Source organism: Dipodomys merriami, unplaced genomic scaffold (genome assembly GCF_024711535.1).
Source record: "Dipodomys merriami isolate MVZ:Mamm:240054 unplaced genomic scaffold, mDipMer1.0.p SCAF_26, whole genome shotgun sequence".
Taxonomy (NCBI): Eukaryota; Metazoa; Chordata; class Mammalia; order Rodentia; family Heteromyidae; genus Dipodomys; species Dipodomys merriami.
Genome location: NW_027204048.1, coordinates 4,557,772 through 4,616,428, shown reverse-complemented (window position 1 = coordinate 4,616,428; position 58,657 = coordinate 4,557,772). Strand labels below are relative to the sequence as shown.

The 58,657-nt window shown below is 56.6% G+C and overlaps 1 protein-coding gene across 5 annotated transcripts; it reads right to left on the bottom strand.

Annotated features, from left to right (window-relative positions):
• Positions 1–14,392: 14,392 nt before the first annotated feature.
• Gtf2ird1 (GTF2I repeat domain containing 1) lies at positions 14,393–58,354 on the bottom strand. Of its 5 annotated transcripts, none has more exons than XM_070035562.1 (27): positions 58,225–58,354; positions 41,664–41,789; positions 41,167–41,308; positions 39,007–39,159; positions 37,900–38,083; positions 37,279–37,586; positions 36,250–36,339; positions 35,073–35,156; positions 33,189–33,372; positions 32,081–32,106; positions 30,121–30,193; positions 29,833–29,873; positions 29,467–29,547; positions 29,156–29,245; positions 27,495–27,542; positions 26,465–26,530; positions 25,892–26,075; positions 23,867–23,916; positions 23,651–23,707; positions 22,204–22,287; positions 21,289–21,472; positions 21,102–21,130; positions 17,704–17,781; positions 17,331–17,523; positions 16,327–16,364; positions 15,474–15,619; positions 14,393–14,582 (listed from the first exon to the last, which is right to left on the bottom strand). In XM_070035562.1, the coding sequence occupies exons 2-27, from the start codon at positions 41,781–41,783 to the stop codon at positions 14,514–14,516; spliced, it is 2,802 nt and encodes a 933-aa protein (XP_069891663.1). In that variant the 5' UTR covers positions 41,784–41,789; positions 58,225–58,354; the 3' UTR covers positions 14,393–14,513. The 5 variants fall into 5 exon arrangements, with proteins under 5 accessions (XP_069891663.1, XP_069891664.1, XP_069891665.1 ...); XM_070035563.1 differs by having other exon boundaries at positions 14,393–14,579; XM_070035565.1 differs by having other exon boundaries at positions 14,495–14,582; positions 15,474–15,635.
• Positions 58,355–58,657: the final 303 nt, after the last annotated feature.

Below are 58,657 nucleotides of genomic sequence, written 5' to 3'. Positions count from 1 at the left end.
GTCACAAAACAAAACAAAATGCTAAATCAAGGCATTTACCAATGACTTTCACAGGTACCTGAGGTAATTCAGTCCAGCTGCAGGAAAAAGGAAATCTCTAACTCTAGACTTGTGTAACCATACAACAGTTTTCGCTTGAGGGTTGGTCGAACCTAGAGGCTGCTGAGTTTAGCCATTCATGGAAGATTATCTATTAGCTAATGCTAGTTCAGACACAAAGTTAAAAGTTGCCCTAAGATGGCTTCAGATAAGCCATCCGCTTACTCTAGGACTTTCCACCCTGCTCTTTGCTGCCTCATTCTAGTCAACAGGAAGGTCAAGCTGGCTCCAAGGTCTGTGCACAGTTGCAGCTTTTGTTTTGTGACTGTAAATGCTCCCTAATTTGGGTGCCCCTCCATCCTAGCTATTCAGGAGGCCAAGATCTGAGGATCCAGGTTGAACCCAGCTCTGCAAGAAAAGTCCAGGAAACTCTTATCTCCAATTAACCAGCCAAAAACTGGACTGGAGGCATGACTAAAGTGGTAGAGAGCCAGTCAGGAGACTGGAAAAGCTGTGCAAGAGTGTGAGGCCCTGAATTCAAGCATCAGCACTGGCACAAGAAAGATAAAATGAATCAAAAGAGCTTTCCTAGCCAGGCACCAGTGGCTCATGCCCATAATCCTAGCTATGTAGAAGTCTGAGATCTGAGGATTGTGGTTCAAAGCCAGCTCTGGCAAGAAAGTCCATGAGATTTTTACCACCATTTTTTTGGTTTTGTGCTGGTCTTGTGCTTGAATTCAGGGCCTGGGTGTTGTCCCTGGGCTTTTGTGCTCAAGGCTAGTGCTCTACCACTTGGAGCCACCACTCCATTTTCAGCTTTTTGGTAGTCAATTGCAGATAAGATTGTCACAGATTTTCTTGCTCAGGCTGGCTTTGAACTGTGATTCTCAGATCTCAGCCTCATAAGTAGCTAGGAATACAGGCGTGAGCCACCCGCGCTGGCAATGTACTCTTTTTTTTTTTGTTGTTCATGGGGCTTGAACTCTAGGCTTGGGTGCTGTCCATGTCCTCTTCAGCTCAAGGCGAGTGCTCTACCGCTGGAGCCACAGCACCACTTCCAGTTTTCTAGTGGTTTATTGGAGATTAAGAGTCTTACGGACTTTTCTGCCCAGGCTGGCTTTGAACCGAGCTCAGCCTCCTGAGTAGCTAGGATTACAGGCGTGAACCTCCGGCGCCCGGCTATCATTTTTAACTATGCAATTCAAACCAGGCCTGTCCCAGCCATCTGAAGGCTGAGGCAGGAGCATCCTGATTTTGCAGCCAGTCCTGGCCCTAGAGAGAGCTCAAGGCCAGCCCAGGCTACTTCTGGACATCCTGACTCAGGGAAAAGCAAACAGAAACCATTTGTGAGCCAGGTGCTGATGGCTCATGCCTGTAATCCTAGCTACTCAGGAGGCTGAGGTCTGAGGATCACGGTTCAAAGCCAGCCCGGGCAGGAAAGTCTGTGAGACTCTTATCTCCAATAAACCACTAGAAAACCAGAAGTAGCGCAGGGGCTCAAGCAGTAGAGCGCTCACCTTGAGCTGAAGAGCGCAAGGACAGCGTCCAAGCCCAGAGTTCAAGCCCCACGACAGACAAAATAAAACAAAAAAATTGTGCTGTGCAGTCTTCACCATTCTATCCAGAACCTGTTCGTTATTCCAAACAGAAGCGCTGCACTGACTGCCAGGTGCTGAGGGCTGGGTTGTAATCAAGATTCCAAGTCAGCAGGGCCAAGAAAGTCCCAGAGACTCTTGTCTCCAATTAGCAAAAAAAAAAAAAAAAAAAAAAAGCTGTTGGGAAGACTTTTTAGAAGCAAATCCACAGGAAAAAGGTGAGAGCTAAAGGCTAGTGAGTGCCCAATACAGAAGTGCCCTACTCAGGCTGATAAGGGGCTACAGACACACCTGCTGATCCACCTTTGTCCTTCCTGTCCAGGTGTGTGCTGGGGGAGGGGCATCTGCTCTTGGCTAACATTTGTCATTTGCTCTCAGGTCCTTATGCCATCCTTGGAGGTGGTATATTCCAATCTCTCTAACATTATCATATCCAATCTTGCCTGTATCCTAGCTTAGAGAGGAAAAACATTGGCTGGGTGCAAGATAAACTCCTGTCAGCATAACTGTGGTCGGAAGGGTTAAATAGGAGGATCATGGTCCAGGCAAAGTCCTAGGCAAAAAGCAAGCAATGCTCCCCTGGCATCTCAAAATAACTGCAAAAAATAGCAGTGGAATGGGCTAGAAAGGTGGCTTAGTGATAGAGTGCTTGCCTAGCATGCATGAAGCCCTGGGTTAGATTCCTCAGTACCACATAAACAGAGCCAGAAGTGGTGCTGTGGTTCAAGTGCTAGAGAGCTAGCCTTGACCCAAAGAAGCTCAGGGACAGTGCCCAGGCCCTGAGCTCAAGCCCCAGGACTGGCAAAAAAAATAAAAAATAAAAAGTTGGTGGCAGGTGGTTTCGGCTTTTCTTTTCTTTCTTTCTTTCTTTTTTGGTACTGGGGATCGAACCCAGGACGTTGCACTGGCTAGGTAAGCGCTTTGCCACTGAGCTACATCCCAGCCCAAGTGGCAGGTAGTTTCAGGTAGAGTGTCTATCTTTTAATCTGAAGGCCTGATTTCAAACCCAGTACCACCAAAAAAGAAAAAAAAAAAACATTGACTGGCAATGCCAGGTACCTGTGGCTCACACCTGTAATCCTAGCTACTCAGGAGACTAAGATCTGAGGATCGAAGTTCAAACCAGCTGGGGAAGGAAAGGCCATGAGATTCTTATCTCCAATTAACTGCCAGAAAGCCAGAAGTGGTGCTGTGACTCAAGTGTTAGAATGCTCGCTTTGAGTGCCCAGGACCAGAGTTCAAGGCCCAGGACTGAAAAAAAAAAAAAATTGGCCTGCAAAAAAAAAGAAGGGAGGAAGGAAAGGAGGAAGTTAGAAAGACTTATTTAAGCCAGGCCCCAGTGGCTCACACCCGTAATCCTAGCTACTCAGGAGGCTGAGATTTGAGGATCGAGGTTCAAAGCCAGCCCGGGCAAGAATGTCCGTGAGACTCTTATCTCCAATAAACCACTAGAAAACCGGAAGTGGCACTGTGGCTCAAGTGGTAGAGCGCTTGCCTTGAGCTGAAAAGTGCAGGGACAGTGCCCAGGCCCAGAGTTCAAGCCCCATGACCAACCCCCCCACACACACCAAAAAAAAAAATCAACTCTTATTCAGATTTGGAGTTTTGCTCACAAGCTTCTCAGTTCCAAGGAACTAAGCAATTACTAGCATAGGAAAAATGAGGGAGAGATCAGCTAAGGAAGGGGCCCAGTACTATGGCTCATACCTGTAATCCTGACTACTCAAGGGCTGACATCTGAGGATCCTGTTCAAAGCCAGCTCTGGCAAGAAAAGACATGAAACTCTCATCTCCAATTAAAACACTATTAACTAGAAGCAGAACTGTGGCTCTAGTGCTAGCCTTAAGTAAAAAGGCTAAAAGCTTGAGGACCGGAGTTCAAATTCCAGGGCCAGAAAAAAAGCAAGCAAGAAAGAAAGGGCAGAGAATGTCATGTCTTTTTTCTGGAACAGGTGGAGCTCTTCCAGGACCACGCAGGTCATCCTTTTTCATTCTTTTCATGGTCTGGTGTTTCCAACATGGGAAGTCATTAAAACTACACATATTCAACCAGTCACTGGTGGCTCACACCTGTAATCTTAGCTACTCAGGAGGCTGGGAGCTGCCAGCCTGGGCAGGAAAGTCCATGAGACTCTTATCTCCAATTAACCACCAGAAAACTGGAAGTAGAGCTGTAGCTTAAAGTGGTAGAGCACTAGCCTTGAGTGAAAAGGCACCCAGGGACAGCGCCCAGGCCCTGTGTTCAAGCCCCACGACATATATACATATATATATATGTGTATATATGTATACACATATATATTATAGTACCATGTACACAGATACGTATGTGCAGAGACACAGTGCCAAAATCAAGTTTCTGATGATGAAAAAGACAAACCTGAAACCTGACCGACACAAATAGCTCCATATTTACCAAGTTCCAGCACTGTTCTAGGCTTCAAGAAGGCAACAGAATGAGTTATAAATTTATAAACTGGTATTCGAGCATGCTTGCCTGTCCTGTGAGGCACCTACCATTCCAAACGGACTCAGAAGTACCAGCCAGTGCCAAGCATGAGCCTGGTTAAGACAGGCAATTATTATTAGTTTATTACTGGCGCTGCATCACTTCAGCCACGCCCCCAGACTAGCCACCTCTCCTGGCCACGCCCCCCAAATTATCATCCATTGGTCAGGCTCCAATTCGCCCGACCCCCTTGGACAACACATCCCCCGGCTCCACTTGGACCACGCCCCCAATCTCTCCACCCCGTTGGCCACGCCCCCAGAGGCTCCACCCTCTGGGTCATGCCCTCAACCCATTCATTCCTGCCTGCATCCCCAAAGCCTGCTGTTAGTCAGCTTTTCTCCCACAGGAGCTGCGTGAGAACAGAGTCTCATTCATCCTCCCAGTATTCTGGACCTCAAGAAGTTTCACCCTTGAGGGAGAACCAAGTGGTAAACAGGTTATAACAGCGAGTGACTCAGGCACCGATGATAAGAAACCAGGGCTGGGCTGGAGCTCAGTGGGTGCCAAGGGCCTAATGGGCTCGAGGCTTTGGGGTCCATCTCCAGCTGAGGGAAAACAATAATAAAAGGTGGGGAGAGCGCATTTCCAGCCAAACCTGGAATGATCCAGTCACCTTTCTGGCAAAGAAGATGAGGGGGACTGGGTATGGTAGTTCACACCTGTAATCCCAGAGGTAGGAGAATCAGAAGACCAATTCAAAGCGAGCCAGGGCAACACACACACACACACACACACACACACACACACACACACACACACACACACACACACACACAAAGTATGGGGGGGTGGCTGAGGCAGAGCCCCTGCTTAGCAAGTGAAAGGCCCTGAGTTCAAACCCCAGGGCTTGAGGGGGGAGGGGGTGTGATAGGAAGACAGAAAGAAAGGGAGAGCTTTGCAATTCAGCTCCCAGAAAGAACGCAGAATCGAATCGTCCTGCTGGCTGGGACCAGGGCTGGTAGGGGTCAGTCTGGAGCGAGCCTGTGGCCAGATTACAATGGCCCTTCTATGCCAAGTGCTTTGTGCTGGACAGGCTGGCCAGGATGCCAGTCATTCCGGGCTCCCATTTCCAGGCCAAATTACACCACCCACTGCCGCGGCTTGAGGGCTTTTTTTTTTTTTTTTTTTTTTGGTTAAACAACTTTTTTTCCTCTCTCTTTTGAGATAGGAAAGGTTTATTTTGGCTCCCTGTTTAAAAACGGCTTTGTTCAAGTATTTTATTGACCCAGAATAAAAAAAAATCCATCCATTTTTATGTGGGTAGTTAAAAGAGCTTTATCGGGGCTATTCATCTTTGTAAACCCCCACCCCCGCCCCATCCACAATCAAGATATGGAAAGTTTCCATCAGTCTGAAAATTTCCCAGTCCTCCACCCCGGCTCCAACTCCTGATAACAGCCACTCTGCTTTCTGTCAGTTTGGAGTCCCTTATTGCAGTCACTCTAATGGAGTTAAGTTTTGCTTTGTTACATTTTTCATTGCTGGTCACGGCCTTCCCCTCCCCCTCCCACCCCGGGGCCTTTGCATGTGCTGGGCAAGCACTTTACCACTGAGCTGCACACACAGTCCTTTTAGCCTGATTTTATTTTTCACATAGGGTCTCCTGCTTTTACCCCAGCCAGTTTTGGGGCAGGGATCTTCCTACCTCCAGTCCCTGAGTGGCTGGGGTTATAGGCATACACTACCATGCCTGGCATATCAGTGTTCTGATTAAATTTTGTGTGGGCATGTTTACTGTTTTAGGTAACTAGCTGGAGTGACATGCTTGGGTCTTCGAGTATATTTATATTTAATTAATGAACAAACAACTGGCAAACTAAGACTGAAGTGTGACTGAGTGGCCTGAGGCCGTGATGGGTTCCAGCCAAGGACCACCACGAGGAACAGGGAGAGAGAGAAAGACGGCAGAGATGAAGAGTTAGGGGAAAGGAGGAGGTGGGGGATACAGAAGGAGGAATAGGAAGGGAAAAGGAAGGAAGGAGACAGGAGGGGAGGGCAGGAGTTCAGGAGGGACATGGAAGAGGGAGAAGGTACTGACCAGAAGGGAAGAGCTGGGCACCGGTGGCACACGCCTGTAATCCGTTACTCAGGAGGCTGTGATCTGAGGATCATGGTTCAAAGCCAGCCTGGGCAGTAGAATCCAGTCCATGAGACTTTTATCTCCCATTAACCAGCTAAGAACCCAAAGTGGAGCTGTGGCTTAAGTGGTAGAGTGCTAGCCTTGAGCGGAAAAGTCCAGGGACGGCATCCAGGCCCTGAGTTCAAGCCCATGACCTAAAAAAAAAGTGTGTGTGTGTGGGGAAGGGGCAGAGGGCAGAGGCCATGGAAGAGGTCCCTACCCCACCCCAAGCCATCAGGCCCCCTGTCCCCCAACACGGGCTTATAGAAATACCATCTAGGCCCCCAGGAGCCCCATGGAAGTCCTGCGTGCGTGGCCCCATGTTCCCGGAACTCCCACAGTCTTGGGTACAAGGGCTGAGAGGTCACTACAGGGAGACTGAGGAAGAGGTGGGACGTGGGATTGCCACAGCCAGGCCACCAGGAACACTCGCAGGAAACGAATGCATGGCCAGGGTCCATGGCCTGGAGGAGCAGCCGTGCCTACCCTCTGAGGCACTCTAGCTGGCACTCTACCACTTTAGCTACAGTGTCACTTCTAGCATTTGGTGGTTAATGGGAAATAAGAGTCTCAGATCTCAGCACCCTGAGTAGTTAGGATGACAGGTGTGAGCCACTGTGCCCGACTCTGATCTTTTTTTTTTTTTTTTTTTTTTTGCCTGTCATGGGGCCTGAACTTTGGGCCTGGGTGCTGTCCCTCAGCTCTTCAGCTCAAGGCTAATGCCCTGCTGCTTGAGCCACAGCGCCACTTCTGGCTTTTTCTGCTTATGTGGTGCTGAGGAATCGAACCCAGGGCCTCATGCATGCAAGGTAAGCACTCTACCACTGAGCCACCTTCCCAGCCCTGTCTGATCTTTTTGAGTGTACTTCACAGCAGAGGCTGGGGTGGCCCTGGGAGGCGGCTGCTAGGCCTCCCGTGGTGACCAGCTTCATGTCCCGAACTTGGGTCCCACACTGGGTCCTGAGCAGCCTCAGCACCTGGTGTGTGCACAGCCATGTGCATTACAGCACACCAGCCTGTAATGGATCTACCATTGGACAGGCTCAAAACCCAGTCCTTAAGAAGTGTGCATTCTGGAGCCAGGCACTGGTGGCTCACACCTGTAATCCTAGCTCCTCAGGAGGCTGAGATCTGAGGATCACGGTTCAAAGCCAGCCTGGGCAGAAAAGTCCGTGAGATTTTATCTCCAATAAACCACCAGAAAACTGGAAGTGGCTCTGTGGCTCAAGTGGTAGAGCGCTAGCCTTGAGCTGAAAAGCTCAGGGACAGCATCCAGACCTTGAGGTCAAGCTCCATGACCAACAACAAAAAGGAAGTGTGCATGCGTGCGTGCATGTGCGTGCATGCATGTGTGTGTGTGTGTGTGTGCACATGTGCGCGTGCGTGCGCCAGGCACCTGGGATTCATGCCTTGTAATCCCAGCTACTTAGGAGGTTCAAAGACACCTCAGGGGAAAAAATATTCTAGAGACCTTTAACATTTAACTAGCAAAAAGCTGGAAGTAGAGCCAGCCTTGAGCAAAAAACGCCAAGGGAGAGTATTAGGCCCAGGGTTTGAGCCCCACCCTGGCACCAAATAAAAGGAAATGGTGCTTGAGGACCAAAGAGAAAGCAGGCCACTTCACTGCCAGGGCTCCCCCACCCCCACCCAGCCCTGCGTCTTGCCCAGGCTCTGGGGTGGAATTTGAAGCAGCTGGTAGACAGGTTTATTTAAGCCAAAGCTTTTGTTTTCTCCCTCTGCTGGCTAGGAGGCCACGTGACCAGTCAGGCTTTCACGAAGTCCCTTCGAGGGCACTTGGAGAACAAAGTAGGAGCTCCAGGTCCAACCCCTCACCAGCAGTATAATCCCTTTGGGCCTCCCTGGGGAGTCTAACCTGTAGCCAAGCGATGCAATCTTTGATTAGACTTGTCTCTCTGCTGCCTGAGGCAGGCAGACGAAGAAGAGAGCTGGAGATCAGATAAATAAATAGCTGACACCATTACAAACCAATGTGGATGGGCCTCTGAGCCTCACAGGCCAGGTACTGTGGTGCACAGCTATAGTCCCAACTACTCAGGAGGCTGAGATGGGAAGATCTCAAGTTCAAAGCCAACCTGGACCCCATAGCAAGCTCAAGTCAATAAAAAAAAAAATGGAAATAAAACAAGATCATCGTTGTCCTGGTTCTTTTGCTCTGAAGAACACAAAAAGTAGATGTTGTTTGTGGTTGGGAGAACAGCTTAGAGAGATCAGGCACGGGCCCCCGCTGGGCGCAGGCAGAGCCAGGGCCTGGGCTCCACTGGCTTAATCCATCCGGCCAGTGGCTCCTCCCTTGTTCGCAGGCTTTAGTGAGTCCCTTTTGAAAGGGGTTGTATGCTCTCTGTTTTGATCTCTGCTGCAATCCGGTTATCTGGGTTATTTTCTCATTCTCCCTCTTGCTGGGTTAATTGGACTCAGGGAAATGTGGGAGAAAACAGGAATGAACCACGCAAGCAGACGGAGGTGGGGACGCAGCACAGGGTGGTCCTGAGCAGGGACACTTCCACAGGGGACTGCCCCTCACTTTCAGCGGCTTTCATTTCCTCTGGCAGAGCTAAAATTAAATCCTGCTTTCCAGGAGCTGTGGGAGGAACGGAATGCTGCATCTTTTATTAGATCGCCCGGAAATGACCTTGACAGAGAGCAGGGCCCTGGTGGGCGTTTATCACGAGAAATATTGTCAAGAAATCAGCAACACTTGAAAAGTGTTTTAAGCTGGGGGCTAGTGGCTCACACCTGTAATCCTAGCTATGACTGCTGTTCTTAATTTGCAATATACTAAATCTATCTATCTATCTATCTATCTATCTATCTATCTATCTATCTATCTATCTATCTATCATCTCTATCTAATCAGGACTCTGTGTGTGTGTGTGTGTGTGTGTGTGTGTGTGTGCCAGTCCTGGGGCTTGAACTCAGGGCCTGGGCACTGTCATTGAGCTTTGTTGCTCAAGGCTGGCACTCTACTACTTGAGCCATAGCTCCACTTCTGGCTTTTTGATGGTTCATTGGCAATAAAGTCTCATGGACTTTCCTACCTGGGCTGGCTTTGAACCTTGATCCTCAGATCTCAGTTTCCTGAATAGTGAAGATGGTAGACATGAGCACCAGCTCCCAGTTCACAAAGTGATTTATCTATATGGGTTGGTGTTACAAAGGAGCCTCATTCAAGCTTGCCAGGCAAGTGGTCTAAAAACACTGAGTTACACCCCACTCCCTGGGCTTATTTATTTATTTATATGAGGATTGAATTTAGCATCTTGTCCTTGCTAGGCAGGTGCTATACCCTTTGAGCCATGCCTTCTGCTCTTTTTGCTTGAGTAGTTTTCAGATAGGGTCTCCTACTTATGCCCAGACTAACCTGGATGGCAATCCCCCTTCTGATATGGCTGCTTTAGTTGGGGGCCACAGGAATACCTCCATATACACACCAGATCCCCTTGGTAAGATGGGTTTTGCTAACTTCTTGCCCTGTGTGGCCTTGGATCAAAAGCCCCTACTTAATGCCATGCCACCCGAGTAAGCTGGGATTATAGGTTTGAGCCACTGTGCTTCTATGTGTGTGCATACACAAGTTCTAGGGCTTCAACTCAAAGCCTGCCTGCTGTCTCTGAACTTTTTCATTCAAGACTGGTTGGTGTTCTACCATTCGAGCCACAGCTCCATATCTGGCTTTTTGCTAATTCATCGTGGATAAGAGTCTCTTGGGTTTGTCTGCCCAGGCTAGTTTTGAACTGTGGTCCTCAGAGGTCAGCCTCCTGAGTAGCTGGGATGAGGGGTGTGAGCCACTAGCACCTGGCTTTCATGCTTGGTATTTTCAAGGCCAGATCTTGCTGTGCAACCCAGGCTGATCTCGAGTTCACAACCCTGCTGCCTCAGCCTCCCCAGGGGTGGGATTACAGGCATGCAGGACCACTCCCAGCTACAGATAAATCACAGCTTTCACTGAAAGACCAGGAACGTTCAAATGTATATTAAAAAAGATCTCATTGCCAAGAACAATGAACATTTTAAGCAAGATCATTTTTATACGTGCCTGAAGCATTGCTGCCCTCTCTTGGGAAACTTCCGATACACATCTGCGTATTTTCTAGAGCCTTCCTTGAAGCCTGTCACTGTGTTGTGTCTTCTAACCTGTGAGCCACAGCATGGGGGATTGCCAGTCCCTTTGGAAGTGATCAGAATATCAGAGGGGAGAAAGCCTGGCTCTGGAGGATCACATCTGCCATCGCTGAGATCTGAGGATCATGGTTCAAAACCAGCCCAAGCAGGAAACTCCATGAGACTCTTCTTTCCAATTAACAAGTCAAAAGCAGAAGTGGGGGATACTGGGAAGGTGGCTCAGTGGTAGAATATTTGCCTTGCATGCACAAGGCCCTGAGTTCGATTCCTCAGCATCACATAAACAAAAAAAGCTGGAAGTAGCCCTGTGGCTTAAGTGGTAGAATGCTAGCCTTGAGCTGAAAAGCTCAGGGACAGCACCCAGGCCCAGAGTTCAAGCCCCATAACCAAAAAAAAAAAAAAAGCCAGAAGTGGATCTGTGGCTCAAGTTGAGTGCCAGCTTTGAGCAGAAAGAGCAGAACAAAATTGCAAGGCCCTGACGTCAAGCACCAGGTACCAGCACATGAATAAAAATATAAAAATAAAGATGACAGCCAGCCAGGAGAGGCTGCTGAGGCCTGCAGTGGGCCGGCCCAGGCTATCCAGAGGTGGTGGGCAGGGCATTGTGATTCAAAGCCAGTTGGGGAAAAAATTGAAAGTGTCGGTCTCCCTAAGTTAGCCATTGATTGGGTACAGGGGTCCATGCCTGTCATCCTGTCACGGGGGTAAGTGCAAACAGGCAGGCAGAAGCTGAGATCTTCCCTCAACCATAACTAGCACTTCCTGGAGGAGTGGTTCCAAGGAAAGAGCATCTGACTAGCAAGCCTGAGGCCCTGAGTTCAAACCCCAATACTGCCAAAACAAATAAGGGAGAGAGAGAGAGAGAAGAAAAATAAGACAGAGGGCAAGAAAGATTCTTGAAGAATTACAGGGAAGCCCCTATCACAAGAACACAGGCTTGCCCAGTGTGGTAGGGCACACCTGTAATCCCATCTATATGGAAAGTAGAGGTAGGAGGAGCACTCAGTTCAACCTGAGCAAAAGTGTAAGACTATTTGAGAATCATCAGGAGCGGGGAATCCGGTGGTAGTGGTGGTGTGCCCGTTTCACACGCAGAGGCCCCGTCCCATCCATGGGCAGCAGGTGGCTGGCACTCTGCAGAGGCTGGGGGAGGGGGAGGAGCAGGTGTGGTATGGAGGGCTTGCAGGTGTGAGCGCTCTGAGGTCCCCCTCTCCCTGGCTAGCACCCCAGCTTTGTCCTGGGCTGATTATTATTTTAGTACTGTTTTCAGTCAGCGATAATTCCAGCATTTTGTATAATTTTGAGGCCTTCATTGATACCAGATTTTTATACAAAGACTCTGTATCCAACGTGATTGTGCGAGCATCAGAATGCATCCCGGCAATTAGCGCTCTCGGCGCCCGCTTATTACTTATGGAAGTGGTTTGTGATTTCTTCCCCCCACCCCTGGATGTGGGGGGCGGTGTTTACCCATCCTGGGAGAATTCTCCTTCTGAGTTGCAAAACACAGAGCGGTTTGGAAGGGAGACAGATGGCAGTTAAATGCAGTTTAATTAAGGCTCGAGTGCCGTGAATGAAGGCACTTTAAAAAGCGCAGTGCGGGAGGCATGCCTGTTCCCAGGCTGGAGGCTTCGCCTGGCTCCAGAGCCAGCCCAGCCCCCTGCTGGCGGGGATCCCCCTGCCAGGAGAGAGGGGAAGAGGGCTGGCCACAGGGGTCTCCTGTCCCCCACTTTCTCCGGGCTGTCCCTGCCAGGCAGGCACCCAGGCATGGCCTCTGGCCTCCAGGGCAGGAGCCACTTCCAGCTCTTGCTGGAGATCTAAGGCAGCCAGGCCACCAGAGCCCAGACTCTGGGCCTGGAAAGTGGGTGTCTGTGAAGTTGGGGTTGTGGTGACTATGAAGTAGCTTTGTGCTGAGCAGGGCATGCCTCTCTTCTCTGTATTATTATATTTGTTTTTTTGGGGGGGTCCGGTCGTGGGGCCTGAACTCTGGGCCTGGGCGCTGTCCCTCAGCTCTTCAGTTCAAGGCTAGCGCTCTACCATTTGAGCCACAGCGCCACTTCCGGATTTTTCCTTTTTGCTTATGTGGTGCTGAGGAATCGAACCCAGGCCCTCAGTCATGCAAGGCAAGCGCTCTACCACTGAGCCACCTTCCCAGCCCTGTATTATTATATTTATTGATGCTGGTCCTACATGGGCTTGAACTCAGGGCCCAGGCATTGTTCCTTAGCCTTTCCCATTAAGGCTTGGCGATCTACCACTCGAGCCATGCCTCCAATTCCTGCCTGGGCTGGCTTTGAACCCTCAGGACTCAGCATCCTGAGTAACTGGCGGGTACAGAGGTGAGCCACCTCCATCTCTTCTCTCCCTCCCTTTTCTCTTCCTTCGCAGGCTTTCTGTCCAGCCACCCCAGGCTTGGGTAAGGCGTCAGGGTGGCCGCAGCCCGCTGTCCCTCTTCAGTGGGGTGGGGGGCAGCCCTCTGGCAGCCATGATCCATTACCTGTCCCTTCTCCTGCAGGACCTTGCACTCCAAATGGCCCTCCTTGCTGTGACTCAGTTTCCCTCTGGATTCACCTTGCAAAGCTCAGCCCTTGGTGAGCAAGGGGCCCAGTCCTCAATCCTGCACCTAGAACTCTGCCTAGCGCCCCACCCCATGGGCCTGGCCCTCCATTCCACGCCAGCCCAGTGTGTTCCCCAGGTCTCAGCATCAAAGACTTCCCCAACCTGAGGGGAGGTCACCCTGCTTTGTGTCCCCAGGGACCCGGCCCATAGTGACAAGATACCCCATGTCCGACATGCCTGCACCCCAGAGCGGCCAGATCAATGAGCAGCCACGGAGGGCCAGGCCCTGGCCCACTGCCAACCTCCTGTGTACCTCTAGCTCTTCAAATGCCTACCACTTTGAGCCATGCCTCCAGCCCTGCTTTTTGCTGGGTAATTACTGATGGAGTCTCATGGTTTTTACTTTTTTTTGGTCAGGACTGGCTTTGAACCTCAGTCCTCTGGATCTCAGCTTCCTAGGATTACAGGTGTGAGCTACTGGTGCCCAACTTGGATCTTTTTTTTTTTTTCTGGTCATGGGGCTTGAACTCTGGGCCTGGGCACTATCCCTCGGCTCTTCAGCTCAAGGCTAGTGCTCTACCACTTGAGCCACAGTGCCACTTCTGGTTTTCTGGTGGTTTATTGGAGATAAGTCTCACAAGACTTTCCTGCTGGGGCTGGCTTTGAACTGTAATCCTCAGATCTCAGCCTCTTGAGTAGCTAGGATTACAGGCGTGAGCCACTAGCCGGGATTATAGGCATGCACTACAACAGAACTGGCTGTGAGAACTCATGTAAAGTAAAAGTGTTAAGTTCAGCTAGACACTGAGGCCTCTGCCTGTTGACTCAGATACTCAGGAGGCTGAAGCAGAAGATTCATGGCTGGATTAGGCAACATACTGGAGACTTTGTCTCAAAATAGCAACACCAAGCCTGGTACCAGTGGCTGATGCCTGTCATCCTAAGTACTCAGGAGGCTGAGATCTGAGGATCACAGTTCAAAGCCAGCCTGGGCAGGAAAGTCCATGAGATTCTTATCTCCAATTTACCAACAAAAAGCTGGAAGCGGAGCTATGGCTCAAGTGGTAGAGCACCAGCCTTGAGCAAAAAAGCTAAGGGACAGTTCAAGCCCCAGGATTGGCACAAAAACAAAATGAACCGCAACAAAACCCAGATAGTGTCGCTGTTCACACTGCAGGCTTCCTGCCCCTTTCCCAAACCCCTCGGCCACTGGGTGGGCAGAACGAGGCTGAGATTGAGCTGACCGAGACGCATGTGGGACCTGTCTGCTTCCTGTGACCCCTCACCCGGAGGTCCCCAGGCTGGCTATGTCCACACCAAGCAAGATTTGTTCCTGAGCTGTGGCCCCGGGGTCAGCACAAAGCAGCACGGGGTAGACAGGCAGCTTGCTTTTTTTTTTTTTTCTTTTACTTATTTAAAAAGGCCTTGGCGGCAGAATATAGTGTAAAAATCATTGGAAAAACTAAAAGGCATCGATACATATGTGAATGTACACTTTGTACATAAATTACAATTCCGTAAATCTCTGCTGAGGTCGCCCGCGCTGAGGTCAGTAATTCAGGGGTCCTGGGAGCTGTACGTTGAGTCCGGCGTAGTCCACCATGTACATCGGCCACTGCTGGGGGCGGAGGGGGGGCGGGAAATGGCCATGGTCAGGAGTGGGGTCATAGGGGATGTACCCCGTGCTGGTCCCAGGTACCTGTCATTTGACCACACACAGGCCTGTCATGTGACTACACAGACAGAGCATGTGGAATGCACCCCACTATTCTAAGGGTACAGTGAGGGATGAGCCTCCCTGCATGCCCACGCATGCCTGGCCTGGGCTTTTGGGGTGTCTGGGAAAGGAGTTTTTCCCCCCTCGTGCTGGTCCTGGGCCTTGAACTCAGAGCCTTGGTGCTGTCACTGAGTTTCTTTTGCTCAAGGCTGGCTCTCTACCACTTGAGCCACAGCTGCACTTCTGGACTTTTTGCTTTCATTAGAGATAAGGCTCACGGACTTTCCTGCCCGGGTTGTCTTCAAACCGTGATCCTCAGATCTCAACCTCCTGAGTAGCTGGGATTACAGGCGTGAGCCCTGGTGTTCTCAAGTAAGTTTTACATGTATTTAAGTATTCTCAATGTTCGGACTCAGGCTTTCACAGCTGGCATCTGGAAGTGAGCTAGTAAGGGACAGAGAGGGGGTCCCAGCCCCCTGGGGGGCCCTTGGGGCTCTCGGATGTGGGGAGGGCCTGTCTGCCCACCACTGTCCATCCTCAGGCTCTCTCTGCCTTTCTGACCCTACTGAGGACACCCACCCTCAGGTCATCAGGCTGAGCCTTGGTGCGCAGACCCCGGGTCCTGCCCACTCTATAAGTGCCCTATGGGAGGGACAGGCAGACAGAGCTGTACCCCAAGGCTGGATGGCCTCCCTCACAGCCCAGCGTCGCCCCCACATCCCACACCCATATCCACCCGAGGGCAGGGCTGGGAGAAGGGTGGGCAGCAGATAGGCACCACGGCCACATTACCACTAGGGAGATCTGGTTGGTGGATGCCACGGACTCCGAGTTAGAAGAGGAGGAGGAGGACGACGAGGAGGAGGAGGAGGACGAGGAGGCTGAGTTCCCTTCTGACACACGCTTTCGCTTGCGCTTGGGAATGCTGCTGTCTTTGGCTGGGAAGAAGGGAAACTGAGGCAGATGCAGGGGCCGTTCTGCCTCAGGACCTCAGGAGAAGGCTATCTATTCTCCAAGCTGCGGCATCCTGACCCACCAGGGTCCCAGCCCTCCTGTCCAGCCCCCTTCCCAAACCAAGCTCAGTCCTTGTGGCTCACATCTGTAATCCCAGCTACTCAGGAGGCTGAGATCAGAGGATCACAATTCAAAGCCACCCTGGGCAGGAATGTCTGTGAGACTCATCTTCAATCAACCACCAGAAAACCGGAAGTGGAACTGTGGCTGAAAATGGTAGAGAGCTAGCCTTGAATGAAAAGAGCTCAGGGACAGAGCCAGGACCCTGAGTTCAAACCCCACCACTGGTAAGAAAAGAAAAAGAAAAAGATCTTGGAGACACCTGGGCATGGTGGTACACACATGTAGTCCCAGCTGCTCAGGGAGGCTGAGGCATGTGAATTGCTTGACTCCAGGAGTTAAGAGCTTGAGACACAGCTCCACTTCCAGCTTTTTGCTGGTTAATGAGAAATAAGAGTCTCATGGATGTTTTTTCCCAGGTTGGCTTTGTATTGTGATCCTCAGATCTCAGCCTCCTGAGTAGCCAGGTTTACAGAGATGAGCCACCGGTGTCTGGCTGCTTTTTTTTCTGGGAGAAACTGACCCTGGTTCCCAACAGGCAAAAGACTGGCCTCTTCAGCCTCCAGCTCACCTGGCACCTTGGCGTCATTGCAGACTTCTGCGAAAGGCCTGGAAGGGAAAGAAAGGGGGCAGTGGTGAGAAGCCAGACTCCCTTGGTCCCCATGGCAGGACATGGTCCCATCTCTCCAAAACTGAGGGGTGGCAGCTGGTGCTGATGGCCTGGGCCAGCCTGTTTCTATTGGTAGCAGAGCCTTGAGGAGGTGGGGCCTAGTGGGAGGAAGTGAAGTCATTGGGGCATGGCCCTGGCCACCCTGTCTTTTTATTGGTGGCAGAGCCTCAAGGAGGTGGGACCTAGAGGGAGGAAGTTAGGTCACTGGGGTATGGCCCTGGCAGGAATTCAGGACCCAGGTTGCTACTTCTCATTTTCTTGGCTGTCATGGGGGTGAAACTGAGCTAAATCTTTCCTCTTTTCGTTTTCTCTTTTATTGTGTGTGTTGGTTGTGGAGCTTGAACTCAGGGCCTAGGCGCTGTCTCTGAGCTCTTTCACTTAAGGCTAGCGCTTTATCACTTTGAGCCACGGCTCTACTTGCAGTTTTCTGGTGGTTAATTGGAAATAAGACTCTCAGGGGCTTTCCTGCCTGGGCTGGCTTCGAATCATGATCCTCAGATCTCAGCCTTCTGAGTAGCTGGGATTTACAGGTGTGAGCACCAGTGCCTGGCCTCCACATTTTTTTTTTGGGTCCGGTCGTGGGGCCTGAACTCTGGGCCTGGGCGCTGTCCCTCAGCTCTTCAGCTCAAGGCTAGTGCTCTACCACTTGAGCCACAGCGCCACTTCCAGCTTTTTCCTTTTTGCTTCTGTGGTGCTGAGGAATCGAACCCAGGGCCTCAGGCATGCAAGGCAAGCGCTCTACCACTGAGCCACCTCCCCAGCCCCATCCTCCACATTTTTTTGAGACTTGGTCTCACTGCGCAGCTCAGACTGGCCAGAAAGCCAAGATCCCATCTCCCTCCCTCTCTGGGATTACAAGTGGTGGCCCCTGACCAGGCCGGCCTGCTAAGCCCCGCAGCACTCACTGGAGCTGGTTGACGACCACCATGCGCACGTGCTCGCGCGCCTTCAGGATCTTCTCGAGCCGGTGGATGTCATAGGTGTTGGGGTTCCGGAAGGGGATGTCATCAGGCAGGCCCGTGACCTCCACTGCATCTGGGCTGTCTCGGATCAGCTTGTAGGGGACCAGCACGGGCCGGTTCAGGCCCAGGGCCTCGCCTGGAGGGCACGGGGGGTCAGAGGGGAGGACACCCCCTGGTCACGGGCAATGCCTCTAGGGAGAGCGCGGCCAGCCGCCCTGGTGCCCGGGGCTCATGGCTGCACACGTGGTGGCAATGGCGGCCGCTCCCGGGGTGCACGGCAGGCTGGCCGGCTGTATGAGGGGGCGCGGGCACTGACCGTATTTCTCATTGAAGAGCTCCTTCACCTGCTCACGGAGGATCACCTTCTCCCCCAGCCTGTTGGCATCATCCTCATCTGTGGGATGGGGACAAAAGGGATTCATAGCCTGTCCCCCACAGCCCTGCCCCCCCACTGCCCTGATCCCCCCACCCCACTGCCCTGGTCCCCCAGACTCTTCCTACTTCCTAAAGCTGATTTCTGGTCTCAGAGGCTTGTCCGTCCAGCCATCCACCCATCCATCCACAGGACCATATATCCATGAGTCTGTCCATCCATCTAGCCATCTGTCCATCCATCATCCCTCCATCCACCCATGTATACTTTCTGAACAACAGCCCAGCTGCGGGCCCAGGCCCCAGGACACAGCATGGAATGGAGCTCGGTATGGTGGGCGCAGGGCTCATCACCAGACCGGGACCTGCCCCTCTAGCCCTGTCCCGGGGCCGTGCTTTCCTCCAGTGTTCAGGGAGAAGCCGAAGTTTGCTGTCCAAGGCCAGGCACCTGCTCCACCCAACTTCCCACCTGACTCTCCAGCCCCAGGGCTCACCACTCAGAACCCTTGTCCCTCCCCTGTGTGCCAACACAGCCCCCCAGATGGCCTCCAGAACAGGTCTCCACTCCCATCTGCCCACTCCTGATCTCCCTGCCCCAGGCAGCGTGTCCAGTCCTGCCTAGTCTACATGAGCAGAGTGGAAGAAAAACAAGCTTATTAAATTACTGCCAGCAAAGTTCTCCATTTTAAAGCCCTGGCTCCAAGCGCCAGAGCCTTAAGAAGGCTGGGGGCTGGAGGCTCACGCCTGGAATCCCAGCTACTCAGGAGGCTGTGACCCAGAAGATTAAGGTTCAAAGCCAGCCAGGGAGAAATGTCAGAGGGACTCCATCTAATCAATCCGCAAAAAGCCGGAAGTAGAGGCATGGCTCAAGGGATAAAGCAGTAGTTGTGAGCAGATAAAGCTGAGGGAGAGGTAAGGCCCTGAGTTCAAGTCCTGAAACCAGAAAAAAAATGTTTTTGAGGGGCCTCAGGTGGACTGGGCTTCTTGGTCCAGGGAGGGGCGTTCAGGAGAGGACAGGGGCCACGCCACACCCTCCCTGCAGTTGATACACTGAAAACATTTCTTGGAAGCTTCCAGAAACTCTGGGCTTTTTTTTTTTTTGGTCATGGGGCTTGAATTCTAGGCCTGGGAGCTGTCCCTCAGCTCTTCAGCTCAAGGCTAGCACTCTACCACTTGAGCCACAGCGCCTCTTCCAGTTTTCTGAATGGTTTATTGGAGATAAGAGTCTTCCAGATTTTCCTGCCTGGGCTAGATCTCAGATCTATCTCAACCTCTTAAGTAGCTAGGATTTCAGGCATGAGCCACTAGCGCCTGGCTTTCTAGGCCTTTCTTGTCACTCAGACCTGAGCCTGGACATGGGGGACAGAAAGGGCAGGGGCATGGCCTGTGGGTTGTGGGTGTGACCCACTTTGCAGTGGGTGTGGCCAGCAGCAGTGGGTGTGGCCAGCAGCAGTGGGTGTGGCCATAGGCTGTGGGCGTGGTCGGCGGCAGCAGGCAGGGCTCAGTGGGTTCCGAGACGCCTGTCTCAGAGGCACCAGTCATCAAAGCTCCGAACCCCAAACCACAAATGGCGGCCAGGACCCCAGCCCTTCGTGCGACTATGACCCAAGGTAACCTTACTCCCCCTAGACTCTACAATCCTGAACCCTTTCCTTTGTCCCTTCCACAGGGTCTCCCTATGCAGCCCCCTCCTCCCAAGGGCTGGGACTGCAGGCATGTACAGCCGCCACACCTGGCCTGGAAGGACCATTCCCCCTCTGTCCCGGGACAGAGACCAGCAAGAAGCCATCAGCAACCAAGCCTGACTTGAGGCCCCACTGGAGTCCGCGCCAACCCTCTGCCCTGGATCTCTTCCTCCCTCTCTCTGGTTTAGGGTTTTAAATTATAGCCTGGGCGGCTTCTTGAAATGCCCCTTGTGCACTGACCACGGCTAGATGACACCCCAGCCCAAACACATCACAAACCCTGTACCGAGGGTCTGCCCCCAGCTTCTGCCTCAGCCAATGGCCAGCTAAGCCGTCACTAAACCCACCTGGCGCCTCTCCACCGCCACACTAGCAAGTTCTGCCACCTTTAGCCACAAGACAAACCTGGCATCTGTGAGTCACGGCCCTTCTGGCCACCACCAGACTCGGCTGTGTTATTACAGCCTCGGCCCACGCCCACCCTTGTATATTCAGGCTGACCCACAAGACTCCTCCCTAAACCCAGCGTCGTCTCCCTCTCCAGATCCACCTACCTCCTACCACTTTCCCCGCTGGTGGCCTCTCATCGCTGTTCATAATACACGCCCCTACCCTCATGGACCAGCTCTGCCCCCCTCACCCCTGTCCCCAAGGACCAGCTCTGCCCCTCTCACCCCTGCCCCCAAGGCTCAGTACTGCCCTCTTTCAGTCCCAGGGCTGGGGGCATGGCTCAGTGCTAGAGCACTGTCTAGCATGTACATGGCCCTGGACTCCATCTCCAGCACTGCAAACAGACAAGAGATTCAGAGACACGCACACGCACACACTGCAAACTCTGTTCTCTGGATCAGCTCAGGGGGTGAGCTCAGCAGCCCAGCTCTTTTCTGTTTTTTGTTTTTTGTTTTGGTCTGTTGTGGGACTTGAACTCTGGGCCTGGGTGCTGTCCAGCTCTTCAGCTTAAGGCTAGCGCTCTAAGCTTAAGCCACAGCGCCATTTCCAGTTTTCTGAGTAGTTGATTGGAAATAAGAGTCTCACAGTCTTTCCTGCCCAGGCTGGCTTTGAACCAAGATCCTTAGATCTCAGCCTCCTGAGTAGCTAGGATTACAGGTGTGAGCCACCAGCGCCCGGCTCTCTCTGTGTTTTTAAGATGGGGTCTCGCTGTGTTGCCTGAGGGAGCCTGGGGCTCCTGGTCCTCCTGTTGCAGTCACCCGAGTGTTGGGACGACAGGCATGAACCACTGACGCCCGGCCCCACCAAGGACTCTCCCCCTCCCCCTCCCCCCCCCAGCTGGCAGGATTAGAGCAGAGGCCATGGCGGGATCCGCTCTACGGAACCATGCTAATTGAGGCCAGAGACAGGGAGGCGGCTCAGGCGAGAGCAGAGGTAGTAGGTTCACTGTTCCACACTTGTAGGCACTAAGTTGACTGACCCACACTCCCAGGCAGGAAGTCACCTTCTCCAAGGTCACAGGCAGTAAGCCGGTGGGGCTTTCGGGGCACCCTGTGGCTGTGCCCCACAGATGGCCTGGGGCCTATGCTGGCTGGCTGGCCCCGCAGAGGGGCTCTAGCAGTGTGGGGGCATTGGTGGCCCCTTCCTTAGAACCCTTCCCTCCCATCCCCCCAGCCCGGAGCCCCGCCCAGCGGCCCTCGCCTCTTACCAGGCTTTGGGATAAGACCTTGGAATGGCCTGCAGGGGGGAGAGAGAGGGGAATCAAGCAAGGCCTGGCATGGGCGGTTCCCACCCCATACCCCGGCCTCCTCTGGTTGGGGGGGGCTGGTGGGAATGAGGGGAGCCCCCCAGGCCTCCCCCCGCAGTGGTCAGGGGCCACCGACCACCCCCAGGACCTGGTGACGGTGAACTTGATCTTGTCGGCCACGGCCAGGATGCGCTCCAGGTTCTGGGAGCCGAAGGTGCAGGGCTTGCGGAAGGGGATCCCAGGGGGCAGCCCCTCAATGACCACCGAGCCAGGGTTGCTCTTGATGCGCTTGTAAGGCACCTGCACGGGGTATTTGATGCCCAAGGCCTCCCCTGAAGGGTAAGGGCGGGGGTCAGGAGAGCCGGCCCGGTGCCCCCCCACCCCAGGGCACCCCCACCCCCAGCTTCTAGTTTCAAACTCCGCTCTTGTCAGTCCCATGACGGTGCCAGACTCCCAGCTGACAGTCACTGAAGACTTGACAAAAGCCCATTTCCCTTTGTGCTCTGGCCCCTAGGAAGCTCAGAGGCCTGATGGGTACCCCAGCTGTGGCAAGCACTAGCACTGCGTTTCTGAGTCTTCTTATCACCATTAGCTTCTGGCTGGCCTCATGATCTCACCCCTCCTGCCTTGGCCTCCCCAGGGCTAGGACTACAGATGTGCGCTGCCACGCCCCACACTGTCTATTTTGTTTGCCGCAGGGACCCCAGCACATGGCTTGGGGTAACTTCTCAAAAAATCTTCAGGGCTGGGAAGGTGGCTCAGTGGTAGAGCGCTTGCTTTGCATGCATGAGGCCCTGGGTTCAATTCCTCAGCACCACATAAACAGAAAAAGCCAGAAGTGGTGCTGAGGCTCAAGTGGTAGAACGCTAGCCTTGAGCTGAAGAGCTGAAAGACAGCGCCCAGGCCCAGAGTTCAGGCCCCACAACTGACAAAGAAAGAAAGAAAGAGAGAGAGAGAGAGAAAGACAGAGACCTTCATAATGGATACGTGGTTTGTGGACAGGACCTTGGAAGTGGGGTGACCCTGCTTCTCTGCCCCCCGCACCCCCTGCCCCCCCACTCACCGTACTTCTTGTTGAACAAGTCCTGCACCTGTTCCCGCAGCGTGTTGGCGATGTCTATCCGGGAGAGCCTCGTGTCATAATTCTCTGCAAGCGGAAACCACTAGGGTCAGCCACGCCATGCGCCAAAAGGCACTTGGCAACTTTTTTTAAACTTTTTTTTTTTGCCAGTCCTGGGGCTTGAACTCAGGGCCTGAGCATTGTCCCTGAGCTTTTGTACTCAAGGCTAAAACTTTCCCCCTTGATCCACAGCTCCACGTGTGGCTTTTTGGTGGTTAATGGGAGAAGAGAGTCTCACGGACTTTCCTGCCGGGGCTGGCTTCAAACCAGGATCCTCAGATCTCAGCCTCCTGAGTAGCTGGGATGACAGGCGCGAGCCACCAGCGCCCAGCAGCACTTGGCAGCTTTTACAGGGCGATGCTTTGCTAACTGGGGGGCTCCTCCGAGCGGGCCCCTGAGTGGGATGGGGGTTTTCTGTCTCCACAACAGCAATGAGGTGGAAATTTGGTTAATGGCTGACATTTGAAAATGACCAAAGCAATAAATAATAAATAAAACCCAGAGGCAAGACACCATGGGGAGGCAGTGCTCGGGGAATGAGGGGGGTCCCCAGTCCATCACAGGGGCTGTGCCATGTGCTGAGGGCAGCAGGAAGATGGGGTGTCCACCCAAGTATTCCCCGCTGTGTGAGTGGGGCTGGTCCTTGGGATCGAGCCTCACCTCTCTGGGCCTTCCTGGCTGAGACTGATGCATTCCCTGCCCCCCACTTCTCCCCTAATCTTTATATGATTATAATTACTATTGTGCAATGCTGGGGCACTGATGGCTGTTCTTAGCCGGGTCCCCTCCTGGTGTCAGCCCCCCCATGCATGGGGGTGCAGGGGGCTCCAAGCCAGGGCCCATCTCCTTTCCTGCCCCAGAGTCTCCCCCAACCAGCCAGCCTTCCCTCAAGCCTTTCCCATTTTCCCCTCGCACACCTCCTCAGCCACCCGCTCCTCCAGGACATCTGTCTGTCTGTCTGTCTGTCTGTGCCAATCCTAGGGCTTGTACTCGAAGCTTTGAGCTCTTGCTTGGCTTTTTTTGCTCAAGGATGATGCTCTACCCTCTGAGCCACACCTCCACTTCTGGCTTTTTGGTGATTCATTCGAGAGAAGAGATTCACAGACTTTCCTGCTCAGGCTGGCTTTGAACTGTGATCCTCAGATCTCAGTCTCCTTAGTAGCCCAGATTACAGGTGTGAGTCTCAGGGCCCAGCTCGCCAAGAATTTTAAAGCGTGAAGATTGGTGGGGCTGACACGTAGGCCAGCAAGCCCGCTGCCTCCCGGGGGACACCTTACCCCGGGGCCCTGCCATCTCCCTGCAGGCCCTAACTATGGGGTGCTAAGGATGGGAACCGACCCAATCCACCCTGGACCCTGAAGCCTGCCAGGCTCCTGGACGGCACCATTACCTTGGAGCGCCTGTCTCCCGAGGTTCGTGTCCACCCGAGGGTCCCCGGACTCCCTCTCTGGGGGCAGGGAGAGAGGCGGGGTGAGGACGCAGCAGCCCTGGGCCCCAGGACAGGGAAGGGTAGGGCAGAGCCGGTGGGGACAGATGGGGGAGTTGGGAGGCCTGGTGGCAGAGGCCTGACACCCTCCCTTGCCCGCCCGCACCCGCACCCGGGTACCTTGACTGTCCAGCAGGGGCTCCTTGACACCCTCGGCCAGCAGCTCGGGCCTGGAAGACAGCAGGGCCGTCACGTGGGCCACAGGCCGGCCCGGCCTCCCCTCCCCTGCCTCCCCTCCCTAGCTTCCCGTGGGCTTCGGCCACATATCTGGTGTCCCCAGCCCTCACCTCACACTCACAGTGCCCCCTCTCCCCACGCCCTAGTCATGGTCTGCAGGGGAGGGGGGAGGAAAGGCAGGGAGGGAAGGAGGGCGAGAGGGAGGGAGGGCAGGAAGGGTGGGCACTTGGAGGCAGCGTGGGCGAGGCTGCTGGGAAAGGTGGCCAACTCCTGGCCATGGGGAAGCTAAACTGTAGCACAGAGGACACCCTGCTGGAGTGGGAGGGCCAAGAGGAGTCGCTGATCAGTAACCACAACTACTCAGGAGGCAGAGGGGGGAGGATGGCAGTTTGAGGCCAGGTGCAGCAAAAACTCAGTGAGGCCCAAATAAGCCCAGGGTTGTAGGGCAGGATGGTGGTTTCTGCCTAGAAAAAGGTTTCTAGCCCAGAAAAAGTATGAGACACTGTATGAAAGACAAGTAAACCCAACAAGAGGACTAGGGGCGTGGCTCAAATGGTAGAGCACCTGCCTAGCAAGTTCAAGGCTCTGAGTCCAAATTCTAGTATCACCAAGAAAAAAAGAAACCCCTCCTGGTTACCACCTTCCACCCCAAGCCTGAATTCAGAGACGTGGGCAGAACTCTCACGAGACCCTGCCCCCATACTCAGGGGCCCCTGCCTCCTGCAGAGGGACTTTTTTTCTTTTGTGCCCATCTGGGTTTGAACTCAGGGCCTTGGTGTTGTCCTTGAGCTGTTTTTGCTCAAGGCTGGTGCTCTGCCACTTGAACCACAGCTCTATATCTGGAGTTTTTTGGTATTTTAGTGGAGATAAGAGTCTCATAGACTTTTGTGCCCAGGCTGGCTTCAAACTGCAATCCTCAGCTCTCCAGCCTCTTGAGTAGTTGGGATTACAGGCGTGAGCCACTGGGCTTGGCCTCTCCAGACACTTTTATTCCTGCCAGGTGACAGGTCAGGCCTCCTTGGAAACAGGAGACAGCGTGAGGAGACATTGAAGGGCCTGGAAAGATGCTGTGGGCCTTCCAGAGAGGACTGATGGCCAGTGTACGCAGCTATCCCCAATGCCTCCACACACCCACTGGGCACAGTGGGAGCTGCTTTCTTAACCCCCAAGGGGGACCATGTCACTGCACTGGGTCTGGACCACACTGGGAGAGCTAGTTCTGCCCCACTGGGGTCAGACCCTGTTGAAGGCCCTGCTGTTTAAAAGGAAAGAATCAAGCCAGGCACCAGTGGCTCATGCCTGTAATCCTAGCTACTCAGGAGGTTGAGATCTAAGGCTTGAGGCTCAAAGCCAGCCCGGGCAGGAAAGTCCCGGTGAGACTCTTATCTCCAATGAAATGGTGCTGTGGCTAACGTGGTACCGTGCTAGCCTTGAGCACAAAGAGGTTCAGGGACAGTGCCCAGGTCCTGAGTTCAAGCCCCATGAGCAAAAAATAAACTAAATTAAAGAGCCAGACACCAGCAGCTCATATCTATAATCCTAGCTACTCACAAGGCTGAGATCTGAGGATTACAGTTCAGCCCAGGCAGGAAAGTTGATGAAACTCTTATCTCCAGTTAACCACCAAAGAGCCTGATGTGGAATCGTGGCTCAAGCGGTACACCAGTCTTGAGCAAAACAGGTCAGGGCCAGTGCCCAAGGCCTGAGTTCAAACCCCAGGACTGACAAAAGGAAAGAAAGCAAGCAAGAAAGGAAGGAAGGCTGGGAATGTGGCTCAAGTGGTAGAGTGCTTGCCTTGAGCAAGAGAAGCTCAGGGACAGTGCCTAGGCCCTGAGTTCAAGTCCCAGGAATGGCAAAAAAAAAAAGGAAAGAAAGAAAAGGTGGCATTGGCGTGGGCCACAAGTGGAGGCGCCGTTCTGGGCACACTGCGAGCCCCCTCCCGCGTGGGGGTGCTGGGCTGCGCCTTACCTCTTGATGACGAACTGGATGCTGTTGCTGGCTTCTAGAATCTTCCGCAGCTTGGCGATCCCGAAGCAGTTGGGCCTGCGGAGCGAGATGCCGTCGGGCAGCCCAACCACAAACAGCTCGTCGGGGTACATGAGGAACTTGGAGTAGGGCACCTTCACCGGCTCTGACGTGCCGATGGCCTTGGCTGCGGGGACACAACCACTCAGGGTCCCCGCACCCCACCGGCACCCCGGGGCTGCACCTCTGGCCTCCATCTTCCTTGACTGCACAATGGGCCTGGGAGACGGGGTGGGGGGAAGGGGGGGGTCCTGCCGCCTGCTTCTCTCTCCCCCGCCCATGCTGGTGGGCCGGGGCCATGCAGATCCTGGACAGCCCATGGGGCGGCCATCTGTCCATCTGTGAGGATGGGCCAGTGGAGCCCGCAGAGGCTGAGGCATGGACAAGCGGGCCGCAGGGTGCACGGGGGTCAGAGGGGGGGAGCTGGGCTCCAGGCGCCTGTGATCTGCGTCCTCTGCCCATGGAGGCAGGGAGGCCCGGGGCTGGAGGCCAGGGCTGGCCGTCAGCTGTGCTCACCATAGCGCGTGTTGAACAGCAGCTCCACCTGCTTCCTTAGGGGCCGGATGGCGTCGCCCGGGCTGTCTGGAGGAAAAGGCAGTGGTCAGCCCCCATGGGCTCCAGGCCAGGATCCGCAGTGGGGGGGGACATGGTGGCTCTGGGTGGACCCACAGAGGCTGGGCCTGCACCCCATGTGCACAACCAGCCCGCACGGCAAGGACCACCTCAGGAGGGACGTCAAAGCCAGCCTGAGGCTGGGCACTGTGGCTCACGCTGTCATCCTAGCTACTCTGCAGGCTGAGGGCTGAGGATTACAGTTCAAAGCCAGCCCAGGCAGGAAAGTCCAGGAGTCTTTTTTTTATTTTTTTGGTTGGTTGTAGGGCTTGAACTCTGGGCCTGGGCGCTGTCCCTGCACTCTTCAGCTCAAGGCGAGCGCTCTACTGCTTGAGCCACAGTGCCACTTACGGTTTTCGAGTAATTTATTGGAGATAAGAGTCTCATGGACTTTCCTGCCCCGGCTGGCTTTGAACCGCGATCCTCAGATCTCAGCCTCCTGAGTAGCTAGGACTACAGGCATGAGCCACCAGTGCCCGGCTTCCATGAGCCTTTATTGAAGATACTCTAATAGACTACTCAGCAAAAAGCCAGGAATGGAGTTGTGGCTCAAGTGGTAGAGTACCAGCCTTGAGAAAGAGAAAAAAATATATAACTCAGGGCCAGCACCTAGGCCCTGAGTTCAAGCCCCAGGACTGGCACAATACATAAATAAACTATAAATAAAACCTAGTGGAACTCACCTAACTGTAGGAACAGCAAGCCCCAAACCACAGCCTCACCTTCCAGGAAGCAGCTCTGGGCACCTCGGGCCCCACCTCCCAGGTCTAGAAGAATCTATAGGCCGGCCCTCCCCCACTCAGGCAGCCCAGAGGACTCTCGCCCCAAAAGCATGGTGCTGGAGAGAGAGAGTGGTGGGAAGGAGGAGAAGCAGGGGGCACAGGGGAAAGGGTGGTGGGCAGGGTGGGGAATGGAGGTTGAGCGTGGGTCTCACCCTCCACGGGCCGTTCTTCAGGGCGCGGGTCCTCACTGGGGCCTTTGTCTACGAGAGAAGAGAGGATGCTGGGAAGCTGTGCTGGTCATCTGCTGGCCATGGCCTGGCCAGAAGGCTCCAGGCAGGCATGGGAAGAGCAGGTTGACACCCCGACGGGAACCAGAGCACCCACCCACCTGCGCAATCCACCTCCTGGGACACCACACAAGGACAGCATGCTGGGACCATCTGGTTTGCACCCCAGAGCCAGCCCAAGCATTCTAAACACTGAGGGCACACTGGAGTAAGACAGGCTGAGTATGGTGGGGCATTCCTGTAATCCCAGCACACCAGGGCTGAATCAAGTGGATCATGAGTTCCAGGCCAGTCCTGACTGCTTAACTATGGCCAAAAGCTACCACGCTATTTGGATCTCGTGCCACTCAAACCACAAGCCACAGCCCACCTCCTTCTTTGTCTTTTTTGGGGCTTGAACTCAGTGCCTGGGTGCTGTCTCTGAGTGTTTGTGCTCAAGGCTGGTGTTCTACCACTTTGAGCCACAGCACCACTTGCAGTTTTCTGGTGGTTCACTGAAGATAAGAATCTCAAGGGAAGGGCTGGGAATGTGACTTAATGGTAGAACGCTTGTCTAGCATGCATGAAGCCCTGGGTTCAATTCCTCAGTACTACATACGCAGAAATAGCCGGCAATGGCACTGTGGCCCAATTGGTAGAGTACTAGCCTTGTGCAAAAGAAGCTCAGGAACAGTGTCCAGGCCCAGAGTTCAAGCAAAAGAAAAGAAGAAAGGACTTTCCTGCCTGGGCTGGCTTTGAACCACAATCCTCAGATCTCAGCCTCCAGCGTGCGGGGGTTACAGGCGTGTGCTACCACACTCGGCTCTGGATTATTAGCACAAGCAAGGGCCTCATTTTCACCATGCCCTACTAAGGCCCTGTCCCAGCAGAGGATCAAGAACTGGGTTGGCTCTGAGCCCCACTTCTCAGCAGTTCCGGCATGTATTTATCCTGTTCTTGTTGCAATCGACTTTCCGGTGCCCTTCTAGATTCTTCCTCCAGGAGGACCCGGCCTCAGGGGACTATGGGGACTATGGTCAACAGACCTCTGCGATGGCCACTTCCATGACTGATGGAAGTAGGGGTGGAAAGTTAAGGCCCCAAGCCAGCCGGGGGCAGTTGAGCACTCCGGTGGGGACCAGAGAGGCTACCACTAGGCCTTGGTCACTTCCGCCCGTGCTGGCTTGAATGCTGCTCAAAGGACATCTAGCCTAGCCCAGTGTGGTGGCTCAAGCCTGTAATCCCAGCCACTTAGGAGGTAGGCATTGGGGGATGAGGTTCCAGGCCGGCCCAGGATGAACCCAGTCCGTGCAGCTGCACCTGAGCCACGGGCTGGGCTTGGCAGTGTCTGCCTGACATCCTGGCGACAGGAGGAGCACTAATAGAAAGGATGCATCTTTGGAAATAACCAGAAAGGGGCTGGAGGCGTGGCTCAAATAGTAGAGCGCTGTCTCATAAACACAAGGCCCTGAGTTCAAAACCCCAGCCAAACAAAAGTGCATGGAAGAAACATCAGTAGGTTGTGCAAACGGTGGTCCTGGCTTCCTTCCAGCTCATCTCCTCTACCACTGAGCCCCAAATTCCACCCCCCGGAACCCCGTCCTTACCCGCCAGCACGTCCATCCCACAGCCAGAGTCCTCGGAGGGCAGATGGCCAGGCAGGGAGTCGCCCATCAACTCCGGGCTGGGTGAAGGGTCTGGGGAGAAATGTCCAGTGGTGGGCATGACTTCCACCTGGCCCCAGCATCCACCGGCACCACCACACTCAGGCCTGGAGTGCTGGGTGTCAGGGGAGGCCAGGCGCCCCGGCCAGCCCTCCCTCCATGGGTCTGGCTTGTTGTTGATCGATGTCTGGAGCTTGAACTTGGGTCCTCATGTGTGAGCCATCCCGCCAGCGGGCCCAGCCGCTCGCGCCCACCTGGGACAGTGACTTGAATGATGTCCAGGTCTTCTGGCTCGATTTTGATCGGCCTCAGGATGCTGAGCTCCTGTGAGGTTCCTGAGAGGAGGTAATGGGGGAGTGGGAGGGGGGAGAAGGCGGGGGAAGAGGAAGGTGGGGATGATCAGGTCTGGGCACAGGCAGAGGGGATCATTCTAGAACATTCTCCTGCCTCAAACAGGCAGAAGTAAGACCTGTCACCCTCCCTGGCTCCTACAGACCAGGAATGGAGGGTCAGGCCAGGCCTCGTGCCCCAAGGCCCAGGGAGCCCCCACCTCCATGCCTGGCTCCTGCAGTGGGGTCCCTGTGCCTCCCCCCCGCCCCACCCTGGCCTTCCCCCCTCACCTGGCCCACAGTCCACGGGGGAGCCGCTGCCTTGGTCCAACCTGAGGAGGAAGTAGAGGGTGGGAGCGCCACCTTGCCAGGTCCCGTCCTCCCTGGCACAAGGTGCAGATGGGGCGGGGGTGTGGGCAAGGCATCCTGCGGGGCAGCAGGCGGGCCTCAGAGGCCACGGTGACCCTCGCGGTGAGTGCACCCAGGGGGGCTGGGTGGGCTAGGAATCCACCTGGCTGGAATCAGAGGGCTGAGAGAGTGTGGGGTCCGAGGGGTGGGGGGCCAGGCCGCCACGCTCACCTGCAGCCCACGGGGCCGTCCTCGGGCGGGCTGGGCGGCTCCAGCTTCGGGACATCTTTGGTACACTTGTTCCCTGGGGAGAGGCCAGCCGGTGATTCTTTCTTTCTTTCTTTCTTTCTTTCTTTCTTTCTTTCTTTCTTTCTTTCTTTCTTTCTTTCTTTCTTTCTTATATCCTTGGTCCTGGGACTTGAACTCTGGGCCTGGGCGCTATCCTTGGGCACTTCAGCTCAAGGCGAGCACTCTACCACTTGAGCCACAGTACCACTTCCAGTTTTCTGGTGGTTTATTGGAGATAAGAGTTCCACGGACTTTCCTGCCCAGGCTGGCTTTGAACCTCAATTCTCAGATCTCACTCTTCCTGGGTAGCCGGGATTACAGAAGTGAGCCACCAGCGCCCGACAGCAAATGATTTCTTTACTGTCAGCACCAAGGTTTCAACTCAGGGCCTGGTGTTTGCTCAAGGCCAGCTCTCTACCATTGGAGCCACGGCACCATTTCTGATTTTCTGGTAGTTCATCGGAGATAAGAGTCTCATGGACTTTCCTGCCTGCCCCAGGCTGTCTTCAAACTACAGTCCTCCGATCTCAGCCTCCTGAGTAGCTGGGATTACAGGCGTGAATCTCAGGCTCCACTGGGGACACTTCTTAAGGAAGTGGGTTCTTCCTGCACCCCCATTCCGGGGTCTGTGCACAGCCCAGGGCCAGGGCTGGCAGCTACTGGGAACAAGGAAGCCAGGGTGGAGGAAATACAGGGTGGAAGGAAACGACAGTAGCGGGGAGCCCTGCACCCCTCCTGCTGGGTCCTCCAGTCCCAGAGGACATGACCCTCCGCCCCCAAGACCCTCAGCCAGGAAGCCAGAGTTCCCCAGTCCCCCAGGCTCCACTGTGGGACTCTGTTCTCATCTAATTACACCAGGGTCTCAACCTGCTCACCCCCAGGTACCGACATGGAGCCCCGCAACACCCGACCCAGGGCAGGCATATTGCACCCCTAAATCTGTGTGGCTTTTCTGCCCCAGGCAGAGCCTGCCGCTTCTTCCCCCAGAGTCCCACTGCAACGGCCGTGGGCCAGGCCCTGGGTCCACACAGCCCAGATGCGCCTGGTCCCACAGAGCGGGCTGGGCTTCCACACAGCCACCCGTGCATGGGACAGGGACACAACAGCCTTCACAGGAAGTTTTAGAAGTTGAAACAAGAGTGGTAGCACCCGCCTGTAATCCCAGCACTCAGGAGGTTGAGGAATGAAGGTAGTGAAAACCAGGCCAGTCTGGGCTACTTAGCAAGACCCTGTCTCAAAAAGAAATCGACAAGTAGATGTGATAGTTCACACCTGTAATCCCAGCTGAGACTCAGGAGGCTAACATCTAGAGGATCACAATTCAAAGCCAGCCTGGGCAGAAGAGTCTATGAAACTCTTGCTCCAAAATAACCACCAGTAGCCTGGCTCTGGTGGCTCACGCCTGTTATCCTAGCTACTCAGGAGGCTGAGATCTGAGGATCATGGTACAAAGTCAGGCCAGGCAGGAAAGTGCATGACACTCTTATCTCCAATTAACCACCAGAAAACCAGAAGTGGTGCTGTGGCTCAAATTGGTAGAGCACTAGCCTTGAGCAAAAGAGCTAAGGGACAGCGCCCAGGCTGAGTTCAAGGCCCACAACCAACCAACCAAAAAAAAAAAAAAAAAACCAGAAAATCCAGGATATGGGCATGACCCAAGTGAACACTAGTCATCAGTGAAAAAGGAGAGCGAGCCCTGGCCGTGGGTTCAAGCCCCAGCACACTCACTCACCCACGCCATCAATAACATAGAGACAACTAAACTAAGGCATGCAGACAGCTGGGAAGAGGACCAGCACCTGGTCAAGGGCGTCCTCAAGTGCATTAAGGAACTCTGGTCTGTCAGCACCTGGAATCTGGGACCCAAGCGAGTCCCAATACAGCCCTAGCGGTCCCCACTTACCTGTGAAAATCCGCTCATCAAACATCCTGTGGAGAGAGGAGAGGCGTGAGGCTGGGCTCCCAATGGGCCCCCCCCGTGAGCCCCGGGTCCCCACTAGCTACAGTCAACAAGGCCACATACCATTTCTCTGGGCCTGGGCTTGGCCTGGGCAGTGCCAGGGGAGCATGGAGGGTCACCTGTCCCCCTGCGGGCCCTCTCCTGGCCCTGCCTGGCTGTGAGCTTCTCCCAATGTCATCTGTGTCCATAAGTGCCACCCACAGGCTGGCTGCGTGGGTGACCCGAAGCCAGGGGCCCACACTGAGGGTGCCCCACTTCTCTCTTGAGGAACGGAGCCCAGAAACTTCACAAAGGAGGTGGAGGGTGAGATACAGGGCCAGCTATGCTGGGGGCACCCTCAGGTGACAGGAATGGTCAGGTCACTGGTGGACAGGGTGGAAGGGACACAGCAGGGTGGGGACCCTATATCCAATCCGAGACAGTTACAGTGACGCAGCCATCAAAACAGCCTGGAAGCCGGGCACGATGGCTCACACCTGTAATCCTAGCTACTCAGGAGGCTGAGATCTGAGGAACACGGTTCAAAGCCAGCCCGGAAAGGAAAGTCCATGGGACTCTTATCACTAATAAACTACCAAAAAAAAAAAAAAGAAGTTGAGTTGTGGTTCAAGTGTTTAAGCTCTGAGGGGGAAAAGCCCTGAAGTACTGGCTCCCTCCTCCAGGGGGCGCCCTGCCTGTGCTGACCTCCACCCCAGTGTCCAGACAGTGCAGGGGTTCTGGGACTGGGCTTCTGTCTTTTGACCACCTGCCTGCCCACGGCTGGCCAAGGACACCAGGCAGCCCACAGGGGAGTAGAGGACTGGGGGGACCAGTGGGCCATGTCAGGGATCTGTGGCTCCCCACTACGGCCAGATCAGCCCCAAACCCCAGGTCTTGTTTGTGGGAGGTCTGGACTTCCAAGGCCTTAAGCCTACCCTGATCCCAGAGCACGAGGCCAGCCTCGTGTGCCACCACACCTCTTCTTTACCTTCTGTGTGCTAGGCATGAAGCCCGTGGCCTTGCCCAGGCTCAGTACCCACTCTGGCCCAGCCCAGCCCAGCCCAGCCTGTACCTCTTAATGATGAAGTGGATGCTGTGTCTCTCTTCCAGGATCCGCTTCAGCTTGGGGACCCCATACGTGCAGGGCCGCTTGAAAGGGATCTTGTCCGGGATGCCCACGATCTCCACGGCCTCGGGGTCACAGGCGATCTTCCGGTAGGGGACGGGGACCATGTGGTCCAGGCCCAGGGCTTCCGCTGTAAGGGCAAGATCCAGGCTGAGGCTGGACGGAGGCCACAGGAGGCCCAGCATTCCGCCGTGGTCACCGCCCCTTCAGCTGGGGCCTGCCCTAACATCATCGTGATCTAGCTTATCTTCCCATCTAACCACACATCTGTGCATCTATCCACCACCTCCTTCCCAGCCATCTGTACAACTGTGCATGCCTGCATGCACGCACCTGTTACCTTTGCACTTATTACGTATATATATGCCTTCTTATCTATCTATCTATCTATCTATCTATCTATCTATCTATCTATCTATCTATCTATCTATCTTGTCATCATGTGTCTGGCTCCAAACAATCATCTCTGCCCCCCCAGCCCTCCAGATTGGCTCCTGGTGGGGGACAATGGCCACCAAATGTAGCCACTCCTCTGGGTGTCTCCTCTGGTCATCCATCAGCATCACACACAGGACGCTGGGCAAAGCCCGGCAGCGAGCATGGACAGCAACTGCCCTGCCAAGGCACTGTCCGTGAGGGACCCCCCCCCCCCCAGCTCCACTGGCTCACCAAATGCTTTTGCTGTTTTCCTTCCTTAGTTTTTGTGTTTTCGATAGGGTCTCATGGTATAGCCCAAGCTGGCGTCAACATCCTGGCTCTCCTGCCTCTGGGACTACAGGCGTGCTCTGTCACACCGGTACCACATACTTCTGAGGTATCTATCACCCCCCCACACACACCCTGGGGGCCCAGCCGCACCCCGCCGGCCACCGGGGCTGCTGCCTCACTTAGCTGTGGCTGGGGCCTGCGTTGGTGGCTGTGACAATGAGATCTCACAATGGAGTCACACTTAGCTAATTGTCAAATTAACCCCCCCAAATCTCACCAGCCGTCAGCCCTCCTCCCCCCTCTCCTGCCTCCGCAGCCCCCGTGGTGCGGGAGCTCAGCGCTGGTCCCGAACCCCGCTGTCCTGGTTTTATTTAGCAGCGCAGCTGGGAGCTTGGGTGAAGAGAGACGACCCTGCTGGGCGCCCCACTGGGGGAGATCCACGCCATGCAGGGCGCGGCCTGCACTTGTCTCCCTCAGGAATGATGCCCTGTGCCTCCCACACGGCTGGGACTGCCCCCCTCAACTCCCCCCATTCCCCCCGGTTGCTTTTGCGTGTGTGTGCCAGTCCTGGGGCTTGAACTCAGGGCCTGGGCGCTGTCCTTGAGCTCTTTCACTCAAGGCTAGCGCTCTACCACTTTGAGCCACAGCGCTACTTCCAGTTTGGGGTGGATAAATTGACACGAGTCTCACGGGCTTTCCTGCCCAGGCTGGGTTTGAACTGTGATCCTCAGATCTCAGCCTCCTGAGCAGCTGGGATTACAGGTGTGAGCCAGCAGGGCCTGGCTGGTCACAGAGCATGCTGTCACCTCTGGTGACATGAAAGGGGTGGCATGCAGGTGGCCAGGGCTGTGGAGGAGGCAGCGCCCTGACTTGGGGCTCAGCGCTGAGAGGGAACAGAGCAGCTGCGAGGCTGGGCATCTGGAGGCCCCCAGAGTCCATCTGTCCCCAGCCTGCCACTTCCCTGGGGACTCGGTGTCTGAATGACGCCTTCCCCCCCCTCACCCCCCAGTCTACAAGGGAAACAGTGCCACCCACTCCCATGCCTGGGAGAGAGTCCCCGCGGGGACTTGGGCAGCAGGGGACACGGGCGGCAGGGGACACGGGCGGCAGGCTCACGCTCACCGTATCTGCTGTTGAAGAGGATCTGCACGCACTCCCTCAGTGTGTTGATGTCCTCTGTGTCCTTCAGGAAGGCGTCCCATTTCTCTATCAGAACAAAGGAGGGGCAGTGAAGGCCGGTCCTGCTGCTGAGCTGCCCTGGGACCCTGTTGCCCGGGCCTGGGCTGGGCAGGCCTGGCACAGTCTCTACCCCAACACCCCTGCACCTGCCTCCATTTCATATTTTTTTTTTGGGGGGGGGGTCCAGTCGTGGGGCCTGAACTCTGGGCCTGGGCGCTGTCCCTCAGCTCTTCAGCTCAAGGCTAGCGCTCTACCACTTGAGCCACAGCACCACTTCCGGCTTTTTTCTTTTTGCTTATGTGGTGCTGAGGAATCGAACCCAGAGCCTCATGCATGCAAGGCAAGCGCTCTACCACTGAGCCACCTTCCCAGCCCCTCCATTTCATATTAATAGAAGCCTTCCAGTCAGGTGTGGTGGCTCACACCAGCAATCCCAGCTACTCAGGAGGCTGAGATCAGGAGGATCGTGGTTAGAATCCATCCCAAGCAGAAAGGTCCCCAAACCCCTGCTCAAAAAAAAATGCTTAGAATAATGCTGGGTGCTGGTGGCTTATGCTGAGATCTGAGATCTGAACATTGTGGCTCAAAGCCAACTCAAGCTGGGCAGGAAAGTCCCTATGAGACTCTTATCTCCAATTAGCCACTCTAAAAACAAGAACTGAAATTGTGGCTCAAAGGCCTTAAGCAAAAGAGTTCAGGAACAGCACCCAGGCCCTGAGTTCAAGCCCCATGACTGACAACAACAACAACAAAAAGCACAGCATGGTGGTACACCCCTATCATCTCAGCTAGCCAAGAAATGTAAATAGGAAAATCACAGTTCAAACATAAACGGAAACCCTATCTGAAAGCAATGAAAGGAAGGAGGGCTGGGAATGTGGCTCCTGGCCCAGCTGCTCCTGTGGGTCAGGAAATCCCCAGGGACCATGAGGTAAGGACTATTTACTTCAAGTTACATTTAGGGGCCAATTTGTTACACAGCTGAAGCTAACGATTACACCCTGATTTTACTCAGAGCCCCTGGAGCAGGGCTGTTCTTTCCTCCTTTTCCACAGCTTTCCCTATGTCACAGTCACGCCCACCCCTCCCCAGCCCGGGCTCAGTGGAAAGGGCCGTCTACCTGACTTGTCATGTACGATGGAGAAGAGAATGCGCTTGGAGGCATGAACGTTCTGGATTAGAGGCCCAGAGGGTCCCGGGGGCTTCTGTCCTGGACGGGGGCGAGAGGAAAGGGACAGGTTCAGGCTGTGTCCCAGAGGAGATCTCCACATCTTAGCCCAGCACACAGGCTCTGGCCCTGGGGTCACAGCCTCAGCTGCCAGGGAGACCCCAGAACCCAGGCCCCAAGTCATGAATCTTCCTAGTCTCTAAAGGCCAGTAAGAGAGGTGGCATCAGGGGAGCAAGCACAGCATCAGGCCGCCCTGACCCCCCCACTGGAGAACAGAGTCTGGTCTTTTCTTTTTTTTTTTTGGTCGGTCATGGGGTCTGAACTCTGGGCCTGAGCGCTGTCCCTCAGCTCTTCAGTTCAAGGCTAGCGCTCTACCACTTGAGCCACAGCACCACTTCCAGCTTTTTATTTTTTGTTTATGTGGTGCTGAGGAATCGAACCCAGGGCCTCAGGCATGCAAGGCAAGCGCTCTACCACTGAGCCACCTTCCCAGCCCTGGTCTTTACTTTTCTACTTCAATTAACAGCAGTAAAAACATCATGGAAGCACCTGCTGTGTGCCCAGGGGCTTCGTCTCTAACTCACAATCTTCCTACCTCAGCCTCCCCAGTGCTGGGACTGAGGGCCTGCACCACCACACCCATCCCAAAGCATTTTGGATAAGACGTACTCAAGCATTTAATTGATGTGGAAACTGAGGCTCAGAGCACAAAACAGAGGCAGCAGCAAAGGCAGCCCACCCTCCTCACAGCCATTCCCTCCGCAGCCCCAGAGCCTGGCATCCAGGTGCGGTGCCAGGTAGGCGATCATTAGGCACATTGTTTGTTCCTCTCCCAGACTCCTCGGGAGGAGTAGACACAGCTCAATCGTGGCCAGGGCCAATGGGGTCTCAGGACACCACGCGCCCAGCCCAGCCCTGGCTCAGAAATGCTCCTTGGGAGCCGGTGGGCAGTGTCCCGCCTGGTGCCCCAGCAGCATTACCATAGCAATCGAAGTCATGGGCAGCAGGCGCCTTGTGCTCAGGCCCCGGCCGGCCCAGGCCCAGGTCCGCGGGCAGCACTGGCCCGCTGGGCACCTCCTGTTTTAGGTCACGCAGGGCATGGTTGGGCAGAGCACTGCTGTAGAGAAAGCTGGCACCAGAGGAGGCGGTGCTGGGGGGCAGTGGGTCCTGGGGGGTGGTCTTGGGGGCCGGGCCGTGCAGGCTGCAGTCCCGGGACCCCTTGGGGAGCAGGGAGAGGCCATTGATCTCCACCAGGGCCTTTGAGTCCCGCCCTGCATCATCCAGAGGCCTGGGGGAGACAGGACAGTGTCATGCCCGCCACCCCCTCCCCTACCCATGCCCATCTTCCTCCCACATCCACGCCCGTCCCCCTCCATGCCCATCCCCCCCTCCTGTCCAAGCCCTTGCACAAGGGCTGCCCCGCCTCCAGCCACGCCCCCAGCCAAGTGACCCTGGACCTGTCTCAGCACAGCCTGGAAACCCCATCGGCCCTCTGTCCACCCAGCCTGCTCCGCCACCCAGTGCGGCTCCTCCACATCCTGCCTCAGCTTCTGGCGTGCTGGGATTACAGGCGTGCATCACTGCACCCAGCTCTCACTCACCTCTTAAGCTTGAAGCGGATGCGGTGGCTGTGTTCTAAGATGGCCATGAGGGCCTTGGGGTCGTACTCCGCCGGCCTCCGGAAGGCCAGGCCCTCAGGCAGCCCCTGCACGGCCAGCAGCCCTGGCTCCCTGAGCAGTCTCTCATAGGGCAAGGGCACCACACTGGCCCTGCCCAGCGCCTCGCCTGTTAGAGGGCAAGAAGGGCTGAGCAGGGGCAGCCAGGTGGGGGCTGAGCTGGGCCGGGCGTGTCGCAGAGCTGTGACCCCCTTGGGACTGCGTGGCACAGCCCCCACCCTGAGCCCTGCTGTGTCCCCCCCTCCACCCCCCAGTCTAGGTTCCCACCAGAGGTGGCTGGGCCCCGCTGCTCTCCTCTCCTGGGCCAAGGGGCCAGAGAAGGGGCGGGAAAGTAAGAAAACATGGAGAGGGAGAGAGAAGATGGAGTTTGCATAAAAGGAGGGCAAGAGAGGGACAGACAGAAAGAGCGCAAGCCCCAGGATGGTAACGGAGACAGGGAAGGACAGGGCACTGGCAGCGGCGGCGGCTGGCAGGTCACCCAGGGACTGTCCCCCCACTTGAGACGCAGAGGAGCGGCAGTGCATCGGAAGCCAAGGCCCCTAGCAACAGAAAGGTACAGCCAAGGCTGTCCATGGGAGGGAGGGGTCACCCGGGGCCCCGAGACTCTGCAACCGGCCCCTCCCCAGAGGACAGACTGGGCCTCACCTGACCACCTTCGCTCAGTCATTCAACAAACACCCACCATTGCTCAGCCCTAACCGCAGGGTGGGGTCAGCCAGAAGGACATGGGGTGGCCAGTGAGGGCTGCTGGCACTGGCAGAGGGGATGTCCCCGGGTTGAGTGGAGGAGGCAGGGAGGGAAAGGCACCCCCAAACCACAGCTGTGCCAGACAGGAGGTGAGGATCAGAGCCAGGGGTGGCTATGGGGCAGGGGGTGGTGAAGAGAATATGAAGGGGACAGTGGCGCGGGTCAGGGCCGTGACAACCAGGCCTGGAACAGGACAAAGGTGGGGGGGGCCCTTGGGCTTGGGAGGGCAGGCCACAGGAGTGGGGGGCCACCCCTGGGGCCTGAGGGTTACAGGAAGGCTCTTACTATAAAGAACGTCAAACACCTCCTCCACCATCTTCTGCAGCAGGTACACATCCCCGCCGGCCTCCAGTGAGCCCCGCACCACGCGGCCCCCGCCCTCGCCCCGCGCCGCCTTCTTAGGGTGATCGGCTTCTGGATCCTTCCACGGGGGTCCCCCTGCGGGATGAGGGGCAGATGGGCTGTGACCCAGAGGCCCGGGCATGTGTGCAGGAATGAGTGAGTGAGCGAGTGAATGGATGCATGGAGGCAGGCAGGCAGGAAAGACCAGGGAGTGGGAGCCCGCCTTGCCCCCTGGGCTCCGGCAAGGGGCATCATCTCAGGGCCCCGGGTCCCCCAAGCCCCACTCTGGGAATGCCACAGCCAGGCTCGAGCCCCGGTGCCCTGCATCCTGGCTGGACCAGGTGGGGGAACTGGGAGTGTGGGTGGATCCTTCTGGAACGTGCTAGAAGCTGCATCAGAAAGGGGACAGGCACCCCCTCCCCCCTGCTCGGGGCCTGCGCTCCTGCGGGATCGGTGCAGCCCGAAATAACGCAGCCGAGTCCCAGCTATAAATAGCAGCCATGGCCAGCGGCTGCGGGGGCCAGGCGGGGAGCGGGGCCCAGCCTCCAAGTGGGAGCCAGGGAGCCCCAAGCTGGCCATGGCCACCACCCAGGCCCCAGGGAGGATCCAGGTGGGAGGGGCGGTGCCCCACTTGGGCCAGGCCCAGTGCTGGGGTGCCAAGACCAGGAGTGACTGTGGCCTGGGCGAGAAGACTGGGTGCTTGTGTCTGAGAAGAAGGGATGGATTAAGGAAGGATCCTAGCCGGGTGCCAGTGGCTCACGCTGAGGGCTGAGGATTGTGGTTCGAAGTCAGCCTGGGTAGAAAAGTCCCTGAGAGGTTCGTGTCTCCAATTAACCACCAGAAAACTGGAAGTGGTGCTGTGGCTCAAGTGGTAGAGCACTAGCCTTGAGCACAAAAGCTCAGGGACAGCGCCCACACCCAGAGTTCAAGCCCCAGGACCGACAAAAAACAAAACAAAACAAAAAGACCCGAAAGCCAGGCACTGTGGCTCACACCAGTAATCCCAGCTACTCAGGAGGCTGAGCTCAGGAGTGATGTGTTTCCTTTTTCTTTTATTGCCAGTATACACACACTTGCAGTTTCTGGGGATCCCCCAGACAAGGGGCTGACAAGGGCCCGCTCAGCACCTCTCCAGCGGCAGAAGCTCATGACTCTCAGAGCACAGCCAAGCCTGCAGGGCAGGCCGGCAGCCCTGGGGGAGGCCAAGGCCACTGGGCCTCAGTTTCTCCTGTGGGCTGGGCAGAGCTAATGGCAGCTGTGGGACCAAATCCTGGTCTGACAAGGTCTCCAGTCACAGGAAAAGCAGCATGGGGTGCTTACATGGGAAGTGGGCACAAGGATGGTCACCGGGCTGTGACGGAACCACCCAAGCCATGGCCAGCCACAGTGCACAGCTCCCAGGGCACCCCCCAACCATGGCCAGCCACAGAGCACGGCTCCCAGGGCCCCCCCAAACCATGGCCAGCCACAGAGCACAGCTCCCGGGCCCCCCCCAAACCATGGCCAGCCACAGAGCACAGCTCCCGGCACCCCCCCATGGCCAGCCACAGTGCACAGCTCCACCCCCCTCAGCCCCGCCCAGCCACCATGGCCAACCACAGTGCACAGCTCCACCCCCAGCCCCGCCCCTCAGCCCCGCCCCCTACCATGGCCAGCCAGTGCACAGCCCCGCCCTCCTCAGCCCCGCCCCCTACCATGGCCAGCCACAGTGCACAGCTCCGCCCTCCTCAGCCCCGCCCCCTACCATGGCCAGTCACAGTGCACAGCTCCGCCCTCCTCAGCCCCGCCCCCTACCATGGCCAGCCACAGTGCACAGCTCCACCCCCAGCCCTGCCCCTCAGCCCTGCCCCCCTACCATGGCCAGCCACAGTACACAGCCCCGCCCCCAGCCCCGCCCCCAGCCCCGCCCCCACCATGGCCAGCCACAGTGCACAGCTCCGCCCTCCTCAGCCCCGCCCCCTACCATGGCCAGTCACAGTGCACAGCTCCGCCCTCCTCAGCCCCGCCCCCTACCATGGCCAGCCACAGTGCACAGCTCCGCCCCCCTCAGCCCCGATTCCCCCCCTCTGCCATCCCAGCCGGCCCAGGAGCCTGAGTACTCACGGCAGAACCTCAGGAAGTCGGCCTGCAGCTCCTTCCTGGCATTCAGGAACATTCTCCCCTTGTCTGTGCCCACCACGAAGGCACTGTCATCGCGCACAGCCACACAGGCCACCTCGGCGTTGAGCTTGGACAGCGCGGAGCACTGGGGAGGGTGGGTGGGGTGAGCAGGAGCCCCTGTCCCCGCCCTGCCACCAAGGCCGAGGACGTGGGCCTCCGTGGTGGTCCTGCCCTGGGTGCCACCTCACCAGCTACACGCAGGCCTAGACACCATCTAAGGCTCCACAGCAGGAGCCTTCTAGAAAGAAGGTCCTCTATTCTTTGACAGTTAGCTCTGTCCTTGCCAGCTGGGATTAAAGGTGTGTGCTATGCTATCCTGTCTGCCTCTAGAGCTAGATTTTATGGACTTGAGCTTACAGACTCTGGAGGGCTGCCTCCCGCCCCCCCCCCCCCCGCCCCGTCCCACTCCACCCCACTGCCACGGACGGGCAGGGGCGCACCATGGAGTCCAGGGCAGACACCAGGCTGCTGATGATCTCGTCTTTGCGGGTGAAGGCCGAGCTCCAGCGGTCGCCGCAGCCGTTGGCAGCGATGTCACAGCGCTTCCCCAGAAGGGCCATGGCCACCTGGAGGGAGGGAGGAGGTGAGGCGGTGGGCGGCGGCTCCCCTGGGGTGGACGTCCAGGCCTGCCTTCCGGTCACTTAGGGGCCTTGTTTGTGTGTGCCTCAGCCTGGGCACCCCGCAGCTGACCTGGGAGGATTCAGCCTAACACCCACAGCCACGCACTCACATATCCTCCACAGCTCCCACGTGGCCCCTTTGTAAGACAGGGTCATGCTATAGAGTCCAAGCTGGCCTCTAACCAGCCATCCTCCAGCCTCAGCCTCCAGGGTACTGGGATTACAGGTATGCACCACCATGTTAGATTTACATGAGCTCTCTAGCCCTCAGCCTGGTATTGGGGCCTCTGGGTTTAGATACCTGGTCTATACGCCCCACCTTCCCCACCCACTGCTGCCTGCCCATGGTTCCAGTGGCCTTCAGCATGGGCTGGCCAAGCCTGGCAGGGGCAGCGCCCTGGGCCTCCCTTGAGCCTCCAGGCTCCACCCTGCTGTTTGTGCAGAAGCCATTTCCAGACTTTGTTCTGGCCTAGTGGGGCCCCAGGGGCAGCTGGTGCCCCTCTGCCACTGAGCCAGCCCAGACACAGAGCCAGCTCCTCCGGCCTTCCCAGCATGGGTGCGGGCCAGGCCGGGGGGGGGGGGGGCCTGGTGGGGAGCGGGGAGCAGGCCGGGCCCAACAGCTCCTGATGCCCCCAGACCACAAGCTGGGTGCTGGCAGAACTGGGCTGCCCCTGTAGGGCCTGCGGAGATCACAGGACCCAGGAGAAACACCCAGAAGCCTTGGCCTTGGGCCCGGCCCACATCTGCTTGTAGATAAAGACAGATTTTAAGCCAGACACCAGTGGCTCATGCTTGTAATCCCAGCTACTTAGGAAGCTGAGATCTGAGGCTGGAGGTTCAAAGCCAGCCTGGGCAGGAAAGTCTGTGAGATTCTCATCTCCAATTAACCACCAAAAAAACAGAAGTAGAGCTTTTGTGGCTCAAGTGGTAGAGCACCAGCATTGTGCAAAAAAGATACTAAGGAACAATGCCCAGGCCTCGAGTTCAAGCTCCAGGACCAGCACAAGGAAAAAAAAAAGAAGAAAAGAGATGAATCTGATTGTATCAACCAGCTAGGCAATATTTTGCCAGAATGTATATTGAGTTGGTGTTAAAAGTTTCTCAAAGCCAAGCCGGGCGCTGGTGGCTCACGCCTGTAATCCTAGCTACTCAGGAGGCTGAGATCTGAGGATAGCGGTTCAAAGCCAGCCCGGGCAGGAGAGACCGTGAGACTCCTATCTCCAATAAACCACCAGAAAACCGGAAGTGGCGCTGTAGCTCAAGTGGTAGAGCACTCGCCTTGAGCTGAAGAGCTGAGGGACAGTGCCCAGGCCCAGAGTTCAAGCCCCACGGCTGACAAAAATAAAAAAAAAAAAATAAAAAAAAAAATAAAAGTTTCTCAAAGCCAGGTGCAGGTGGCTCACGCCTGTAATTCTAGCTACTCAGGAGGCTGACATCTCAGGATCATGGTTCAAAGCCAGCCCAGGCAGGAAAGTCCATGTAACTCTTAGCTCCAATAAACCACTAGAAAACCAGAAGTGGCGCTGTGGCTCAAGTGGTAGGGCGCCTGCCTTGAGCTGAAGAGCTGAGGGACAGCGCCCAGGCCCAGAATCAAGCCCCACGATTCCCCCCTCCCCCCCAAAAAGTTTCTCAAGCGAATTTCTTTCTTTCTTTTTTTCCCCCCAGTCCTAGGGCTTGAACTCAGGACCTAGGCTCTGTCCCTGAGCCTCTTTGTGCTTAAGGCTTTTTTGAGTAGTTATTGGAGACAATAGTCTCACAGATTCTTTTCTGCCTGGGCTGGCTTCAAACCATGATCCTCAGAACTCAGCCTCCTGAGCAGCTAGGATTACTGGTTTAAGCTGGGGTGGCTGAGTGGATGTAGCTCTCCTCACAGGGTGGACACCCCATGCATAGCCCCCACCTCACCAGGGTCAGAAACATGGCTGGACCTCAGAGACCCCCCCACCCCACCCCTGCTAGGTTTGCCTGCATGGGCAGTAGAGGCCAGCCAATCCTTTCCCAGGACTTCAGGACACCGGATCCAATGGGGGGCCAGGGGCCAGATCCTCCTTCCCCCATCCTGAAGCATTCAGGGTGGCAGAGGCAGAGCGGGCCGCCACAGGATGGGGCTGGGGCCCTTGGCTGGGCTAGCTGGGATCTGAGGACTACCTGGGACCCGAACATGGCGGAGGGGCCCTGTGGCTGCCAGAGAGGCCCAGGCCCACCAGTCAGAACAAGTCAGTGAGGGAGGGATAGCTCAAGGGGTAGAGCACCAGCCTTGAGCAAAAAAGCCAGTTGAGAGTGGGGGGTCCCTGAGGTCACGTCAAAAATGACACCAAAAATGGTGAGTGTTGGGCGCAATGAATGACACCTGTAATCTCAGCTCCCTGGGGGACAAAAATCAGGAGGATCCATACCTGCCTGCCACCCCAGCTGCGCAGGAGGCTGACATCAGGAGGATCACAGTCCGGGCTAGCCCAGGCAAAAACCTCAAGATCTTGTTATTTTAAAAAAAGAAAAATAAGCTGGGCGCCGGTGGCTCACACCTGTAATCCTAGCTACCCAGAAGACTGAGATCTGAGCATCACAGTTCAAAGCCAGCCCAGGCAGGTCCACGGAACTCTTATCTCCAACAAACCACCAGAAAAACAGGAAGTAATGCTGTGGCTCAAGTGGTAGAGTGCTAGCCTTGAGCTGAAAAGCTGAGGGACAGCGCCCAGGCCCAGGGTTCAAGCCCCGTGACGGACAAAAATAAATACATGAATAAAAACCTCAAGCAAAAAGGACTGAGGGTGTGGCTCAAGTGGTTGAGTGCCCACCAAGCAAGTGAAAGGCTGAGTTCAAATCCCTAAGAGCCATTAAGAAAAAAACTAACCCCAAGTATTCCACAATTCAAGATAGGAGGCAGTTTTGGCTCTTGGCCTTTGCAGGGAGGCGCTGGGCAAGTACAGAAGCTCACGCTCACACCACGAGCCCCCACCACATGCCCTGCACACTGGATCCATGCACCCACCCAGACCCCCGGGCAGGAGGTACCCCTGCCTCAGTCTCCCTATCCCAGAGACCAGATGGCGGGTGCTGGAGCTGACAATGTGCGCGTGCCCATGTGCATGCGCGCACGCGCGCACACACACACACACACACACACACACACAGAGCCAAGGCAAGTTCTCGCACCACCCAAACACGGCCCCCGCAGCAGCCGTGCCATATGCCCGTGTTTCCCCAGAAGGAACACAAACAAAAGCAAGGGCTCGGTGGGGTGGGGTGGGGGACCACCCTGCTCCCAGGGCTCAGCAGGGGGGGGCCACCCCCTTCCCACAGCAGCCCAGGGGTGGGAGTGTCGATGCGGCCTCAGCTCTACCCTCTCCTACAGGCCCAGCCGTGGTCAGGGCCCCAGGCCTCGCAGACCCCAATGGCTGCCCCTCAAGGTCCGACGCCCTCCATCCTGCCCACTTGTGAAGCACCTGCTCATACTGTGTCCTGGCAGCTGAAGCCTTTGTCAGTGTCGTGACATACTGTGAGTATGCTCTTCCGTAAAGAAAAGAGGTCAGCTAGGGACCGTGGCTCACATCTGGAATCCCAGCTATTCAGGAGGTTGATAAGGGAGGATTGTAGTTTGAGGCCAGCTTGGGCAAACAGTTTGCAAGCCCCCATCTCCACCAGCAAGCCCAGCATGTTGACTGCCCCACCGCCCACTCCTACTCTTAGCCACTAGCATGGCCAGGCGCCGTTCCCCACATAAAAGGACAGATTCTGGAAGGCAGGGATGGGATCCCCACCCAGCTCCTCCTGCAGCTCCTTTAAGTTCAGCTGGCCCAAAATATGACCCACCCAGGAGAAGTGGCCCTTGCATGTCCCCAGCCCCCTTCCTACTGCCTCAGTTTACTCGTGCACGGATGCCATGGTGGTTTCGCTTTCCAGGTTTGGGGTCACGCTGGCTCTGTGTGCAGGCAGAGACTTTGTTTCCCCTCTGCCTCAAGAAAATTACATTTTCCTTTTCCTGCAGAGCTGGGGCTGGAACCCAGGGGTTTGGGCCAGTTGTTCTCCCTGGGGACCACACCCTGCCTCTGCTTAACGTATGTATGTATTTATTTCTTTCTGGGGCTTGATCTGGGCACTGTCCCTGAGCTTTACTCTCGAGGCTGGTGCTCTACCACTTCAGCCACAACTCCATTTCTGGCTTTTTGATGGTTCATTAGAGATAAGAGTCTCACAGGTTTTCCTGCCTGGGCTGGCTTTGAACCATGATCCTCAGAGCTCAGCTTTCTGAGTAGCGGGGATGACGGGCATGACAAAGTCCTTTCAAAGAGGGTCTCCAACTTGGCAGGGTGATGCATGCCTGCAATCCCAGCATTGGGAGGCTGAAGCAAACCCGGACTACATGGCGAGACCTTGCCTCAAAAGGAAGAAAGGGAAAATAAATAAAAGCTGGGCTGGGCGCCCCGCCTGGCAGCTCACTTCTGCTCTCCTTGGCCAGCTAGCTGACCCTCGTGTACTCGGGTAAATCAAGGCAGAGCCTGGAGCCCACTGCATCCAGGACCCCGTCACCCGGGACATGGGGTACTCTTCCCAGGGGCCAATTAATGCCATGTGCATTTTTTTTCTTTTGACGCTGGATTAGAACCCAGGCCTCAGGCATTGAAGCCCCAGCCCTGGCTTTTCCCGTTCCTTTCCTCTATGGAAACAAACTTCATTTCTTCAGGAGGGAGCACTCACCCGGGCATTCCTGGTGTCTGCAGCGTATTTATTGGCTTCCTCTGTCCTGGGTGTGCCCAGTGTGTTGGGAAAGGCAGACAGACAGACAGACAGGCGGGCGGGCAGCCCCAACCACAGGAAACGCCATGGTGGAGTGTCGTAAAAACATGAAAGGTCATACTGTGTAGAGTTCAAAGCCAGGTCAAACCACGATGCTACCCATCAGATGTTGGGGCTGGGTGCGGTGGTGCATGCCTGCAATCCTGGCGCCCACAGGGGCACTGGAGAGGGTTGAGGTCAGCCCGAGATACAGTCAAGGTTAAAAAACTAAAAAAAGGAAGAGTGTAAAACAAGTCTGGTGTTGGGGCACTGAAACGCAAGGTGGAAGTGTGTGCCTGGCCTTCGAGTCTGAACTCAGGTTTACGTTTATCCCAGGATGTGCAGGGTCAGAAACGCAGCTCGCCTGTCTGCCATCGTCCCCCCAGAGCACAACGGTGGGGGGGGGGTGTCTGCACGGATCTGCACGCGCCCACAGGAGGTCTGCACAGGTGCGCAACGAACAGCCAGAGAATGATGGGGGGGATTGCGCAGATGCGCATGCGCACCTCCCAGAGCAGGCAAGTCTACACACGTGCACAGAGAGGTCTGCACAGAAGCGTGTGTGTGCAGAGGGGCCGGGCGGGAGCACAGGCCCAGGGCTCAATTTCCCTCCTACCCCTTCCCTAAATGACTTCTGCCATTTGGGAAGGATGAAGAGGAACCTCATGCTGTGAAGCAAACCTCTGAAAAGAGCTGCAGACACCTGGGGCAGGGAAGGGCCCCGCCAGCCCGGCTGCCCAGCGCAGGGACAGGACCCCGCAAGGCTTGGTGTCCCCATGTCCTGGACAGGACCCAGGCAGAGCAGCCCCCCCCCGCCCCATCCATGATTCCATGCGCCTTGGCGGTGCTTGGAGCTGGCCAGCTCTGACCCCACCCCCGCGCCCCAGGCTGGGACAAGGTGACCGCAGACTGCAGTGGGTGGCTAGGGCTGTATGACACCTGGCCACTGGTGGCCACTCAGCGACAGGAAAATCCACCTGACTTGGGTATTTTGCTAGGTAGGCACTCCACCATTTGAACCGTGCCTCCCAACCCTTTTGTGCTAATGGGATCCCGATTTATCCGGGCTGGCCTTGGGCTGCGCTCCTCCCAGGGTGCTCCCAGGCCACGGGACAAGGTGTGGGCCACTAAGCTTCCCTGACTTGGGGGCACGCAGGACCATCCAGAAGAGGCTGAGACAGCCCTGAGCCTGCTCTCCAACCCTGCCTGCCCCAGAAGCTAGGATGGCAGGGCAAGCCAGCACCCCCGTGTGCCAGTCCTGGGCACAGACTGGTGCTCTACCATTTGAGCCACATCTCTTTCCACATCTCATGGCTTTTCCTGCCTGTGCTGACTTCTAACATGCTCCTCAGATCTCAGCCCGAGTAGCTGGGATTACAGGCGTGAGCTACCAGCACCTAGCTCCAACATATGCTTTCTGACACTGGGTCTTACTAGGCGGTTCAGGCTGGCCTGAGCTTCCCCATGCCCCTGCCTCACTCCCCCGTACTGCGATTATGGGATGGGATTACAGGCATGTGCTGCCATGCCTGGCTAGATTTATTCATTTTACTGTAAGTAAATTATCCTTCCATTAAAAAGAGTGACACGCAGGAAGCCCAGGGTGGTGGAGGATGGGGGAGGCTCCCAGGGGTGGTGATGTCAGAGCTAGCTCGTATTCAAGGGGTCACCCACCTGCCATGGCAGTGACCATCTGCCTGGACACCCAGCTGGGCAGATGCTGAAGGCCTGACAGTGCCAAAGACCAGCTGTCCAGGAGACCAGACGCCAGCCAGGCGCCCACGCGTGGCGCCCGAGCCGCTCAGGGCTGAGCAGGGCGGCGGTGTGGCTGGAGGCTGGTGGGGGGGGTGAAGTGGAGATCGGGGCTTGGCACTGCAGGGTGCAGGGCGCAGGGTGGGGCAGGAAGTGGGCAAAGACACCAGGCTGGCAGCCAGGGAGCTCAGAGGACACAAGGCCACGGCGGCACCGGTGGCTCTGGAGTGGGCTTAGGGCAGAAGAGCCACCGCTGTGGGCGTGGAAGCTGACATCATGGCCCCAGCTGCCTGACGGGGAGCAGGCAGAGGTCTGTGAGCTCCCAAGGAGGGGCCTGGAGTCATGCCTGGAACCTAAGGGCTGGAAGGGAGGGGGCTAAGCCTCTGAGCACTGAGGCCCCAGGCCCAGCTGTGGGGGACACTGCTAAGGGAGGCTGTGGGTGAGGAAGGGAGGCAGGAGAGGGGGAGGATGGGATCTGGAGCCCCTGGGGGAGAGGTCTGGTCAGGGATGACACCAGAGGCTCAGGGGCCACAGTGACATGAGGGGGGGGGGCAGTAGGGACGGGATGGGAGGTGGGTGCTGGGGGCTAGCGAGGCCTCCGAGGGGAAAGCCTAGTACACAGGTGGGGACCCCCAGCACCCTTGGGTGGTGGGCCAGGCTCCCCCGGGGTGGCCAGGGGCGGGGACACAGACCCCACCCTAGTAGGATCAGAGGCCCCTCCTAGTGGGCAAAGGGGGCCCAGTGCCACTGCCCTGGGCATGGTGAGGGCTTCGCACTCAGGGCTGGCAGTGGGGACGCAGCCGCAGCTGCCCCCACCCCAGGTCTGCATGCTGGTAGTGTGCGGGGCAGGTGGCAGGGGCTGGCTCAGGGGTCTGGGCGCAGAGCTGGGGCGCAGCCGAGGCTGCGGGAGCAGCTGATGTAGAATGTTTTTTTTGTTTATTGGTATTTTTGAGACAGGTTCTTGCTATGTAGCTCAAGCTGGCCTTGAACTCTCAATCCTCCTCTTTCTGCCTCCCCGAGTCCTGGGATTACAGGCGTGCGCTGCCACACCCCGATGGCACCAGGCTCTTGAGTCCCCAAAGCAGTCTCAGGCATTTTGTTTCTTCTTCTTCTTTCTTTTTTCTTTTTGTCAGTCGTGGGGCTTAAACTCAGGGCCTGGGCTCTGTCCCTGAGCTTTTGTGCTCAAGGCTAGTGCTCTACCACTTGAGCCACAGCACCACTTCCAGTTTTCTGGTGGTTCATTGGAGATACGAGCCTCTCAGGGACTTTTTCTATCCAGGCTGACTTCGAACCACAATCCTCAGATCTCAGCCTCCTGAAGAGCTGGGATTATGGGCATGAGCTATCAGAGCCCGGCTTCCTGGCATTTTCTTATGGCAACAACAACAAAAAAAGAAACAAGACTGGCAGCCACTGGACATCAGACAGGGCTTGAACTCGGGGCCTTACATATGAAAGGCGAGAGCTCCACCGCCCCACGCCTCCAGCCCTGATTTCCACGGGCTTGTTTCCCTCTAGGGCATGGCTGGAGACCCTCGCTGGGATCACAGGCGCGCCCCCATGCCCAGCCTCCCTCTGTGGGAGCCAGTCCTGCAGACTTCTCTGCCTGGAACTCTGCTCCTGCCAGACACGGCCTACAACCGGGCCTCACCAGCTTTTCTGCCAGGCTGGCCTCAAACTGCGATCCTCGCATGCTAGGCCTCGCACGTGGCCGGGGCTGCACATGGCTCCGGAGGCCCAAGGTGGACGCGGTTCCCACGGGCGGAGAGGCCGAGGCGCAGGGCCGGCCAGGCGCCCGGCTCGCCACGCCTTTCCCAAACACCGTGCACGTGGAAACGCCATCTACTCTGCATGCGCACAGCTCCCAGCGCATGCGCCCATGCCATGCACGTGTACACGCCGTCTATTCTGCAAGCGCACAGCTCCCTGCGCATGCGCCCATGCCATGCACCCCTGTGCACTTAAAACAGTCCACTGCGCACGCGCACCCACTCCCAGCGCACAATCACCGAGGCCACAATGGCAGTGCATTCGTGATGGCCCCAGCCCTGCCACACCCCACAGGCTCACAGTGCCCTCCCCGTGGTGAAGGAGACTGTGGAGGCTCGGGACAGGTTAAGAAAGGCTGTGTGCCCAGATGTCACACGGAAGGGATGCTCAGGATGGCTTGGAAGCAGAGGTGAGGAGGGCTGGGCATTGTGGCAAACACCTGTAATCCCAGGCCTACACTGACTGTGTATGGGGGAGGGGGAGGGTGCAGTCTGGAGAGTTCCACAGTCCCTATCTAAAAAAAAAAATCAAGCTAGCAGGCTCACACCTGTAATCCTAGCTACTCAGGAGGCTGAGATCTGAGGTCCATGGTTCAAAGCCAGCCCGGGCAGGAAAGTCCGTGAGTCTCTTCAATAAACTACTAGAAAACCTGAAGTGGCGCTGTGGCTTAAGCAGTAGAGTGCTGGCTTTGAGCTGAAGAGCTGAGGGACAGCGCCCAAGCCCAGAGTTCAAGCCCCACGACTGGCAAAAAAAAATCAAGCTAAAAGCAAAACTAGGGACATGGTTGAGGTGGTAGAGCACCAGGCTAGCAAGCACAAAAGTGGAGTTCAAATCCCAGTACTGCCAATAATAAAAATGAAAAGGCTGCGAAGCAGAGGCCATGGTGGGGCTCCCACGGTGTCCCAAGAGTGGCCCCCCAGGATGGCTGGCAGGCTGGCCCCGCCCAGCCCAGGTCTAGACAGGCAACACAGGTATTTGCAGACCCTGGCATTCACAGGCAGAGGCGCTGCCTCTGGTTTGTCCGGCTCAGGAGGTGTCCAGGCAGAGCTCAGGCGGCAGGATGGAGCAGGCCTGGTGCCTGGGAAGCAGAGAGGAGGGAATTTGAGCAGGATTGGGGGGCGGGGGACTCGGCCCCAGGACAGTCTACCAGGCAGCAGGCTCAGAGTTACCCACCATCCCAGCAGCCGGCTGGCTACCCTCTCCCTTACACTCACAAGGTCTGTGCTGGCATAGGTCACAATGACTGGGCCCAGGAGGCCAGGGTTTGCCTTCCCAGCTCCCTCAGGGACAGGGGCCACCATGGGACCCAGTACAGGCCTGCGCAGTACCATCCAAGTCCTTAATAAGGAGCAACCTCTGAGAGGAGGAAGATTCTCGGCAACTTCACTCTGCCCATCTGAATGGCCTGTGGGTGTGATGACTGGTGGAACTGTAGCTCTTCTGTGACTATGAAGCATGAGCAAGAGAACAAACTCTAGCATGCTAAATCAAGACCCACAAGCACATCATGTCTCCAAGGATGGCTATGATGAAAAAGACAAATAGAGGCTGAAAGCATGGGTCAAGTGGGAGAGCACCTGCCTAGCAAGCCTAGGGCTCTGAGTTCAAATCCAAGGACTGGCCTCTGGAAATGCAAAAACAACTCAAACCGCAAAGCTGGGCAAAGGGTGTGGCCCGGGGGTGCAACACTTGCTTAGCATGCACGAGGCGCTGGGCTGCAGCCTCAAGCATCACTTTGTGGGCAGCCTTGTCCATCAGACAAGGCTGGCGACCACTGAGGGGCTGCCAGGCCGAGGAAGATGCCAATTCTACCCTTTTCAGAGGAGAAACTGAGGCACAGTCTGTGCTCCATGGACAAAGAGCATGAAGGGCCGGGATCACACACAGAGGGGAGATTGCGTGTCCAGTCCTTCCTGAGCGGGCCTGGGGGCTCCCAGAGGGCCGCCTAGAGAGATACCATGTGACAAGTTGAAAAATATATATATATACTTTCTTTTTTTTTTTTTTGGTTGGTCATGGGCCCTGAACTCTGGGTCTGGACGCTGTCCCTCAGCTCTTCAGCTCAAGGATAGCACTCTACCACTTGAGCCACAGCGCCACTTCTGGTTTTTGCTGCTTATAGGGTGCTGAGGAATTGAACCCAGGGCCTCATGCATGTGAGGCAAGCACTCTACCACTGAGTCACCTTCCCAGCCCAAATATATATATATATATACACTTTCTTGAGCCTGGCATGGTGGTGCACACCTGTAATCCCAGCACTCCGAGGCTGGGGATGGGATCTGGGCCACACAGGGAGACCCTGAGTTTGCTTAGAACAGTTCCCAGCAGAGTCAGGCGGCACCCCCCTGCTCGGCAGTGAGCCGCGTGGCAGGTCAGCGCTCAAGCTGGAGCTTGAACCCCATCTGTGGGGTTCAAAGGCCCCAGTGGGGCCCGGGGGGGGGGGCCAGGGAGGCACGGAGCCGGTCTGCTCAGGGTGTGTGCAAGTGTTTGGGGCGGTGGCCAGGCTGGGATCAGAGACAAGGATGTGGTTAGGGAGGCAGCACACCCCCAGCTGGGAGTTAGGGTGCAGGGGGGCTCCTCTCCTCCACCCATGCCCCAAGCAAACACTTGCAGAAGCAGCTCCTGGTGCACAGGCGCCGCCAGGACCACCCCGGCGCCGGGGGCCGCCACCCACAAACGCCCAGGGGCCGGCACCCACATCCTCTTGGGACCTCCCATGGGGCACCCACCCTGCGGGCCTGGCCTTGAGGGGCTCCAGGGACACTGCAGGGTGGCGGTCACTCACCCCAACACAGCAGCGGGACCCTTTATGTTCCTGGAAGCAGTTTTTCTTTCTTTCTCTCTCGGTGGTACCGGGATTTGAAGCGAAGGCTGGCGCTCTACCCCTTGAGCCATACATACTTTCAGCCCAGATTTTTTGCTGGTTATTTTGGAAATGGAATCTCATAGACTTTGCTGCCTGGGCTGGTTTTGAACCTCGATCCTCCAGATCTATCTCCTGAATAGCTGGGATTACAGGTGTGATTTCCTGGCCCCCAGCCTAGAAGCTGTGACTCCCAGAAATCGGATGCATTTGTGGATAGGAATCTTACCGGTTCTTACTAAGTCCCCAACTCCCTGAACCCCCTAACAGACCTGGCCCCAGGCAGCTGCTTAAGCAGGCAGGATGCAGCCTGGAAATGGCCTGATTAGAAGCTTCTACGACCAACTAGAATCTCACTGCTGGCCATAGGAACATGGCTGAAAACAGCCACTGCTCACATGAGGCCCATTATAGGTGTCCTGTGCTTCCTGTCACGCAGGATCCCACCAGGAGTCCCGCAGGTAACTCCTGTAGACCCGGCCTCACCTGGGCTTGGGACTCGGGAGATCCATGTTTCTGTGGGAAAATCCACCAGCTTGGACGTTGCCCATACTGGGTCTTGCAAGGACCTCTCAAACCGTGGATATTTGCTCATTTAAATACAAGCACTTGGCCTGGCACTGGTGGCTCATACCGGTCATCTCAGCTACTCAAGAGCCTGAAATCTGAGGACTGAAGTTCAAATCCAGCCTGGGCAAGAAAATCTATGAGACTCTTATCTCCAGGGAACCACCAGAAAACCAGAAGTGGCGCTGTGGTTTAAAGTGGTAGAGTGCTAGCCTTGAGCAAAAAGAGCTCAGGGACAGTGCCCAGACCCTGAGTTCAAGCCCCACAATTGACAAAAATAAATAAATAACTCTAGGCACCCAGAGGCCCTGCCACACGCCTTCCCAGGGCCCCAGAGCCTCACGGGACAAGGCCACTGCCCAGCATGACCACTGTGGGACCCAAGACATAACCAATGTGCATCCCTGCCCACCACCCCCATCTTCAGGTGTCCCAGCCCCTTGTGGATTGTTCCAGAACCCAATTGGGCTGTGAAGGAGCCCTGGGCCCAAGGCCCCCCCCGGCAGCAGCGGCAGGTGTAATTTCATCGCAGAGCTGCGAGTCACCAGAAACCAGGATGAAATTCCAGCTGGGGACGGGGTGGGCAGTGTCAGCGCAGCAGGGGTGCAGTGCGCCCCTCTTTTGGGTGACCCTGGGCTGTGCAGGGCTGGATTGCCACCAGAGGAAAGTGGCTGGGTTGTGTGTGGTCCAGTGGGTTGCTGGAGTACTATTGAGCACTGAAAAGGCACCAACTGCTGGCACCCACGCTCACTGCATTTGTGTGACACACACCAGACAGACATGGGGCAGACTGTCTGGGGGAGGGCAGGAGAGGGACCTAGCCACAAGGGCATTTGGGTTTCATGGTTTCATGGTTTACACCTATAATCCCAGCTACCGGGGAAGCACGATTGGGAAGATGGCAGTCCAGGCTGGCCCACTCGTAAGTGGAGATCCTACCTTGAAAATAACCAACACAGGGCTGGGAAGGTGGCTCAGTGGTAGAGCGCTTGCCTTGCATGCCTGAGGCCCTGGGTTAGCTTCCTCAGCACCACATAAGCAAAAAGAAAAAAGCCGGAAGTGGTGCTGTGGCTCAAGTGGTAGAGTGGTAGCCTTGAGCTGAAGAGCTGAGGGACAGCGCCCAGGCCCAGAGTTCAGGCCCCATGACCGGACCCAAAAACAAAACAAAACAAAAAGAAAATAACCAACACAGCCCCGTGACAGTAGCTTGTGCTACTGATCTGAAGACCGAGGTTGGAAGCCAGTTGGGGAAGGAGTCTCCGGGAGATTCTTATCTCCAGTTAACCACCAGAAAACTGGAAGTGGAGTTGTGGCTTGAAGTGGCAGAGTGCTAGCCTTGAGCAGAAAAGCCCAGGGACAGCGTCCAGGCCCAGAGTTCAAGCCCCATGACACAAAAAGAAAAGAACCAATGCAAAAAAAAGGGGGTGCTGGAGTGTTGTTCAAATGGTAAAGTGCCTGCTTAGCAAGCATAAGGCCCTCAGTTCAAATCTCAGTGGTAGGGGCTAGGAAGGTGGCTCAGTGGTAGAGCGCTTGCCTTGCATGCATGAGGCCCTGGGTTCGATTCCTCAGCACCACATAAGCAAAAAGAAAGCTGGAAGTGGCGAGTGTGGCTAGAAGTGGTAGAGCGCTAGCCTTGAGCTGAAGAGCTGAGGGACAGTGCCCAGGCCCAGAGTTCAAGCCCCACGACCGGATTAAAAAAAAGAAGAAGAAAAAAAAAGAGACTGCCCTCAAAACTTAGTGGGGTCCCACAAGTGTTGTGCTGTCTGGTGTTGAGATGGACAGACAGACAGACAGCTGGACTCCCTTTTCCTGTGTTCTCCCAGCACCTGTGCCTCACTTCTAAACTTCAGCCAGCAACTGGCCCCCCTGCCTTCCGGAGGCTTCCCCAGTGGGCACGGAGGGCAAGCACCCACCCACCAGCATCCTCGGGCGCTCAGCCAGGCCCCATCACCCAAACTTGCTGTGCCCACGCCACGTCCACACAGGAGACACGCTCCCCCTCCCGCTCCCAGCAGCCCTGCTTCGGGTGGCATTGGGGCAGTCGGCGGCCACGGTGTGGCTTGTCTTGGTCAAACCTCTGTGCAGAGCTCACCTTGCAGGGACAGCACCCAGGCCCTGAGTTCAAGACCCAGGACTGGCACCAAAAAAAAAAAAAGGAGGGGGCCAAAAGGACAGGACTGCTGACTGTCTGAGATACCCCCCGGGGCACCTCGGATCTTTATGGGGATCCTTCCTCCCCCATAACCCAGCCTTTCCTTTCCTGGCCAGTCCAGAGTTGCAGAGCTGAGAAATGAGGTTGTGAAGGATGGGAGGTAAACTAGGATGATCAAACTAGGGGGGCTCTCTGCCCCCCAAAAACCCACTGTCCCCTGCCTGGGGAGGCCAGGCTCCCCACCCCAGTTTCCCCCACAGCACCTCCTTCCTCTGCGAAGCACCTCGGCATGGGACCCAGGCCCTCTGGGCCCTGCTCCACTCCGGCGTCCCCGGCCAGTGCTGCAGCTCGGGCTCCTTGGTGCCTGTGTTCCTGGGGTCCCCTGCTGCTGGGCGGTAGAAAGTCCAGGAGCATCAGGAGGCACAAGCTGAGGTTTGGGGGAGTCCCCAGCCCAGAAGATGGAGAAGGAGGCATGGGGTCCCAGAGCCAGGGCAGGGGATGTAGGTGGAAACACTCCTGCCCCATGAGAACCCAGCCCAGACTCAAGAATCCAGAATGCACGCCAAATCCAAGCCACTCAGGAGGCAGAGATCTGAGGACCTAGGTTCAAAATCAGCCTGGGCAGTAAAGTCCATGAGACTCTTTATCTCCAATGAACCACCAGAAAACTGGAAGTGGAGTGCTAGCCTTGAGCAAAAAAACCTAGGGACAGTGCCAGCACCCAGGCCTTGAGTCCAAGCTCCATTCCCTCCACCCCCAACAGAACAGTAGGGGAAAGTTGCATTCACAGAGTAGGTAGGACTCAGCAGCTAGGTTTTACTCATGCATTCACTCATTCATTCATTCAACAGGTGTTTGAGCAGCAGGTCCCCTCCCCCACCTGCCCCTCCCCCAGTCCTAGGAAACAGAAAGGACAGAGTGTCTGGGGGACACCAGGAGTTCCCCAAGTGTGGGCACAGACACCCCATCCTGAGTTCCAAGGTCAAATTTAGGGAATGACGGCCTGGGTCCTGGGCACCACACCTCACTTCACCATGAGGTCAGCTGGGACCTTACAGCCGAGCCATCACCAAACCACAGCCTCCACTGTGTCCCTGTGCCAGACTCAGACCAGCCCCCCACAGCCTCCCGGAGGCTGCCTTTGGGGAGCAGAGGCGGTGGTGGCTCACACCTGTAATCCTTGCCAGTCAAGAGGCAGAGATCTGAGAATTGTGGTTCAAACCCAGCCCAGGCAGGAAAATCCATGAGACTCTTATTTATTGTGTACCACCAAAAAACAGGAAATGGAGCTGTAGCTCAAGTGCCAGGCTTGTGCCAAAGAGCCCGGCAACAGCGCCCAGGCCCCGAGTTCAAGTCCCAGGACTGAAACACAGAAAGAACCGCCATCAACACACTGTACATAAGTGATCCATCTACACAGCGATGCTCGTGATTAAGTAGGTTAGGGGGTCAGATTACAACCCGCACCACAAACCCGCACCGAGAGCTTCTGACCCCCCTGGCCGCTGCAGGCTTTGGGCCCTCGGAGTTGGAACTGTCCATTTCCAGGTCATTTTACAGAATGAGGTACAAAATCAAACCTCCTGCAGCCCACAAGTGGACGGGGTGTCTGCAGAAGTGGATCCCGGGGTGCATGCGGGAGATGAGGGTGCGTGTAGGTTGGGGTATCTGTAAAAGGAGATGGGGTGCGTGCAGATGGGGTGCCTGCACCCATCACGCCAGGCCGACCCTGGTCCCTGCTGAGACACCCTGGTCTCTCTGTTCAGAAGTCGCCGAGCCAAGGCTGCGCGACCTCCAGGGCCCCAGACAGGTGATCACGATGCTGGCTCCCCGTCCCGGGCCCCGGCCGGTGCCCGTCCTCCCCGGGGCCCGCTCCACTTCTGAGTAAATAAACCGTGGCCGGAGCCCTCTCCCCGTGAATGACGCGGCTGAAATGCGTGCGGCGCCCGGCGCCTCCCGGCCCGGGGTCCCGGGGCCTCCTGAGCCGGGGGCCGGGGCCGGGTGGCCCAGCGCCCCTCCAGCGCCGCCGGGGCCTGGCACGCGGGGACACGGGGCTCCCGGGCGGGGAGCGGGGTCGCCGGCGGCCTCGGGCTGGGCCCGGTCCCCCCGCCCCGTCCTCCCCGCCCACCCTTCGCGCCCGGACCACCCACAGCCGCCCCCCGCCGCGCGGCCCGCGGCCCCCGCCCGGCCGGGGCGCCCCGCGGGGACCCCCGCGCGACGCGGTTCCGCCGGGGTGGGTGCGCAGCCGGGGTCCGGTGCCCCGGGGTCCGGCTCCCCCCGGCCCGGGCCCCGCGCCCACCCCGGCCCCGGGCAGCGCCGTGACCTCGTTCCCGGCCGCATCGGCGGCAGAGGCCGGGCCGGGCGCGGGAGGGGGGGGGGACGGCGCCCCGCTTCCGGCCGCCGGGGCAGGTGGGGGGCGGCCCCCCACGGCGTCCCCGATCGCGCGCGCCCGCGCCCGGGGGCGCCCGGCCCGGGCCCCCCGCAAAACTTTCTCCTACCTCGGAGGACCCCGCGCTGCTGCGGCCGGCGGCGCCCGGCCCGGCCCGCGGCCAGGATGCAGCCTCCAGCCGCGGCGCCCTTCGTTAATCCGGGGCCCGGGAAGGCGCGGCGGGAGGCGGAGGCGGCGGAGGCCGGGGCCGGGGAGGACGGGGAGGCCAGGGAGGGGAGGACGGAGAGGAGGCCGGGGAGGAGGCGGAGGCGCGGCGGCGGCGCGGGCGGGGGCGCGGCGCGGGGCGGGGCGCGCGGGCGCGGGGCGCGGGGAAGCTCTTTGTTCTGTAATCTCAGTAAAATTGCCAGCCATTCGCCCGGGCCCTAATCCCAGCCCCGCGCAACACCTCCCTCCATTGGCTGCCATTTACATACGGGATTAGCCCCCGGCTGCCCGCACCCCAATCCCGGGCCTGCGGGGGGCGGCGCCGCGCGCTCCGCGCC

What these genes read in the sequence shown, in the direction of transcription:
- Gtf2ird1 (XM_070035562.1), bottom strand. Translation starts at nt 41,783, where the DNA reads ATGGCCCTTCTGGGGAAGCGCTGTGACATCGCTGCCAACGGCTGCGGC. An exon ending in CCATGACTTCGATTGCTATG is followed by an intron (nt 36,340 to 37,278) that starts GTAATGCTGCTG and finishes GCCCCCGTCCAG; the next exon opens with GACAGAAGCCCCCGGGACCC. An exon ending in GCTCTTCAATGAGAAATACG is followed by an intron (nt 17,524 to 17,703) that starts GTCAGTGCCCGC and finishes CGTGCCCTCCAG; the next exon opens with GCGAGGCCCTGGGCCTGAAC.